Source organism: Scylla paramamosain, chromosome 12 (assembly GCF_035594125.1).
Source record: "Scylla paramamosain isolate STU-SP2022 chromosome 12, ASM3559412v1, whole genome shotgun sequence".
NCBI lineage: Eukaryota > Metazoa > Arthropoda > Malacostraca > Decapoda > Portunidae > Scylla > Scylla paramamosain.
In genome coordinates, this window is record NC_087162.1 from 12,433,430 (window position 1) to 12,505,518 (window position 72,089).

Sequence of the window (72,089 nt, forward strand, 5' to 3'; positions counted from 1 at the left end):
ACGTTTTTTATGTAAATGTCATGCACTATTAGTTCACTATTAACAGACTTATAAAAACTTAGCCTGTTTGATACTGAAACTCTCACACGGGTCTTCACCTCATCCATTGCACTGTGCACATCGTCATTGTCGACAGTGATCAAGTCTGTCATATACCTGGACACAACATCATTATACCTTAGTGCCGCCTTAATTGCATATATCAGTGGGTCGTCATCCATTGTGTTTCTTTTGTCCACATTTCTTTAAAGAATTTTCTTTGTTTTGCCTTAACCAGTGCACAGACTGGGGGCATGCCTAACTCTACCATGCAAACATCATTGTTCGTCGTTTTTCTTACGCCAAGAAGTTGTTTTATACACCATTTATACTGTTTTTCTATAGGCTTCGTGACTCCATTGAGCCAGGATTCACAACCGTACAGGAGCGATGACATAAGTGCAGCATCAAATATTTTTTTCTTAACTATAAATGGCATATCATTATTCTTATTAATGACAGATATAAATTTCAAAGTATGGCACATCTTCATATTAGCATGTAACTTAATTGCAGTTGATGGAGAGCCATCATCAGTAAAGGGACTTCCTAGATAAATGTAGTGATCATAACAACTAATAACATTATTCTCACTAGTTATATTTTCCTTATCTTCCTTATCTCCATTCAACACCATAAATTTCGTCTTGTTATCATTAATGATCATACCACAAGTGCTGCAAAACTCTTGTAAAATTTTTATCTTACTTTTCATTCCATCTCGAGTTGTTGATAACAGTATAGTGTCATCCATCATGACTAAAACATGCAACCATGCAAGGAAACCATCCACAGAACATCGTTGTTTTAACATTCGTATCATTTCATTAACATAAAGGATAAACAGTATACAAGATGTGGGTGAGCCTTGACGCACACCAACGGTGGTTGCGATGACAGCAGTTCCCACCACACTATTCGTACATCTATACATTGCAGCCACAGCTAAGAGCATAGTAACACCACATCCCATCTTCTTCAACGACATAAACAAATCAAACCTCGGTACACAGTCATAAGCTCTACTGAAATCCACAAATGTAATAAATAGCTTCAGTTTTTTCCTTCGAGCAATATTCATCAACACTCTGAGTGTTACCAGATGTTCCACACATCCTCTTCCTGGCTGACTCCCCGCCTGTTCCCGGTGAGGCACAAACCACTGATGGAGGCGAGCTGACAGGACCATGTCATATAATTTTGCTATTGTATTGATAAAATCAATTGCTCTATAATTACTTGGGAGTGCTTTAGACCCACGTTTATATATAGTGAACAGTTTTGCCGTTATCCAACTAGTAGGGTAAGAGGCAGTCAGAAATATGTTATTAAAGAGTGTAGTTATAAACATTATCCATTGAACAGGTAAAACTTTGAAAAGTGTAGGTGGTACTCCATCAGGGCCACAAGCCTTGCCTGGTTTTAATCTCTTAATCTGTCTCTGCACTTCTTCTACGTTGATTATGTTGTCTAGTATCAGTATGTTGAGATGAGAGTGTAGATCATTAGCATTCCGGTAAATTATATCCGGTGGATTAAATATTTTTTCAAAGTGCTCTTTAAAGACTTCATCATCTGGCATGGACTCTGTGTTGTTATTATCATCTGTTATCTCACCGCACCAGTTTATTGCTTGCCATAATTTAGCCTGATTATTATTATTCAACATTCTTTCCCACCTTCCTCTTCCATCAGTCACCTCTACACGGGCGCAACGTGGGTATTTACTGGCACTTCCACATTCATATAACGTTTCAGTTATAGTAGAGGCTGTTACATCTATATCGTCACTGCATCGTGTATGTAAATCTATCTCATTGAGTTTGGACACAAATAATTCATAGTTGATGTTCTGATATCGTATAGGTCTTTCGCTTATTGACTGGCGATTTTTCACCATATCAATAACGTTAATCGCTGCACCTTGTTTACCCAGTTCAAATGATCTCAGTTTTAAAGTTTCGAGACAAGGTGAAGGTGGTTGTAGCGTAACACTAATTGGTGCGTGATCTGAAGGTAAAGAGTTGTCTCTAACAACGTCAAAAGATTCAATCAAGCTGAGCAAACCCTTAGACACGATACAAATATCCAATTCAGATATCCATTCACTTCCTTTACAATAGGTTTTCTTACTCAAATAATGGGAATTCATATTTTGTAAATTGTTAGCAACTAGTAATTCTTCTTCAGCACATATGCCAAGTAACGCTTTAGAATTGTCGTTTGGTGTAGGCACAGGATCAGGAATAACAGGATAAGAAATTTCCGCCATATCCACTATGCCCTGCAGTTCTCTCACCGAACAACCAAAGCGAGCGTTCACGTCTCCAATTATCACACATCCGTTACTACAATCATTGTGCTTAACCTTTTCTTGTATATTACATATTAGTGTATAATCATATTACTTAGAGTCCGAGAACCAAAAAGAACACCTGGTGCAATTTTAAGCTTAAACCATATTTGATCCGTACAAGAAAAATCCCCATCAAATATATACTTATTCAAACAAAGTCGTACAAACACACAAGTTCCACCACGATTATTGTTTTGTTTGTCAGAATTTTTATAAAAAGCATATCCTGGAAAGAACAACGGCAAGCACGTCCTTATTTCATTTAAACAAACAATATCATTTACTGAGAAATGTCTCAACATTTTTCTTTTCTATTTTAGTTTTTATACCATTAATGTTCCAAGAAACAATACTTATACTTCCCTGTGGTCTTCTTAAAAAGGATGAGGTTGCCATTTGTCAATCACCACACCGTCTTTGTACAACACTCGTTCCCTATAATCGAGGCGAATGTTGCATCCAGCGTTCGAAGGCTTATTTTTTTTTCTCTTCTTCTTTTGCTGTCTTCAAGCTCCTCCATTCTTTCCTTACTTCAGGGTGTGAGTCCTTCTTGATATATATTTTCTTATATGGTTCTTTCATATCCTTCAGTCTTGTCGCCCTCTCCAACACTTTATCTCGGATGGCTTTAGAGTCGACTCTGACGAGTAGTGGACGTGATCTGTTGCTTCCCTGTGTAAGTTGACCCAATCTTTGATGTGAACAACATCACACACACACACACACACACACACTCAGACTAACCTACTGGTGTGAGTCAAGTGAGGCGGCTAGCGGAGTGTGATAACGTGCATTTTCTGTTGCGAAGAAGTTTCTTTAGTGACGGTCCAGAAGGTGGGGATGAGTGCAGAGAGGACAAGGACGCTTTCAAGGGGGAGAGGAATGTGGATGAAAAGTGGTGAAAAACGTCTGGAAGTGGAAAGAAGGAGGGAGTGCAGTAAGAGAGAGAGAGAGAGAGAGAGAGAGAGAGAGAGAGAGAGAGAGAGAGAGAGAGAGAGAGAGAGAGAGAGAGAGAGAGAGAGAGAGAGAAAAGGAAAAAAGGCAGGAGAATGCAGAGTGCGTGGAAATGAAGGCTTTGGAAATGGAAAAAAAAAATAGTGTGGAATGGAAACTGTATCTCTATATCATGCGTGCGCTTGCGCGCGCGCGCGCGCGCACACACACACACACACACACACACACACACACACACACACACACACACACACACACACACACACACACACACACACACACCGTCTTGACCTCACACGGGAAGGACGTGTGTGACCTTAGGCGCTCTAGAGCAGCCTCGGCCAGCATGTTGGCCTTCCCTGCCCCCTAGTGATAGTGACCCCAGTTTTTTCTGTTTTCAACTTTTAGTTTTAGGTTTAGGCTCGCCCTGGTGGGATTGTTGTACTTGTGAACACATTTAGCGAGTGCGTGTCGATACATAAACAAAAATGTGTGCTTCAGTGCAAACGTACGAACGCAACTACCTCCTGCGTCGTAGGCGAGGATCCAGTTACCCACCCAACGTGATACAGTGCCTTAAGACCTTGAAACTATTTCGTAAACGCGGATCGAGAGGAGGTAAAAATGTGGTGCGTCTCATCAAGGTAATGACCTCCAGTGCCAGAGAAAACCGCAGGGTGGAGAAGAAGGAATGCAAACACTTTGAAGTGCCGCGTGTGTGGTATAGTCTTCCCTCCCTCCTCTTATTTAATGCGACGTCTCTGGCCAACAAGATGGACGAGTTGATTGTGACGGTGAGTTCTACTTGTGCGGACATTGTGGCGGTTACTGAGGTGTGGCAGATTGTTCCTGAGGTGTGCACGATGCAGGACTACCAGCTCTACCATTACCTCAGGACTGGATGCAGAGGAGGGGGAGTGGCCGTTTTCTGCCGCTCTCCCCTTAGCCCCTCACACCTCCCTGTCGATATTCCTGCCGGAGTAGAGTCCCTGTGGGTGAGAGTTACGCCCCTCTGCCATCCCAGCAACACAGCCTCCATCATCGTGTGCGTCGTGTACCACCCTCGAGCCACCACAGCACAGTTACTCACCACTCACATCATTGACACTGCTGATGCCCTGAGGGTGAAGTATCCTGCCACCAAGCTGGTCATCTGTGGGGACTCTAACAGATTAGATATCAACGATATCCTACACCAGCTACACCTCACCCAGGTCGTGGACTTCGCCACCCACCAGCAAGCCATCCTCGATCTTATACTGACAGACCTGGGCCAGCAGTACTCGCCCCCCAAGCCACTGCCTCCCTTGGGACGAAGCACCCACCTCTCCATATTGTGGACACCCACAACCACCACCTCGACCCCCCGGCCAGCTGTCACCAGAACCCACCGCCCCATGCCTGACTCAGCCATGAGGGAGTTTGGGCAGTGGGTGACACAACACCCGTGGATCGAGGTGCTGGATGTGGAGGACGTCCACTCATAATGGCACAGTTACGTCGCCACCACCACAGAACCCTTCCACCGCTACTTCCCAGCCAAGAGCGTCACAGTGCACCCGTCTGATGCCTCCTGGATGACGCCCCGCATTAAAAGACTCATGCATCAGCGGACCACTCCTGCCCAGTCCTATGCAGGAAACTAAGAAACAGAGTGATCAGGGAGATTAAGGCTGCAAAGGCAAGCTATTACCCAGACAAGATACACCACCTCAAGCTGGCCAACAACAGACAGTGGTACGCTAAGATCAAAGCTTTGTGTGGCCTACAAAAGCACACTTCATCCCTCCCTTGCACCCCACACCTTCCTGCTAATTTTGCGGCTCAGGAGATGAACGATCACTTTGCCGCTATCTGTCAAACCTTTCCTCCCCTCTACACCACTCCGCTTCCTGCCTATCTTCCCGCTCCCTCCCCTCCCCCCATTGTCCGGGCGATGGATGTTTTTAAGAGAATACTCAAATTCAAACCAAGATCCACCACACCCACTGACCTTCCTATAAAAATTTACAAGGAGTTTGCTGTAGAGATGGCATTACCGCTATGCTCCACAATAAACGCCTCTCTCTCCCAACACTCTTGTCCCGCGGACTGGAAGACATCTTACGTCACCCCCATCCCCAAAACTTCCAGTCCACATTCACTCAATGACCTCAGGCCAGTCTCTATCACCCCCATCCCTAGCCTTATTTGTGAAGATTTTGTGTATGACTGGGCCTACACCAAAATTTGTAATACCGTGGATATCAGACAGTTTGGAAATATTAAAGCCACCTCCACCTCCCATTACCTGACCAGCTTCCTTGAATTCATCCACAGCCACCTGGAGAAGCGAAACACCTCTCTAGCTGTTGCTTTTGCGGACTTCAAAAAAGCCTTTGATCTTGTTGATCACACTGTTGTCATCGGCAAGGCAATAAGTCTGGGCCTCCCTCCTAACCTGGTAGCATGGCTAGCCGACTTCCTCACAGGGAGGCGTCTGGCCGTTCGCTATCAGGGCTCTGTCTTTAATTTTCAACAGATGACATGTGGGGTCCCCCAGGGGACCAAGATGGGTCCACTTTGCTTCCTCCTCCTTATCAACGACGCACTTACTGATACCCCCCATCGCTGGAAGTATGTGGACGACTGCACCGTGGGCGTCCCAGTATCAAACAAGAACCCGGACTATTCGCCACTGCAAGCAATTCTAGAGCGACTGCAGACGTGGAAGGAGGAGAGCAGGATGACCATCAACCACAGCAAAACTGTGGTGATGCATTTCTGTACCTTCTCTGTACCAGTGCCCCCACTCCAGCTCACAGTAGGCCCTCACCCCCTCCAGATGGTCCGATGTGCCAAGCTTCTCGGAGTTACGGTGGATGACCAGCTGACCTGGAAGCAGCATGTCGACAGCACCTTAAGATCCGCTATCTACAAGCTGTACATGCTGCGCAGACTCAGGTTGCTGGGGACGCTGGCAGACGAGTTAAAGGGGGTGTACCTCACCTTCATCCTCCCCAAACTCATGTATGCCTCCCCAGCGTGGTTCTCCTCCCTCACACACACTCAACAGCTACAGCTGGAGAGTGTGCAGAAAAGGGCGTGCAGGGTCATCCTTGGCTCTACCTACACCACTTATGATGAAGCCCTGACCACCCTGAGTCTGTCCAGTTTGCAAGGGGACTGCTGCATCATCCACGTCTCACATACATGCTGCCGCCTGACGCGCCTCGCCCAGTCCGTGCCACTAGACACCACAACAAGATAACGCGCATTGACCGGTACAGACTCGATTCCCACCATGGTTCGAGCCATCAATCAATAGTATTTTCCCTTCTAGATTAGACTTACCTTTTTTAAACGTTAAGTATTTACCCACCCCCCTCTGTACATTTTCATTTTGTTAATTGCCTAAAGAATAAACCGTTTATTATTATTATTATTATTATTATTATTATTATTATTATTATTATTATTATCATTATTATTATTATTATTATTATTATTATTACACACACACACACACAAACACGAGAGTTCACTTACTACTAAATTTCCCGCCTCTCCTTTCCCACTTCCTCCTCCTTCTCTTTGTTTTTCTCCTTTGCTTCTATTGCCCTTTCCTCTGTTCATTCCAGGAGTCGACAGATTAATTACGTTTTCTGCCTCGTCTTATCAGTTAGTGATGAATTGGGGCCGTCTGGGGTGGTGTCGCGCTGAGCTGATGAACGAGGCTCCCGCTAGGTTTAGAAAAGGTGGTGATGGAATGAATGTGCTGTCGAACCGAACTGGAGAGCTCATTGTGGTATAATTTTCCTTTTGAACGATGTCTCTCCGCCCGCTGTTTATCATAGGGAGTGTTTCTCTTCCCTTTCTCTTCTTTCTCTTCTTACTCTTCTCTTCTACTTAGCTCCCTTGTCTTGTTTTTTTCTTATAATTCTCTCTCTCTCTCTCTCTCTCTCTCTCTCTCTCTCTCTCTCTCTCTCTCTCTCTCTCTCTCTCTCTCTCTCTGCTTGACATCATCCCTCTTTATTCTATTCTTCCCTTCTCTCCCTGGCTTTCTATAGTGTATCTTCTTTTCTTTGCTATGTTTTTTTGTGTCCTTCTTCTTCTTTTTCTTCTTCTTCTTCTTCTTCTTCTTCTTCTTGGTATCGATTCTTTCGTCATTGTCCCCATATATTTTATTGTTTTATCTTCTTCTTACGAGAAAATTGTACTATGAATATTTTTTAAGTTTGTTAGGTACCAAAACAGTAAATCAAGACTACCAAAAACGTGTATTTAGAATCTTTTAACATTGTTAGGTAGCAAACCGCCAACATGCATATAAAGCATCTTATATAATGAAAAGAAACGACATTACCAGAAGCATGTCTTATGTTTTCTGCAAGTTAAGCACCAAAACGGTAAAAAAGAAAAAAAACACGGAAATCACCGAAAACAGGATAACAAAACAGCTTAACCAAAAACGTCTTTTTTTTCAGTTTTTTTTCTATATCTAATTATGTACCAAAATCATAAAACACCTTGAAAACACCCCTTATGGAGAAACGGAAGAACATTACCAAAAACATGCATTTTGATTGTTCTTGAGTTTGTTACGCAGAAAAACGTAAAAAAAAAAGTACTCTATTTGGAGGAACGAAGAGACATTACGACAAACGTGTATCATGAATAATTTTAAGCCTATTAAATACCAAAAAGACTAAAACACATTAATACCACGTATATACAGAAACAACTTTACCAATATCGTGTAATTTAAATCTGTTTTACATTGTTAGTTACCAAAATGATCCCCCCAAAAAAAACAAAAAACAAAACATGCAAAGCCCTTTATATAGAGAAATTAAGCGAAATTGCAAGAAATCTATCTTTTAAGTGTTTTTGTGAATGATAGGTAGCAAAACGTAAAAAGAATGGAAAGCATCTTATATGGGGATAAAATAACATTACCAAAAACTTGTCTTTTCAGTGTTTTTGAGTTACTTACCAAAACTAAAATGCATGCAAAAAAAACAAAACAAAACAAAACAAAACAAAACACGTAATGGATAAAAACAATAACATTATATATATATATATATATATATATATATATATATATATATATATATATATATATATATATATATATATATATATATATATATATATATATATATATATATATATATATATATATATATATATATATATATATATATATATATATATATATAAGCATTTTGAGTGTTTTTAAACGTACGAAAACGCTTAAATACAGCCAAAATACACTATTTGAGGAAACGAAAGGACATTACAAGAAACTTGTATTGCAAGTGTTTTTGATATTTAGGTACCAAAATGCTCAAGTGCCTGAATATAAGTGTAAATGGAGAAATATAAGAACACTAACAAAAATATGTATTTTGAGTGTATTTTACATTATTACGTACAATAACACCAAAATGGGTGCAAAATACTTTGTGGGGAGAAGAAACGACATTTCCAAAAAAAAAAATGTCCTTTTGATGTTTATGAGCGTGTGAAAGACACTCAAAATATATGTTTTTGGTAATGTGTTCCTCCCTAGAGAGTGCTTTTGTGTGTTTTCGCGTTTTGGTGCCAAAGAAACTCAAAAACACTCATAATGCAAGTTCCTCTCAATATCCTTTCATTTTTCCATATAGTGTACTCTTCATGAATTTTGGCATTTTTGTACATAACAAGCTCAAAACCACTAAAAATACTTGTAAAGTTTATTTTTTTTCCTATAAAGAAATTTTTTGCATGTGGTTTAACTTTTTATTATGTAAGAAGCTCAAAAATACAAAAAAATCACGTTTATCTCTTTATTTTGTAATATATATATATATATATATATATATATATATATATATATATATATATATATATATATATATATATATATATATATATGTATTTTTTTTTTCTATTTTGTATTCATTTTGGCGATTTGGTACCTGACAATGTGACATACACAGAAAAAGTTTTTGGTTATGATCTGTTTCTCATATATATTGACTGTTATTCATGCGTTTCAGCGTTTTGGTACATAAGAAGCTCAAAAACACTCTTATGTTCTTTCATTTTCGCATATAGGATACTTTCCATGCATTTTCACGATTTTGTACTTAACAAGTTATGACACTGAAAATAATTGTTTTTGGTTATTTTCTTTCTCCATAGGGGATGTTTTCCATACGTTTTAGCGTTTAGGTACATAAGTACCTCAAAACACTAAAAAAATATATAAACACCATATATGGTGTTTTCCATGTTCTTTAGCTTTTTGGTACATAACACGGTCATTAACGCTCAAAAGACACGTTTTATGAAAATCTCATTACCTCTCCCCAATATAGCATGCTTTGCATGCTTGCTTTGCATGCTTTGGGTTTTGGTACCTAACAATGTAAAATACTCTCAAAATATACGGTTTTGGTAATGGTATGTTTCTCCATATACAATGTTGTTCATGTGTTTAAGAATTTTGGTACCTCATAATAAAAAAAAAAAAAAAACACTCATAATAAACGTTACTCGTAATGTCTTCTCGTTTCCCAAAATACGCTGCCTTGCAAGCATTTTTGGCGTTTTTATTTTTTGTTTATTTTATCTTTTTTTTTACATATAAACGCCAAACACTTTTTTTTTTGGTAGTTTATCTGTTTTCTGTAAGGTGTTTTTTGTATACGTTTTAGCGTTTTGTTACGGAAGTACCCAAAAACACTGAAAAAAAGTTTTAGGTAATGTCGTTTTATTTTCTCATACAGGATGCTTTCCATGCTTTTTAGCGTTTTGATACCTTTCACGCTCATAAACGCTCAAAGGACACGTTTCTGAATATCTTGTTTCCCTTCCTCATATAGGGTGCTTTGGGTGCATTCTGTCGTTTTAGTACATAATAATGTGAAATACACTCAAAATGCACGTTTTCCATTTAAAGGGTACTTCGCATGCATTTTTGACGTTTTTCTACGCAAAAATCTCCAAAACACTCAAAATATTTGTTTTTGGTAATGTTTTTCTGTTTCTCCATAAAGGATGTTTTACATGCGTTTTAGCGTTTTGGCATGTAAGAAGCTGATAAACATTCAAAAGTTACGTTTTTGGTAAAGTTTTTTATTCCCTTATAGGGTGCTTTTTTTTTTTTTTTGCTGCCTAAAAACGCTTATAAACACAAAAAAAATGCGCTCCCCTAAATCTCATTTCCTTTCCCCATATATTATGCATTACATTGATTTTTCCATTTTAGTACCTAACCAAGTGAAATACATTGAAAATACACGTCCCAATGCAGCCACAACGAAGGGGTTGATTCGATGCAGATACAACGAGATTGTTGCCTCGATCTAGCCACGACGAGGTGGTTGGCTCAATGCAGCCACAATGAGATTGTTCCCACGATGCATTCATAACGAGCTTGTTACCTAGAAGCAGCTACTACGAAATTGTAGCCTCGATGCAGCCACAATGAAGGGGTTGGATCGATGCAGCCACATCGAGATTGTTGCCTCGATGCAGACACAACGAGCTTGCAGTCTCAATGCAGATACAACGAGATTGTTCCCTCGATGCAGCCACAACGAAGGGGTTGGCTCGATGCAGCCACATCAAGTTTGTTGCCTCGATGCAGACACAACGAGCTTGCAGTCTCAATGCAGATACAACGAAATTGTTGCCTCGATGCAGCCACAACAAAGGGGTTGGTTCCATACAGACACATCGAGACTGATGCCTCGATGCAGAGACAACGAGTTTGCCGTCTCATTGCAGATACAACTAGATTGTTGCCTCGATGCAACCACAAGGAAAGGGTTGGCTCGATGCAGCCACAGCGAGATTGTTCCAGCTACACTGAAATTGTTACGTCGATACAGCCAAAACCAACGGGTTGGCTCGATGCAACCATAAAGACATTGTTGCATCGATGCAACGTGCTTTCTACCTCTAAACAGCTAAAATGAGATTGTTGCATCAATGCAGCCACAACGAAGGGATTGGCCTGATGCAGGTACAACGAGATTGTTGCCTCGTTGCAGACACAACGGTGTTGACTCGATGCGACCACAACGAGATTGTTACCTCAATGCAGCCAGAACGAGCTTGTTACCTCGATGCAGCTACAAAGAGATTTTTTCCTCGATACAGCCACAACGACGTAGTTGGCTCGATGCACCGACAACGAGATTGCAGCCTCGAAGCAGCTACAACGAGAATGTTGCTTCGATGGAGTCGCAACGAATTTGTTACTTCGTTGCATCTACAACGAGATTGTTGCCTCGATGCAGCCACAAAGAGAGGTTTGGGTCGGTGCAGCTACAACGTAATTGGTGCATCGATGTAGCCACAACGAGCTTGCAACCACGATGCAGCTACAACGAGATTATTGCCTCGATTAAGCCACAACGAAATGACTGGCTCGATGCAGACACAAAGAGATTAATGTTTCGATGGAGCCAGAACGAGCTTGCTGTCTCGATCCAGCTACAACAAGATCGTTGCCTCGATGCAGCAACAACGAAGGGGTTGGCTTCATGCAGCCACAACGAGATTGTTGCCATAACGAAGGGGTTGCCTCGATGCACCCAAAACAAGATTGTAGCATCGATGAGGTTGCATCGATGCTACAATCTTGTTCTTGCCTCGATGAAGCAGTAACGGGCTTGCTGTCCCGAGGCAGCAACATCGAGATAGTTGACTCGACAAAATGAGGGGTTTCCCTCGGTACATCCACAACGAAGGGTTTCGCTCTATGCAGCCACAACGAGCTTGCTATCGCAATGCAGCTACAGTGAGATTGTTGCCTTGATGCAACCATAACGAGCTTGCTATATCGATGGTGCTAGAACGAGATTTTTGCTTCGATGCAGCCATAACGAGCTTGATGATTCGATCAAGGCACAACTAGATTGTTGCCTGGATTCAGCCACAACAAAGGGGTTGGCTCGATGCAGCCATGACGAGATTGTTTCCTCGATGAAGCCACAACGATCTTGCTACCTCGATGCAGTTACAACGAGATTGTTGCCTCGATGCAGCCACAACTAAGGGTATGGCTCGATGCATCTACAACGAGATTATTGGCTCGATGCAGCCGCAACGAGGGGATTGGTACGATGCACCCACAACGAGTTTGTTGTGTTGATGCTGATATAGCGAGATTACTACCTCGAAGCAGCTACAACGAAACAGTTGCCTTAATGCAGACACATCGAATGGATTGGCTCGATTCAACTAGAACGAGATTGTTGCCTCGAAGGAACCACAACGAAAGTGTTGGCCACAACGAGCTTGCTAGCGCGATGCAGCTACAACGAGAATGTTGCCTTTATACAGCCACAACGAGTTTGCTACCTTGATTCAGCTACAACGAGATTGCTGCCTTGATGTAGCCACAACGATCTTGTTGCCTCAATGCAGCTACAATGTGATTGTTGCCACGATTGATCCACAACAAAGAGGCTGGCTCGATGCAGCTACAACTAGATTGTTGCCTCGATGCAGCCCCAAGAAAGGTGTTAGCTTGATGCAGCCACAACGAGATTGTTGCCTCGATGCGGCCACAACGAGCCTGCTCCTTCGATGCAGCTTCAACGAGATTGTTACCTTGATGCAGTCACAATGAGATTTATACCTCGACGAAGCTACAACTATATTGTTGCCTCGATGCAGCCACAACGAAGGGGTTAGCTCGATGCAGCCAGAACGATATTATTGCCTCGATGCAGCCACAACGAGCTTGTAGTTTCGATGCAGCCACAACGGGGTTGTTGCGTCGATGCAGCCACAACGAAGGAGTTTGCTCGATGCAGCCACAACGACGGGTTTTGCTCGATGCAGCCACAACGAGACTGTTGCCTCGATGAATCCTCAAGGAGCTTTAATGCCTCGATGCAGCTACAACAAGATTCTTGCCTCGATGCTGCCACAACGAAGGTGTTGCCTCGATGCAGCTACAACGAGATTGTTGCCTCGATGCAGCCATAACAAAGGGGGTTGGCTCGATGCAGCCACAACAAGATTGTTTCTTGGATGCAGCCACAACGAGCTTGTTCCTAGATGCAGTTACAACGAGATTGTTTCCTCGATGCAGCTACAACGAACGTGCTGCATCAATGCAGCCACAACGAATGTTGCTGGATCGATGTAGCCACAACGAGATGGTTGCCTCGATGCAGCCTTAACGAGCTTGATACCTCAAAGCAGCTACAACGAGATTGTTTACTCGATGCTACCACAACGAAGACGTTGCCTCGATGCAGCCACAACGAAGGGCTTGGCTCGATGCACCCACAACTAGATTGTAGCCTCGATTCAGGCACATCGATATTTCTATCTCGATGCAGATACAACGAGATTGTTGCCTCTATGCAGCCACAACGAACTGATTTACTTGATGCAGCTGGAACGATATTGTTGCCTTAATGGAGCCACATCGAAGGGGTTGGCTTGGTGCAGTCACAACTAGATTGTTGCCTCGATGAGGCCACAACGTGCTTTCTCCCTCGATGCAGCTACAACGAGATTTTTGCCTCGATGCAGCCATAAGGAGATTGGTACATCGATACACCTAACATGATACTGTTGTCTCGATCCAGCCACAGCGAACTTGCTGCCTCAGTGCAGCTACAACGAGATTGTTGCCTAGATACAGCCACAACGAAGGGGTTGGCTCGATGCAGCCACAAGAAGATTGTAGCCTCGATGCACCCACAATGATCTTGCTGCCTCGATGCAGCTAGAACGAGATTGTTAGCTCGATGTAGTAACAAGGAGGGATTGGATCGATGCAGTCACAAAGAGATTGTTGCCTCGATGCAGATACAACAAAGAGGTTGGCTCGATGCAGACACAAAGAGATTGTTCCCTCGATAGAGCCATAACGAGTTTGCTACTTGAAAGCAGCTACAGCGAGATTGTTTCCTCGATGCAGCCACAAGGAAGGGATTCGATCGATGCACCTAGAACGAGATATTTGCCTCAATGCAGCCACAACGAAGGGGTTGGCTTGGAGCACCCCATAACGAGATTGTAGACTCGATGAAGCCACAACGAGATTCCTACTTCGATAAAGCTTCAACGAGATTGTTGCCTCGATGCAGAAGTGGTTGGTTCGATGCAGCCACAACGAGATTTTTGCCTCGAAGCAGCCACAACGAGTTTGCTGCCCCGATGCAGCTACAACGAGATTGTTGCCTCAAGGCAGCCACAAAGAAGGGGTTGGCTCAATTTAGCCGCAACGAGATTGGTGCCTTGATGCAGCCACAAGGAGCTTGCTCCCTCGAAGCAGGTACAAAGATATTTTTGCCTCAATGCAGCAATATGGATCTTTTCACATCGACAAAGTAGCGTCTCAATGCCCCCTGCCTCAATGCGTCCTGCCTCAATGCAGCTACAACGAGATTGTTTCCTCGATGCAGCCACAATGAAGATGTTGAAACGATGCAACGAGAACGAGCTTGCTGCTTCGATGCAGCCACAAAGAGATTATTGCCTCGATGGAACAACAACGAAGCGGTTGCCTTGATGCAACCACAATGAGATTATTGCCTCGATGCAGGCACAACAAAGGTCGATGCAGCCGCAACGAGATTGTTGCCTCGATGCAACCAAAACGAGCTTGGTGCCTCGATGCAGCTACAACGATATTGTTGCCTCGATGCAACCACAACGAACGGGATGGCTCGATGCAGCCACAACGAGATTGTGGCCTCGATGCAGCCACGACTAGAGGATTGGTTCGATGCATGCACAACGAGTCTGTTGCCACGATGCACCCAGAACAAGTTTGGTGCCTCGATGCACCTACAATGATATTTTTGCCGCGATACAGGCACAACGAAGGGGTTGGCTCTTTGCAGCTATAACGAAAATGTTGACTTGATACAGCCACAACGAAGTGGTTGGCACGATGCACCAACAACTACATAGTTGCCTCAATGCAGCTACAACGAGCTTGCTACCTCGGTGCATCTACGACGAGATGAAGGGGTTGGCTTGATGTAGCCACAAAGAGATTGGTGTATCGATGCAGCGACGAGCATGCTGCCTCGATGCAGCTACAACGAGGTTGTTGCCTCGATGCAGCAACAACGATGGGGTTTGCTCGATGCAGCCACAATGATCTTGCTGCTTCGATGCAGCAACAACGAGATTGTTACCTCGATGAAACCACAACAAGCTTACTGCCTCGATGCAGCTACAACGAGGTTCTTGTCTTGACGGAGCCACAACGAAAGGGTTGCATCGATGCAGCTACAGCGAGATTGTTGCCTCGATGCAGCCATAATGTGTTTGCTGCCTCGATGCAGATAAAACGAGCTTGCTACCTCGAAGTAGCTAGAACGATACTGTTTCCTTCATTCAGATACAAGGAGCATCCTGCTTCGATGCAGCTGCAGCGAGATTGTGAGATCGATGCAGCCACAATAAAGGGCTTGGCTCGAGACTGCCAGAACTAGATTTTTGCCTCGATGTAGTTTCAACGAAGGACTGGGGTTGGCTCGATGAATTGTTGCCTTGATGCAGCCACAAGGAAGGGGATGGCTCGATGCAGCCACAACGAGATTTTTTCCTCCATGCAGACACAACGAGGTTGCTGCCTCAGTGCAGCTACAACGAGATTGTTGCCTCAATGCAGTCACACCGAAGGGGTTGGCTTGATGCAGCAACTTCGATATTGTTGCTTCGATGCAACCACAACAAGCTTGGTTCTTCGATTCAGCTACAACGAGATTGTTGCCTCGATCCAGCCACAACGAAGTGGTTTGCTCGATACAATTACAACGAGATTGTTGCCTCGATGCAGCCACAACGAGAGGGTTGGCTTGATGTATCCACAAAGAGATTGGTGCCTTGATGCAGCCACAATAAGCTTGCTGTCTAAATGCACCTACAAAGAGATTGTTGAAGGTGTTGGCACGATATAGGCATAACGGGCTTGCTGCTTCGATGCAGCCACAACGAGATTATTGCCTTGATGCAGCAACAACGCCTTGATGCAGCCACAACGAGATTGTTACCTCGATGCAGCCATAACGAGCTTGTTTTCTCGATGCAGCAAGAACCATATTGTTGTATCGATGCAGACAGAACAAAGGGATTTGCTGAATGCAGCCACAATGAGCTCGTCACAAAAAGCTTCTTCCCTCGAATTGTTGCATCGATGAAGCCGCATTGCTACCGGGATGCAGCTATAACGAGATTGTTGCCTCGATGCAACTACAATGAAGGCTTGAAGCTACAATGAAGGCTTGATGCAGCCACAACGATGTTGTGGTTGCATCGAGACTGCTCGTTGTGGTTGAATCTACAAAGAGATTTTTGCCTCGATGCAGCCATAAGGAGCTTGTTACATCGATGCAGCTAACCCGATACAGTTGCCTTTATGGAGTCAGAACGAACTTACTGCGTCAATGGATTGTTGCCTCGATGTAGCCACAATGAAGGTTTTGGCACGATATAGGCATAACGAGCTTCTGCTTCTGCTTCTTCTTGTGGCTGCTGCTTCGATGTAGCCACAATGAGATTATTGCCTCGATGCATCAACAACGAAGGGGTCACATTGATGCAGTCAAATTATGCAGCCTCGATGATGCAGCCACAACAAACGGGATGGCTTGATGCAGCAGAACGAGATTGTTGCCTCGATGCAGCCACGATTAGAGGGTTGGCTCGATGCAGCCACGAGATTGGTGCCTCGAAGCAGCTAGAACAAGCTTGCTGTCTCGATGCAGCTACAACGAGATTTTTACCCTGATACAGCCACAACGAAGGGGTTGGCTCGATGCAGCCATAACGAGAATGTTGACCCGATATAGACACAACGAAGGAGTTGGCTCGATGCACCCACAACTAAATTGTTGGCTTGATGTAGCCACAACGAGCTTGGTACATCGATGGTGCTACAAGAACATTGTTGCCTCGATGCAGCTACAACAAAAGGGTTGGCTTGATGCAGCCACAACGAGATTGTTGCGTTGATGCAACCACAACGAGCTTGCTACCTCGATGCTGCTATAACGACGTTGTTGCCTCGATACAGCCACAATGAAAGGGTTGGCTCGATGCAGCCGCAACATAGTTAATCCTCGATGCAGCAAGAACGAGATTGTTACCTCGATGAAGCCACATAGAGCTTCCTTTCTCGATGCAGCTATAATGAAGTTCTTGCCTCGACGCAGCCACAACGAAGGGGTTGGCTCGATGCCGCTACAATGAGCTTGTTGCCTCGATGCAGCCACAACGAGATTGTTGCCTGGATGAAGCTACAGGAAGCTTTCTGCTTCGATGCAACCACAACGAAATTGTTGCCCCGATTCAGTCACAATGAAATAGTTGGATAGATGCAGCCAAACCAGATTGTTGCCATGATGAAGCCTCAACGAGATTCCTACCTTAATGCAGCTTCAACGAGATTGTTGCTTCGATGGAGCCACAACGAAGGGGTTGCATCGATGCAGCCACAAAGAGATTGTTGCCTCGATGCAGGTATAACGAAGTTGTTGCCTCGATGGAGCCACAATGAGATTTTTTTTTTTTTTATGTAGGAAGGACACTGGCCAAGGGCAACAAAAATCCAATAAAAAAAAACATGCCCACTGAAATGCCAGTCCCATAAAAGGGTCAAAGCATTGGTCAAAAATTCATGAATAAGTGTCTTGAAACCTCCCTCTTGAAGGAATTCAAGTCATAGGAAGGTGGAAATACAGATGCTGGCAGGGAGTTCCAGAGTTTACCAGAGAAAGGGATGAATGATTGAGAATACTGGTTAACTCTTGCATTAGAGAGGCGGACAGAATAGGGGTGAGAGAAAGAAGAAAGTCTTGTGCGGCAAGGCCGCGGAAGGAGGGGAGGCATGCAGTTAGCAAGATCAGAAGAGCAGTTAGCATGAAAATAGCGGTAGAAGACAGCTAGAGATGCAACATTGCGGCGGTGAGAGAGAGGCTGAAGACAGTCAGTTAGAGGAGCGGAGTTGATGAGACGAAAAGCTTTTGATTCCACCCTGTCTAGAAGAGCAGTATGAGTGGAACCCCCCCAGACATGTGAAGCATACTCCATACATGGACGGATAAGGCCCTTGTACAGAGTTAGCAGCTGGGGGCGTGAGAAAAACTGGCGGAGACGCCTCAGAACACCTAACTTCATAGAATCTGTTTTAGCTAGAGATGAGATGTGAAGTTTCCAGTTCAGATTATAAGTAAAGGACAGACCGAGTATGTTCATTGTAGAAGATGGGGACAGTTGAGTGTCATTGAAGAAGAGGGGATAGTTGTCTGGAAGGTTGTGTCGAGTTGATAGATGGAGGAATTGAGTTTTTGAGGCATTGAACAATACCAAGTTTGCTCTGTCCCAATCAGAAATTTTAGAAAGATCAGAAGTCAAGCGTTCTGTGGCTTCCCTGCGTGAAATGTTTACCTCCTGAAGGGTTGGACGTCTATGAAAGGACGTGGAAAAGTGCAGGGTGGTATCATCAGCGTAGGAGTGGATAGGACAAGAAGTTTGGTTTAGAAGATCATCAATGAATAATAAGAAGAGAGTGGGTGACAAGACAGAACCCTGAGGAACACCACTGTTAATAGATTTAGGACAAGAACAGTGACCATCTACCACAACAGCAATAGAACGGTCAGAAAGGAAACTTGAGATGAAGTTACAGAGAGAAGGATAGAAACCGTGGGAGGGTAGTTTGGAAATCAGAGCTTTGTGCCAGACTCTATCAAAAGCTTTTGATATGTCCAAGGCAACAACAAAAGTTTCACCAAAATCTCTAAAAGAGGATGACCAAGACTCAGTAAGGAAAACAAGATCACCAGTAGAGCGGCCTTGACGGAACCCATACTGGCGATCAGATAGAAGGTTGTGAAGTGATAGATGTTTAAGAATCTTCCTGTTGAGGATAGATTGAAAAACTTTAGATAGGCAGGAAATTAAAGCAATAGGACGGTAGTTTGAGGGATTAGAACGGTCACCCTTTTAAGGAACAGGTTGAAGGTAGGCAAACTTCCAGCAAGAAGGAAAGGTAGATGTTGACAGACAGAGCTGAAAGAGTTTGACTAGGCAAGGTGCAAGCACGGAGGCACAGTTTCGGAGAACAATAGGAGGGACCCCATCAGGTCCATAAGCCTTCCGAGGGTTTAGGCCAGCGAGGGCATGGAAAACACCATTGCGAAGAATTTTAATACGTGGCATGAAGTAGTCAGAGGGTGGAGGAGAGGGAGGAACAAGCCTAGAATCGTCCAAGGTAGAGTTTTTAGCAAAGGTTTGAGCGAAGAGTTCAGATTTAGAAATAGATGTGATAGCAGTGGTGCCATCTGGTTGAAATAGAGGAGGGAAACAAGAAGAAGCAAAGTTTATGGAGATATTTTTGGCTAGATGCCAGAAATCACGAGGAGAGTTAGATCTTGAAAGGTTTTGACATTTTCTGTTAATGAAAGTCCGACCTGGGGACATTTATGGTCCCCTCCCCAGATGGGGACTCCGAGGCTGGTGTAGGAGTCGCCATGATGATTTTAAAATTTTTGAGTGAAGGGTGTGTGTGTTATTAGGTGCTTGTAATTTTGTGTGGAGGAAGAGAGTTGTCTTTAGAGGGCAGACTGTGACTGCCCCCTTGTGTTGTGAGACACAAAGGGAAACGTTCAGTGAAGTCACAGCTGGGTTTAATGATAAGTTCACAGCACCCCCTGAACAGTGCTTTAGACCTCGCTGGGAGAAATTATTGTTTCGGCAGGTGTCTACTTTCTCCTCCTGTGACGAAATTGTTGCCTCGATTCAGTCACAATGAAATAGTTGGATAGATGCAGCCAAAACGAGATTGTTGCCATGGTGAATCCTCAACGAGATTCCTACCTTAATGCAGCTACAACGATATGAGATTGTTGCTTCGATGGAGATTGTTGCATCGATGCAACCACAACGAGAGTGCTGGCTCGTTGCAAATACAAAGAGATTGTTGCGTCGATACATCCACAGAGGGTTAGCTAGATGAAGCCGCACCGAGATTGTGTCCTCAATGCAGCCTAACGAGCTTGCTACATCTAAGCAGCTACAACGAGATTGTTGCCTCAATGCAGCCACAACAAAGGGTTTAGCTCGATGCAGCCACAACGAGATTGCACCTACAATGAGCATGCTCCCTCTATGCAGGTACAACAAGATTTTTTCAACGATGCCGCCATAAGGAGCTTGCTACATCAGTGCAGCTAACTCGATACTGTTCCCTTGATATAGCCACAACAAACTTGCTGTCTCAATGCAACTAGAACGAAATTCTTGCCTCAATGCAGGCACAACGAGGTGGTTAGCAAGATGCAGTAACTACAAGAATGTTCCCAAGATGAAGCCACAACGAAGTGGTTGGCTGGATGCACCCACAACGAGATAATTGCCTCGATACAGCTAGAACGAGCTTGCTACCTCGATGCGCCTACGACGAGGTTGTTGCCTCGATACAGCGACAACGAAGGGGTTGGCTTGATGCATATAGAAGGAGATTGTTGCCTTGATACAGCCACAAGTTTTGACTTGATTTTTGAGTTTTGACTTGATATATCCAGAACGAGATTGTTTCCATGATGAAGCCATACCGATCTTGCGTTTCCATGATGAAACCATAACGAGCTTGCTGCCTCGATTCAGCTGCGAGATTGTTGCCTCGATGCAGCTACAAGGAGCTTGCTGATTGAATGCAGCCACAACGTGTGTTGACTCGATTAATTCATAACGATGGGGTTGGCTCGATGCAGCCACAATGAGATTGTTCCCATGATGAAACCATAACGAGCTTGCTGCCTCAATGCAGCTACAACGAGATCGTTGCCTCGATGCAGCCAAAACGAAGGGGTTGGTACGATGCATCCACAACGAGATTGTTGCATCGACGCAGCTATACCGAAGGTGTTGACTCGATGCAGCAACAACGAGATTGTTGCCTCGATGTATCCAAAACGAGCTTGCTTCCTCGATGCAGCCACTACGAGATTGTTGCATGGATGGAAATACAACGAGGGTGCTGCCTCGTTGCAACTACAAAAAGATTGTTGCGTCGATGCATTTAACTCGATACTGTTGCCTCGATGCATCCACAACAAACTTGCTGCCTCAATGCAGCTAGAACGTGATTGTTGCCTCAATGTATTCACAACGAAGGGCTTGGCTCGATGCAGCTAGAACTTTGATACAGCTACTACCAAGGGGTTGGCTTGATGCACCCACAGCGCGATTGTTGCCTCGAAGCAGCCACAACGAGTTTTATACCTCGATATACAACGAGATTGTTGCCTTGATGTAGCAACAACGAAGGTGTTGGCTCTATGCAGCCACAACGAGATTATTGCTTCAATGCAGCCACAACAAGCTTCGTGCTTCGATGCAGTTACAACGAGATTGTTGCGTCTATGCAGCCACAACGAAGTGGTTCGCTCGATGCAGCTACAACGAGATTGTTGCCTCGATGCAGCCACGACGAGGGGGCTGCGTCGATGCAACCACAACGAGATTGGTGCCTCGATGCAGCCACAAGGAGCTTCCTGGGTTTGCTGTATGCAGCCATAATGAGATTGTTGCCACGAAGTCACAACGAGCTTCCTTGATGGAGCTACAACGAGATTGTTGCCTCGATGCAGACACAACGATTTGCTGCCTTGATGCAGATATAAGGAGAAAGTTGCCTCAATCAACAATCGAGGAGATGCAGCCACAACAAAGGTGGCTACCGCGATGCAGCTATAACCAGAATGTTTCCTCGATGCAGCTACAATGAAGGGGTTGGATCGATGCAGCCACAACGAGCAGGAAACTTGTTCGTTGTGGCTGCATCTACAAAGTAATTTTTGCCTCTATGCAGCCATAAGGAGCTTGTTACATCGATGCAGCTAACCCGATACAGTTGCCTCTATGCTGTCAGAACGAACTTCCTGCGTCAATGCAGCTACAACGAGATTATTGCCTAGATGCAGCCACAATGAAGCTTCCTCCTTCGATGCAGCCGCAACGATATTATTACCTCGATGCAGGAAAAACGAAGGGGTCTCTTTGATGCTCCCACAACGAGATTATTGCTTTGATACAGCCACAAGAAAGGAGTTTGCTCGATTCAGCCATTACCAGATTGCTTCGATGCATCCAAAACGAGCTTGCTGCATCGTTGCAGCTACAACGATATTGTTTCCTTGATACAGCCACTACGAACGGGATGACTCGATGCATCCACAACGAGATTTTTGCCTCGATGCAGCTACGAATAGAGGGTTGTCTCGATGCAGCCACAACGAGCTTGGTGCCTCGATGCAGCCAGAAAGAGCTTGCTGCCTCGATTTAACTACAACCACTCTTTTGTCTTGATACATCCACAAGGAAGGGGTTGGCTCGATGCAGCCGTAACGAGAATATTGACTCGATACACTCACAACGAAGGGGTTGGTTCGATGCACCAACAACTAGATTGTTGCCTTGATGTAGCCACAACGATCTTGGTACATCGATGCTACTACAACAACATGATTGCCTTGATGCAGCCACAAGGAAAGGGTTGGCTCGATGGAGCCACAACGAGCTTGCTGCTTCGATGCAGCCACAAAGAGTTGCAGCCACAACGTAGTTGATTTATTGATGCAGCAACAACGAGATTGTTACTTTGATGAAGCCACAATGAGCATGCTATCTCTATCCAGCTACAACGAGGTTCTTGCTTCGACGCAGCCACAGCGAAGGGGTTGGCTCGATGCAGCTACAACGAGATTATTGCCTCGTTGGAGGCAGAACGAGCTTATTTCCTTGATGCAGCTACAACGAGATTGCTACCTCTGAATAGCTACAACGATACTTTGTTCTTCTATTCTACTACAAGGAGCTTCCGGCCTCGATGCACCTACAATGAGATTGTTCCATCGATGCTGCAATAATAAATGGGTTGGATCGATGCAGCCACAACAAGATTGTTGCCTCGATGCAGACACAACGAAGTGGTTGGCTGGATGTAACCACAACAAGATATCGAGATATTTGCCCTCGATGCAGCTGCAACGAGCTTGCTGCTTCGATCCTGCCACTACGAGATTTTTGCCTCGATTCAGCCATAACGAAGTTGTTAGCACGATGCTGCCAAAATTATCTTGATGCCTCGATACAGCTACAACGAGATTGTTGCCTCGATGCATCCACCACCTTGCTGCTTGATGCAGATACAAGGAGATTGTTGCCTCGATCAACAATCGAGGAGATGCAGCCACAACGAAGGTGTTGGCTCGTTGTAGTCACAACGAGATTGTTGGCTCGATGCAGCTGCAAGGAGCTTGCTGCTTCGATGTAGCCACAACGAAGGTGTTGGCACGATACAGCCACAACGAGGTTGTTGCCTCGATGCAGCCACACCGAGGTTGTTTCCTAGATACAGCAACAAGGAGATTGTCGATGAAGCCACAAAAAGATAGGTACCTCGATTGAGCTACAACGGGATTATTGCCTTGATGCAGCCACAAAGATGTGGTTCGCTTGATGCAGCCACAACGAGTTTGGTGCCTCGATGTAGAAAAAAGAAGCTGGATGCCTCGATACAGCTAGATTGTTGACTCGATTATCGATTGTTTCCTCGATGGAGCTAGAGCGAGATTGTTGCATCGATGCAGGTAGAATAAAAGATTTTGCTCGATGCAGCCATAATGAGATTGTTCCACGATGGAGCCACTAAGAGTTCCTCCCTCGATGGAGCTACAAAGAAATTGTTGCCTCGATGCAGATGCAACGAGATTGCTACCGCGTTGCAGCTATTATGAGATTGTTGCCTCGATGCACCTACAATGAAGGGGTTGGCTCGATGCAGCCATTACGAGATTGTTGCCTCGATGCGGCTACAACTGGCTTCCTGCTTCCAAACAGCTATAAAAAGATTGTTGCCTCGATGTAGCCGGAACAAGATTGCTCCGGCGACGCAGCTAGAACGAGATTTTTACATCGATGCAGCCACAACGAAGGGGTTGGCTCGATGCAGCCACCACGAGATTGTTGCCTCGATGCAGCCACAACGAGCATGCTGCTTCCATGCATCCATAATAACATCGTTCCCTCGATGCAGCTACAATGAAGTGGTTGGCTCGATGGAGCCACAACTAGATTGTTGTCTCCATGAAGCCACAGCGAGCTTGCTGCCTTAATGAAGCTACAACGAGATTGTTCAATCGATGCAGCCATAATGAAGATTGTTGCCTTGATGTAGCCACAACGAAAGGTTTGGCAGCATGAAGCCACAACAAGATTGTTGTCTTGGTGCAGCTACAAGGAGATTGTTGCTTCGATGCAGCCACTACGAGTGGGTTGGCTCAATGCAGCCACAATGAGATTACCACAATGATTAGCTACAATGACTTACTCGATGTAGCCACAAAGAAGGATTTGGCACGATGTATCCACAACGAGATTGTTGTTGCCTTGTTGCATCCACAACGAAGGGGTTGGCTCGATGTAGCTATAACGAGATTGTTGCCTCGATGAAGCCACAACAAAGAAGTTTGCTCGATGCAGCCACAATGAGATTGTTGCCTCGATGTAGCCACAACTAGCTTGCTCCTTCGATGCATCTACATCGAGATTTTTGCCTCGATGGCATCGTTGGCTTGATGAAGCCACTAAGAAATTGTTCCTTCGATGCAAACACAACGAGTGTACAGCCTCATTTCAGCTACAGAGAGATTGTTGCCTCGATGCAGTCACAAGGAAGGGGTTAGTTCGATGAATCCTCAACAAGATTGTGTTTTTGATGCAGCCATAACGAGCTTACTATCTCTAAGGAGCTACAACGAGATTGTTGCCTCGATGCAACCACAACGAATGGGTTTACTCGATGCAGCCACAATGATTGTTTCCTCGATGTAGCTACAACGAAGGAGTTGGCTTGATGCACCCAGAACGAGAATGTAGCCTCAATGCAGGGAAAACGAGTATGATACCTCTATGCAGGTACAATGAGATTGTTGCCTCTAAGCATCCACGACGAATGGGCTCGAGGAAGCCATAACAAGATTGTTATCTCGATGGAGCCACAACAAGCTCCTCAATGCAGATTCAACAAGATATTAGCCTCGATGCAGCCACAAAGTAGGGGTTGGGTCGATGAATACAGAACAAGATTGTTGCATCGTTGCTTGCTGCCTAGTTGCAACTACAACTACATTGTTGCCTTGATGTAGCCACAACGAAAGGGTTGACAGCATGAAGCCACAACAAGATTGTTGCTCGATACAGCTACAACGAAGTGGTTGGCTCGATGAATCCAGAACAAGATTGTTACATCGATGAGGCCATAAAGTGCTTGTTGCATCGATGCAACTACAAAGAGATTGTTGCATTGATCCAGCCACTACGTGAGGGTTGGCTGGATTCCGCCACAACGAGATTGTTGCCTCGATGCATCCATAACGAGCTTGTTACCTGGAAGCATCTACTCGTACACACATATTTTTCCCTTGATGCAGCCACAACTAAGGGGTTGGCTCGATGCAGCCACAAAGAGATTGTTGCTTCGATGTAGCTACAACGAGGATGTTGGCTTGATGCAGTTACAACGTGATTGTTGTCTCGATGAAACCAGAACGGGCTTCCTGCCTCGATGAAGCTACAACGAGATTGTTGGCTCGATGAACCCACAACTAAGAGGTTGGCTTGATGCCTCGATGCAGGCACAACGAAGGGATTGGCTCCATGCAGATAGAACGAGATTGTTGCCTCGAAGCAGCCACAACGAGATTGTTGTTTCCATGGAGCCTCAACGAACCTGTTGGCTCCATAACACCACAACAAGATTGTTGCCTCGATGAAGCTACAACGGGCTTGCTGTCGCGATGCAGCTATAACGAAATTCTTGCCTCGATGCAGCCACAACGAAGAGGTTAGGTCGATGCAACCACAACGAGATTGTTGCCTCGATGCAACCACAAAGAATTTACTGCTTTGATGCAGCTATAACGAGATTGTTGCCTCGATGCATCCAAAACGAAGGAGTTGGCTCTATTCAGAAACAAGGAGAATATTGACTCGATGAAGTCACAACGAGCTTCTTGCCTCGATGCAGCTACAATGAGATTTTTGCATCGATGCAGACAAAACGAAAGGATTGGCTTGATGAAGCTACAACGAGATTATTGCCTCGATAAAGCCACGATAAAGGTGTTAGCTTGATACAGCTACAACGAGATTGGTGTCTCGATGCATCAACAACGAGCTTCCTATCACCATGCAGCTACAACGAGATTTTTGCCTCGCTCAGCGAATGGGTTGGCTCGTTGCACAATGAGATTGTTACCTCGATAAAGCCACAACGAACATGCTGCCTCGATGTAGCTACAATGAGACTGTAGCCTCGATGGAGCCTCAACGAGTGGCTCGATGCAGCTACAACGAGATTCTTGCCTCGATACAGCCACAACGAAGGGGTTAGGTCGATGCAGCCACAACAAGATTGTTGCCTCTATGAAGCCACAACGAGCTTGCTCAATCGATGCAGCTACAACGAGATTGTTGCCTCGATGCAGTCACAACGAATGGATTCGCTCTATTCAGAAACAACGCGAATGTTCCATGAAGTCACAACGAGCTTCCTGCCTCGATGCAGTTACAACGAGATGGTTGCATCGATGGAGACAAAACGAAACGGATGGCTCGATGCAGCTACAACGACAATTTTGCCTCTATAAAGCCATGACAAAAGGGTTGGGTCGATGCAGTCACAACGAGATTGGTGCCTCGATGCATCCACAACGAGCTTGCTATCTCGATGCAGTTTCAACTAGATTTCTGCCTCGATGCCTCCTCAACGAATGGGTTGGCTCGATACAGCCACAACGAGACTGTTGCCTCGATACAGCCACAACGAACTTTCTGCCTCGATGCAGCTACAGCGAGACTGTAGCCTCGATGGAGCCACAACGAGTGGGTTGGCTCGATGCAGTTACAACGAGATTGTTGTTGCCTCGATGCAACCACAATGGAGAGGTTGGCTCGATGCAGTCACAACAAGATTGTTACCTCAATGCAGCTACAACGAGATTCTTTCCTCGATGCAAGCACAACGAAGGGGGTTTCCTCGATGGAGAAACATCGAGATTTTTGCCTTGATGCAACGATGCTGCGTCCATGCAGCCACAACGAGATTGTTGACTCGATGAAGCCACAACGAAACGGTTGGCTCGATGCAGCCACGAGATTGTCTTCTTGATGAAGCAGCAAAGCCGCAAAACCGCTTACTTCCTCGATGCATCTTCATCGAGAATGTTGCATCAATACAGCCAGAACGAAGTTGTTAAGATGCCGCCACAGCGAGATTGTTTTCTCGATGAAGCAACGAGCTTCCAGCTTGGAAGCAGCTACAACGAAATTGTCGCCTCGATGCACTACAACGAAGGTGTTGGCTCGATTTCGCTGCATCGAGAAAAGAATCTCTTTGTGGCTCTATCAAGCCAGACCCTCGATGCAGCTATAACGAGATTGTTGCCTTAATGCAACCACTACAAAGCTGTTGTCTCGAAGCAGCTACAAGGAGATTTTTGCATCGATACAGCCACAACGAGCTTGCTGAATATACCTACAACGGGAATAGATATAGCTACAAATAGCTTGTTTCCTCGATGCAGCTACAACGAGATTGTTGCCTTGATGCAGACACATCGAAAGAGTTGGCCTTATGCTACCACACGGAGATTGTTGCCTCGATGCAGCCACAGCGAAGGTTCTGGCCAGATAGAGCCACACAGAGATTGTTACCTCGATGCAGCCACAGCGAAGGGTCTGGCTAGATAGAGCCACAAAGAGATTGTTGCCTCGATGCAGCCACAGCGAAGGGTCTGGCTTGATAGAGCCACAATTTTTTTCTCGATGCAGCGAAATCGAGCTTACTACCTTGATGCAACTAGAATTGTTGCCTCGATGCAGAAACAAAAAATGGGTTAGCTCGATGCAGCTTCAACGATATTGTTGGTTCGATGTAGCCACGAAGAAGAGGTTGGGTCGATGCAGCCACAGCGAGATTGTTGCCACGATGTAGCCACAACGAATATGCTACCTGAATGCAGCTATAACGGGATTGTTGCCTCAATGCAACCAAAACGAATGATTTGCTTTGATGCATCCACAACGTGATTCTTGCTTCGATGCAGGCGCATCAAGCTTGCTGCTTCGATTCAGCCACAACGAGATTGTTGCCTCGATGCAGCCACAACTATGTGGTTGTCTCGATGAGGTCATAATGAGATCGTTTCCTCGATGAAGCTACAACGAGCTTGTTTCCTCAATGCAGCCACAACGAGACAGTTGCCTTGATGCAGCAACAACTAAGGGATTATCACGATGTAGCCACAATGAGATTTTTGACACGATGTCACAACGAAGGGGATGGCTCAATGCACCAACAATAAGATTGTTACCTCGATACAGCTAGAACGAGATTGTTGCATCGATGTAGTCACAACGAAGAGGTTGGTTCGATGTAGCCACAACGAGATTGTTGCCTCAGTGCAGCCAAGAGCATTCTGCTTCGATGGAACTACAACGAGATTGTTGTCTCGATGCAGCCACAATGAAGGTGTTGGCTCGATGCAGCTACAACGAAATTGTTGCCTCGATGCAGCCACAATAAGCTTGCCACCTCGATGCAGCTATAACGAGATTGTTAGCTCGACACAGCTACAACGAAGGTGTTGGTTCAATGCAGCCACATAGAGATTGTTGTCTCGATGCAGCTACAAGAAAAGGTTTGGCTCGATGCAGACACAAAGAGATTGTTTCCTCGATAGAGCCATAACGAGCTTGCTACTTGAATGCAGCTACAACGAGATATTTGCCACGATGCAGCCACAACGAAGGGGTTGGCTCGAAGCACCCGTAACGAGATTGTAGACTCGATGAACCCACAACGAGCTTTTTACCTCGATACAGCCTTAACGAGATTGTTGCCTCGATGCAGTCATAACGAAGAAGTTGGTTCGATGCAGCCACAACGAGATTTTTGCCTCGAAGCAGCCACAACGAGTTTGCTGCCTCGATGCAGCTACAACGAGATTGTTGTCTCGATGCAACCACAAAGAAGGGGTTGGCTCAATGTAGCCACAACTAGATTGTTGCCTTAATGCAGCCATAACGAGCTTGCTCCCTCGATGCAGGTACAAAGAGATTTTTGCCTCGATGCAGCAATATGGATCTTTTCACATCGACAAAGCTGCGTCTCATTGTCCCCCGCCTCAATGCGTCCTGCCTCAGTGCAGCTACAACAAGATTGTTGCCTCGATGCAGCCACACTGAAGGTGTTGGAACGATGCAAAGAGAACGAGCTTTGTGCTTCGATGCAGCCACAAAGAGATTATTGCCTCGATGGAACAGCAATGAAACGGTCGCCTTGATGCAACCACAATGAGATTATTGCATCGATGAGGCACAACAAAATGGTTTGCTCGATGCAGCCGGAACGAGATTGTTGCCTCGATGCAACCAAAACGAGCTTGGTGCCTCGATGCAGCTACAACGGTATTGTTGCCTCGATGCAGCCACAACGAACGGGATGGCTCGATGCAGCCAAAACGAGATTGTGGCCTCGATAAATCCACGACTAGAGGGTTGGTTCGATGCATGTACGAGTACAACGAGACTTGGTACCTCGATGCGGCTACAATGATATTTTTGCCGCGATACAGTCACAATGAAGGGATTGGCTCGATGCAGCTATAACGAGAATGTTGACTCGATACAGCCACAACGAAGTGGTTGGCACGATGCACCAACAACGACATAGTTGCCTAGATGCAGCTACAACGAGCTTGCTACCTCGATGATTGTTGAACGAGATTGTTGCCTTGATGCAGCCACGACTAGAGGGTTGGCTCGATGCAGTCACAACGAGATTGGTGCCTCGAAGCAGCTAGAACAAGCTTGCTGTCTCGATGCAGTTATAACGAGATTTTTGCCTCTATACAGCCACAACGAAGGGGTTGGCTCGATGCACCCATAAAGAGAATATTGACTCGATACAGACACAACGAAGGAGTTTGCTCGATACACCCACAACTAAATTGTTGGCTTGATGTATCCACAACGAGCTTGGTACATCGATGGTGCTACAACAACATTGTTGCCTCAATGCAGCCACAACGAAAGGGTTGGCTTGATGCAGCCACAACGAGATTGTTGCGTCGATGCAACCACAACGAGCTTGCTACCTCGATACTGCTACAACGACATTGTTGCCTCGATGCAGCCATAACGAAAGGGTTGGTTCGATGCAGCCGCAACATAGTTAATCCTCGATGCAGCAAGAACGAGATTGTTACCTCGATGAAGCCACATAGAGCTTCCTTTCTCGATGCAACTATAACGAAGTTCTTACCTCGACGCAGCCACAAAGAAGGGGTTGGCTCGATGCCGCTTCAACGAGATTGTTGGCCAGATGAAGCCACAACGAGCTTGTTTTCTTGATGCAGCTACAACGAGCTTCCAGCCTCGAAGTAGCTACAACGATACTGGATCCATGATTCAACCACAAGGAGCTTCCTGCCTCGATGTAGGTAGAACGAGATTGTTTCCTCAATACAGCCACAATTAAGGGGTTGGCTTGATGGAGCCACAACGAAATTGTTGCCTCGATGCAGCTACGAAGAAGGGATTGGTTTGATGCAGCCACAACGAGGTTGTTGCCTTGATGCAGCCATAACTAGCGTGCTGCCTCGATGGAGATACAACGAGATTTTTGCCTCGATTCAGCCACAACGAGGTGGTTGGCTCGATGCAGACACAATTAGCTTGCTGCCTTCATGCTGCTTCAAGGAAATTGTTGCCTCGATGCAGCCACAACGAAGAGGTTGGCTCGATGCAGGAAGAACGAGAGTGTTGTCTCGATGCAGGGGTTGGATTGATTCATCAATAACGAGCTTGCTGCCTTGATGCAGATACAAGGAGATTCTTGCATCGATGCAGGCACAACGAAAGTGTTGGCTCGTTGCAGCCACAACGAGCTTGCTGCCTCGATGCAGCTGCAATGAGATTGTTGCCTCGATGGAGCTAGAAGAAGCTTGCTGCTTCGATGCAGCCACAACGAACAGTCACAATGAAAGGGTTGGATAGATGCAGCCACAACGAAATTGTTTCCATGATGAAGCCACAACGAGCTTCCTACTGCGATGCAGCTACAACGAGATTGTTGCCTCGATGCAGCCATAACGAAGGGGTTGCATCCATGCAGCCACAAAGAGATTGTTGCCTCGATGCAGCTATAACGAAGTTGTTGCCTCGATGCAGCCACAACGAGATTAATGGTTCGATGCATCCACAACGAGCTTGCTGCCTCGATGCAGCTAAAACGAGATTGTTGTGTCGATGCAATCACAACGAAGGGGTGGGGTTGATGCAGCCACTACGAGATTGTTGCATCGATGCAGCAACAACCAGAGTGCTGCCTCTTTGCAAATACAAAGAGATTTTTGCGTCTTTGCATTCACAAGGAAAGCGTTGGCTACATGGAGCCCCAACGAGATTGTCCTCGATGCAGCATAACGAACTTGCTACATCTAAGCAGCTACAACAAGATTGTTGCCTCGATTCAGCCACAACGAAGGGTTTAGCTCGATGCAGCCACAACGAGATTGCAGCTACAAAGAGCATGCTCCCCCTATGGAGGTACAACGATATTTTTATATCGATGCAGCCATAAGGAGCTTGCTACATCGGTGCAGCTAACTCGATACTGTTCCCTTGATATAGTCACAACAAACTTGCTGCCTCAATGCAGCTAGAACGAAATTGTTGTCTCAATGCAGTCATACAAATGCAATGCAAGATGCAGCAAGTAGAAGAATGTTCCACAACGAAGTGGTTGGCTCGATGCACACACAACGAGATAATTGCCTCGGTACAGTTACAACGAGCTTGCTACCTCGATACACCTACGAAGAGGTTGTTGCCTCAATACAGCGACAACGAAGGGATTGGCTTGATGTAGCCACAACGAGATTGTTGCCTCGAAGCAGCCACAAAGAGTTTTGGCTTGATGTATCCAGAACGAGATTGTTGTGGCTTGATGCCGCCACAACGAGATTGTTCCTAAGATGAAGCCATTACGAGCTTGCTGCCTCGATTCAGCTACGAGATTGTTGCCTCGATGCAGCTACAAGGAGCTTCGTCCTTTAATGCAGCCATTGTTGCCTCTATTCGCTCGATACAGCTACAGCGAGATTGTTGCTTCGATGAAGGGATGGCTGGATGCAGCAACAACGAGATTGTTCTCATGATGAAGCCATAACGAGTTTGCTGCCTCGATGCAGCTACAACGAGATTGTTGCCTCGATGCAGCCACAACGAAAGGGTTGGTTCGATACATCCACAACGAGATTGCTGCATCGATGCAGCTATACCGAAGGCGTTGGCTCGGTGCAGCAACAACGAGATTGTTGCCTCGATGCATCCAAAACGAGCTTGCTTCCTCAATGCAGCTACAACGAGATTGTTACCTCGATGCAGCCACAACGAAGGGGTTGTTGCATGGGTGGAAACACAACGAGGGTGCTGCCTCGCTGCAACTACAAAAAGACTGTTGTGTCGATGCATCCACAAGGAAGGGGTTGGCTCGATGAAGCCGCAAGGAGACTGTGTCCTCGATGCAGCCATAACGAGCTTCCTACATCTAAGCAGCTACAACGAGATTGTTGCTTCGATGCAGCCACAACGAAGGGCTTGGCTTCATGCAGCCACAACGAGATTGTTGCCTCGATGAAGCTACAGCGAGCATGCTCCCTTGATGCCGGTACAACGAGATTTTTGCCTCGATGCGGCGATAAGGAGCTTGCTACATCGATGCAGCTAACTCGATACTGTTGCCTCGATGCAGCCACAACGAACTTGTTGCCTCAGTGCAGTTACAACGTGATTGTTGCTTCAATGTAGTCACAACGAAGAGCTTGGTTCGATGCAGCTAGAACGAGATTGTTGCTTTGATGCAACTACAACAAAGGGGTTGGCTCGGTGCACCCACGAGATTGTTGCCTCGATGCAGCCACGACGAGATTAGTGCTTCGATGCAAGCAAAAGGAACTTGCTGGGTTTGCTGAATGAAGCCATAATGGGATTCACATGATGGAGTCACAACGAGCTTCCTTGATGGAGCTACAACGAGACTGTTCCCTCGATGCAGCCACAACGACCTTGCTGCCTTGTTGCAATACAAGGAGATTGTTGCCTTGATCAACAATCGAGGAGATGCAGCCACAACGAAGGTTGCTACCGCGTTGCAGCTCTAATAAGATTGTTGCCTCGATACAGCTACAGTGAAAGGGTTGGATCGATGCAGCCACAAAGAAATTGTTGCCTCGATGCAGCCACAATTGCAACCTCTATGCAGCCATAAGGAGCTTGTTACATCGTTGCGGCTAACCCTATACTGTTGCCTTTCAGAACGAACTTCCTGCATCAATAGAGCTACAACGAAATTATTGCCTAGATGCAGCCACAATGAAGCTTCCTCCTTCGATGAATCCGCAACGATATTATTGCCTCGATGCTGTAAAAACGAAGGGGCCGGTTTGATGCAGCCACAGCGGGATTATTGCCTCGATACAGCCACAAGGAAGGAGTTTGCTCGATGCAGCCATTACGAGAAGATTGTCTCGATGCATCCAAAACGAGCTTGCTGCATCGATGCAGCTACAACAATATTGTTTCCTTGATACAGCCACAACGAACGGAATGGCTAGATGCATCCACAACGAGATTTTTGCCTCGATGCAGCTACGAATAGAGGGTTGGCTCGATGCAGCCACAACGAGATTGGTGCCTCGATGCAGCCAGAAAGAGCTTGCTGCCTCAATTTAACTACAACCACTCTTTTGCCTTGATGAAGGGGTTGGCTCTATGCAGCCGTAACGAGAATGTTGACTCGATACAGCCTTAACGAAGGGGTTGGCTCAATGCACCAACAACTAGATTGTTGCGTTGATGTAGCCACCACGATGCCGCCACAACGAGCTTGGTGCTTCGATGCAGCCACAACGAGATCGTTGCCTATATGCAACCACAACGTAGTTGATGTCTTGATGCAGCAACAACGAGATTGTTACCTCGATGACGAGCATGCTGCCTCGATGTAGCTACAATGAGGTTCTTGTTTCGACGCAGCCACAGCGAAGGGGTTGGCTCGATGCAGCTGCAACAAGATTATTGCCTCGTTGGAGCCAGAACGAGCTTATTTCCTTGATGGAGCTACAATGAGCTTGCTACTTCTTTTAGTAGCTGCAACGATACTGTTTTCTTCTATTCTACTACAGCAAGCTAGCGGCCTCGATGCACCTACAACGAAATTGTACCATTGATGGAGCCATAAGAAAGGGGTTGGATCGATTCAGCAACAACGAGATTGTTGCCTCGATGCATCCACAACGACCTTTGCTGCCTTGATGCAGATACAAGGAGATTATTCCCTCGATCAACAATCGAGGAAATGCAGCCACAACGAAGGTGTTGGCTCGATGTAATCACAACGAAATTGTTGGCTCGATGCAGCTGCAAGGAACTTGCTGCTTCGATGTAGCCACAACGAAGGTGTTGGCACGATACAGCCACAACGAGATTGTTGCCTCGATAGGTGCCTACGACGAGGGGGTTGGCTCGATGCAGCCACAACGAGATTTTGTGCCTCGATGTACAGAAAATAAGCTTGACGCCTCGATACAGCTACAAAGAGATTGTTGACTTGATTGTCGATTGTTTCCTCAATGGAGCTACAACGAGATTGTTGTCTCGATGCAAATGCAACGAGATTGCTACCGCGTTGCAGCAATAACGAGATTGTTGGCTCGATGCACCTACAATGAAGGGGTTGGCTCGATGCAGCCACTACGAGATTGTTGCCTCGATGTGGCTACAACTGGCTTCCTGCTTCGATACAGCCATAACAAGATCGTTCCCTTGATGGCACCACAACGAAGTGGTTGGCTCGATGCAGCCAAAACGTGATTGTTGCCTTAATAAAGCCACAACAATCTTATTGCCTCTATGAAGCTACAACAGATTCTTACCTCGATGTAGGCACAATGAGCTTGTATGCTCGATCCAGCTACAACAAAATTGTTGACTCGATGCAGCCACAACGAAGGGGATGACTCAATGCAGTCACAACGAGATTGTTGCTTCGATGCATCCACAACAGCATGCTCCCTCGATGCAGCTACAATGATATTGTTGCCTTAATGCAGCCACATCGAAGAGGTTGCCTCGATGCAGCTACAAAGAAAGGGTTGGCTCGATGCACCCTGAAGGAGATTGTTGGCTCGATGAAGCCATAACGTGTTTGCTGCTTCGATGCAGCTACAACGAGATTGTTGCCTCGTTGCAGCCACAGCGAAGGGATTGGCTTGATGTAGCCACAATTGATGAGGCCACAGATTGGTGCCATAATTTAGCCACAATGAAAGGGTTGGCTCGATGCAGCCATAACTAGATTGTTGCCTCGATGAAGCCAAAGTAATCTTGCTGCCTCGATGTAGGTAGAACGAGATTGTTGCCTCATTGTAGCTACTACGAATGGGTTAGCTCGTTATAGGCACAACGAGCTTGCTAACTGAAAGCAGCTACAACGAGATTGTTCCCTCGATGCAGCCTGAACGAAGGGGTTGGCCCATTGCACCCACAACGAGATTGTAGACTCGATGCAGCCTCAACGATGTTTGCTACCTCGATGCAGTTACAACGAGATTGTTGCCTCGATACAGCCACAACGAAGTGGTTGGATCGATGAAGCCACAACGAGATTCTTGCCTCTATGCAGTTACAACGAGATTGCTGCCTCGATGCAGCTACAACGAGATTGTTGCCTCGATTTAGTCACAAGGAATTGGGTTGGCCCGATGCAGCCAAAAAGATTGTTGACTCGATGCAGCCAAAAGAACCTGCTCCCTCGATGCAGGTACAAAAAGATTTTTGCCTCGATGTAGCCATAAGTAGCTTCCTACATTGATGCAGTTAACCCGATCAATTTGCCTCCATGCACCAATAACAAATTTGCTGTTTCATTGCACCTACAACGAGACTGTTGCCTCGATGTAGCCACAAGGAAAGTTTTGGCACGGTTGAGCCACAACGAGATTGTTGCAAACACAACGAGTGTACTACCTCATTGCAGCTACAAAAAGATTGTTGCCTCGATGGAGTCACAAGGAAAGGGTTGGTTCGATGAATCCGCAACGAAATTGTGTTTTTGATGCAGCTATAACGAGCTTAGTACCTCTAAGGAGCTACAACGAAATTGTTGCCTCGATGCAGCCATAACGAAAGGGTTTACTCGATGCAGTCGCAACGAGCTTGATGCACCCAGAACAAAAGATTGTAGCCTCAATGCAGGCAAAACGAGCATGATACCTCTATGCAGGTACAACGAGATTGTTGCCTCGAAGCATCCACGACGAATGGGCTCCTTGAAGCCACAACGAGATTTTTGTCTCGATGGAGCCACAACAGGCTTCCTACAACGAGATTTTTGCATCGATGCAGACAAAATGAAAGGGTTGGCTCGATGCAGCTAGAACGAGATTAATGCCTCCATAAAGCCACGACAAAGGGTTGGCTTGATACAGCCACAACGAGATTGGTGTCTCGATGCATCAACATCGAGCTTGCTATCACGATGCAGCTACAACGAGACTGTAGCCTCGATGGAGCAACAGCGAGTGGATTGGCTTGATGCAGTTAGAACGAGATTCTTGCCTTGATACAGCCACAATGAAGGGGTTAGCTCGTTGCAACTACAACGAGATTGTTGCCTCGATGAAGCCACAACGAGCTTGCTCCTTCGATGCATCTTGTAACGGTGTCACATAATTAATAATAATATGTATTGTATTTATAATGCCTTGCCTGATTAGCAATATAAGTGTATGTATACATATATGCATAAGTGTAGATAGTGGGTGTTGGCGCATAAGGGTGGGGCGGATATGATCACGCCACCCTACGTCACACATACACCATGGAACTTTCCATACTCCTTTTATTGTCATCGATAAGTAATCGGTAGCACCTACATTATAGTATCTAAGTATTCTCCATAGTTAATCTCTCCCTAATGTATTTTGGCATGTATTACTCTTAGCTATAAATAGCTTTCCCTTGCCTTATTTATGTAATTAGAGAGTTATAATTATGAATATATTCATGTACTGTGAGTGCGGTCAACCCGCCCCTATTTCTACTGTCAGCACTTTTTGAAGGTGCTAAGCGTCCCTTGTGCTGGCTCCGGCAGTCTCTTGCCAGGGTGTAACGCTGTACCACGCAGAGGACATCCGTTGTTCCGTACGCCACACCCTTCTCCAGATAAAAGAACTCTGTACATATATCTAAATATACCTATTTTTATACGTTCACCTTTGACATTCACCTGAAAACCACAGAAACTCACCAAGAGTGACTTTACCTATTATACAAAGGTAAGAAACTAATGAACAGTGTCCAGCGGTAATTGATAATTCAAAACCACTCTGGAACAATCTACAACGAGATTGCTGCCTCGATGCAGTCACAACGAAGGGGTTTGCTCTATTCAGAAACAAAGAGAATGTGGACTCGATGAAGTCACAATGAGCTTCATGCCTCAATGCAGTTACAACGAAATTCTTGCATCGATGGAGACAAAACGAAACGGATGGATCAATGCAGCTACAACGAAATTATTGCCTCCATAAAGCCATGACAAACTGGTTGGCTTGATGCAGCCTCAACGAGATTGTTGCCTCGATACAGCCACAGCGAACTTGCTGCCTCGATGTAGCTACTGCGAGACTGTAGCCTCGATGGAGCCACAACGAGTGGGTTGGCTCGATGCAGCTACAACGAGATTGGGATCACCTGAAGATCCGCCACCCCACAGGGATCACCTGAAGATCCGCCACCCCAGATTGTCTCACCTGAAGATCCACCACCCCAGACTCTCTCACTTGGTTAGGTTAGGTTAGGTTAGGTTAGGCTAACCTAACCTAACCTAACCTAACCTAACCTAACCTAACCTAACAACATGAACGCATTAAAAAACTGAGTGGATATAAAAAATGTAAAAAAAAGTTTACTTCATTAAAAGTATGGGATCACCTGAAGATCCGCCACTCCAGATTGTCTCACCTGAAGATCTGCCACCCCGAGTGCGGCTGGGGTGGCGGATCTTCAGGTGATCCCGAGAGTGTTGCCTCGATGCAGCCACAATGGAGGGCTTGGCTCGATGCAGCCACAACGAGACTGTTACCTCGATGCAGCTACAACGAGATTCTTTCCTCGATGCAACCACAACGAAGGGGTTTCCTCGATGGAGATATATCCAGATTGTTTCCTTGATGCAACGATGCTGCGTCCATGCAGCCACAACGAGATTGTTGACTCGATGAAGCCACAACGACTCGGTTGGCTCGATGCAGCCACGAGATTATCGTCTTGATGAAGCCGCAAAGCTGCTTGCTGCCTTGATGCATCTACAACGAGATTGTTACATCGATGCTGCCACAACGAAGGTGTTGGCTCGTTGTAAATACAAAGATATTTTTGCCTCGATGCAGGCAAGACGAAGGGGTTGGCTCACAACAGTCACAACAAGATTGGTCCCTCAATGGAACTACTACAAGACGGTTGCATCGATACAGCCAGAACGAAGGGGTTGTTAAGATGCCGCCACGAGAGTGTTGCCTAGATGCAGACACATCGAAAGAGTTGGCTTTATGCAGCCACACGGAGATTGTTGGCTCGATGCAGCCACAGCGAAAGGTCTGGGTAGATAGAGCCACAAAGATATTCTTACCTCGATGCATCTACAATTGCTGCCTCGATGCAGCCACAAAGAATGGCTTAGCTCGATGCAGCTTCAACGATATTGTTGGTTCGATGTAGCCATGAAGAAGGGGTTGGGTCGATGCAGCCACAACGAGATTGTTGCCTCGATGCAGCCACAACGAATATGCTGCCTTAATACAGCTTAATGCAACTAAAACGAGTGGTTTTGCTCGATGCAGCCACAACGTGATTTTTGCTTCTATGCAGCCACACTGAGCTTGCTGCTTCGACTCAGCCTCGATACAGCCAGAACGAGCTTGCTCCCTCGATGCAGCTACAACGAGATTGTTGCCTCCATGTAGTCACAACGAAGGGGTTGGTTCGATATAGCCACAAATAGATTGGAGCCTCAATGCAGTCACGAGCATTCTGCTTCGATGGATCTAGAACGAGATTGTTAGCTCGATACAGCCACAACGAAGGTGTTGGTTCAATGCAGTCACATAGAGATTGTTGCCTCGATGCATCTACAACAAAGGGGTTGGCTCGATACAGACATAAAGAGATTGTTCCTTCGATAGAGCCATAACGAGTTTGCTACTTGAAAGCAGCTACAGCGAGATTGTTTCCTCGATGCAGCCACAACGAAGAGTTTCGTTCGATGCAGCTACAACGAGATATTTGCCTCGATGCAGCCACAACGAAGGGGTTAGATTGAAACACCCGTAGAGATTGTAGACTCGATGAAAGCCACAACGATGCAGCTACAACGAGATTGTTGCCTCGATGAAGGGGTTGGCTCGATGCAGCCACAATGAGATTGTTCCCATGATGAAGCCATAACGAGCTTGCTGCCTCGATGCAGCTACGACGCGATTGTTGCCTCGATGCAGCCACAACGAAGGGGTTGGTTCAATGCATCCAGAACGAGATTGTTGCATCGATGCAGCTCAATGGCTCAATGCAGCATCAACGAGATTGTTGCCTCGATGCATCCAAAAACGAGCTTACTCCCTCGATGCAGGTATAACGATGCAACCTCGATGCGGCCACAACGAAGGGGATGGCTTGATGCAGGCACTGCGAGATTGTTGCATGGATGGAAACACAACGAGGGTGCTGCCTCATTGCAACTACAAAGAGATTGCATCCACAAGGAAGGGGTTGAGTCGATGAAGCCGCAAGTAGATTTTGTCCTCGATGTAGCCATAAGGAGCTTCCTACATCTAAATAGCTACAACGAAGGGGTTAGGTCGATGCAGCTACAACGAGATTGTTGTCTCAATGCAGCCACAGAGTTTGCTGCTTCGATGCAGCTACAACGAGATTATTGCCTCAATGTAGCCATAACGAAAGAGTTGGCTCAATTAAAAAAAGAAAGAATGTTGACTCGATGAAGTCACAACGAGCTTCCTGCCTCAATGCAGGTACAACGCGATTTTTGCATCGATGCAGACAAAACGAAAGGATTGGCTTGATGCAGCTACAACGAGATTATTGCCTCGATAAAGCCATGACAAAGGGGTTTGCTCGATACAGCCACAACGAGATTGGTTAATCAATGCATCCACAACGAGCTTGCTATCACGATGCAGCTACAACGAGATTTTTGCCTCGATGCCACCTCAACGAATGGGTTGGCTCGTTGCAGCCACAATGAGATTGTTGCCTGGATACAGCCACAACGAACTTGCTGCCGCGATTCAGCTACAACAAGACTCTAGCCTCCATGGAGCCACAACGATGTAGCTACAACGAGATTCTTTCCTCGATACAGCCACAACGAAGGAGTTTGCTCGATGCAGCCACAACGAGATTGTTGCCTCGATGAAGCCACAACGAGCTTGGTCCTTCGATACAGCTACAGCGAGATTGTTTCCTCGATGCAGCCACAGCGAAGCGGTGGACAACGCGAATGTTTTCTACAACGAGATTGTTGCCTCGATGCAGCCACAATGGAGAGGTTGGCTCGATGCAGCCACAACGAGATTGTTACCTCGATGCAGCTACAACGAGATTCTTTCCTCGATGCAACCAAGGGTTGTTGCCTTGATGCAACGATGCTCCGTCCATGGAGCCACAACGAGATTGTTGATTCGATGAAGCCACAACGACACGGCTCGATGTAGGCACGAGATTGTCATCTCGATGAAGCCGCAAAGCCGCAAAGCCGCTTGCTGTCTTGATGCATCAACCAGATTGTTGCCTCGATGCAGCTGTAAATACATCGCTGTAATTACAAAGATATTTTTGCCTCGATGCAGGCAAGACGAAGGGGTTGGCTCCTTGCAGTCACAACAAGATTGGTCCTTCGATGCAGCTACTACGAGACTGTTGCATCGATACAACCAGAACGAAGGGGTTGTTAAGATGCCGCCACAGCGAGATTGTTTTCTCAATGAAACAACAACGAGCTTCCAGCTTGGAAGCAGCTACAACGAGATTGTTGCCTCGATGCACCATAACGAAGGTGTTGGCTCGATGCAGACACGAGATTGTTGCCTCGATGCAGCAACAATGAGGTTGCTACCTCAAAGCAGGTACAACAAGCTTCCTGTCTCGATGCAACTACAACGAGATTCTTGCTTCGGTGCATCCAAAACGAAGGGTTTGGTTCGATGCAGCCACAACGAGATTGTTGCCTCATTGTAGCTATAACGAGATTGTAGCCTTGATGGAGCCATAACGAGTTGGTTGACTTGATGCACCTACAACGAGATTGTTGCCTCGATGAAGCCACAACGAAGGGATTGGCTCGATGCAGTTACAACGAGATTGTTGCCACGATGCATCCATAACGAGCTTTCTATCTCGATGCAGCTATAAGGAGATTCTTTCCTCGATGCGTCCACAACGAGATTGCTACCTCGATGCAGCTACAAAAATTGATTGTTGCCTCTATGCAACCAGAACGACCTTGCTGTCTCGTTGCAGCTACAAAAAGAGTGTTGCCTCTATGCACCCCCAAAAAAGGGATTCCATCGACGCAGCTACAATGATATTGTTGCCTCGATCCATCCACAACGAGCTTGCATTTTCGATGCAGCCACAAGATTGTTCCATCGATGCAATCACAACGAAGGGATTGGGTCGATGCAACCACAACAAGGTTATTGCTCCAATGCAGCCACTACAAAGGTGTTAACTGGATGCAGTTACAACAAGATTGTTACTTCGATGCATGGGGCCATACTTCCAGCCTGAACGAGATTTTGCCTCGATGGAACCATAATGATCATGCTGCCTCGACACAGCTACAACGAGATTGTTGCCACGATGCAGCAACAACGAAGGGGAGGGCTTTATGCAGCCACAACGAGATTGTTGCCTTTATGCAGCCACAAGGAAGGGTCTGTCTCGATGGAGCCACAAAAAGATAGTTGCCTCGATGCAGCCAATACGAGCCTGCTATCTCAATACAACTACAACGAAATTCTTACCTCCATGCAGCCATAACAAAGGGGTTAGCTCGATGGAGCTTCAACGATATTGTTACCTCAATGCAGCCACAACAAAGACGTTGGCCACTACGAGATTGATTCATTGATGCAGCCACATTGATGCAGCTTCCTGCCTCAATGTTGTCTCGATGCAGCCACAACGAAATTGTTGGCTCGATGCAGCCATATAGGTATTGTTGCCTAGTTGCAACCAAAAGGAGCTTGTTTCCTTGATGCAACTAGAGATTATTTGCCTCGATGAATCCACAACGAATGGGATGGCTTTATGCAGCCATAACAAGATTGTTGCCTGGATACAGCCTGAGGGAAGGGGCAAAGATAAAGGCAAACATAAAGGCCACAAAGAGATTGTTGCCCTTATGCAGCCACAAGGAAGAGTCTGTCTCGATGGAGCCACAAATAGATTGTTGCATCGATGCAGCCAAAACGAGCTTGCTACCTCAGTGCAACCACAACGAAATTTTTGCCTCCATGCAGCCAGAATGAATGGGTTAGCTCGATGCAGCTTCAACGATATTGTTACCTCGATGCAGCCACCACGAAGGGGTTGGCTCGATATAGCCACTACGAGATTGGTGCCTCGATGTAGCCACAACGAGCTTGTTGCCTCATTGCAGCTACAACGAGATTGCTGTCTCGATGCAGCCACACATTGCAACCACAACGAGCTTGTTTCCTCGATGCAGCTACAATGAGAGTGTTTGCTCGATGAATCCACAACAAAGGGGATGGCTTTATGCAACCATAACGAGATTGATGCCTGGATACAACCAGAGGGAAGGGGCTGTCTCTATGGAGCCACAGCGAGATTCTTGCGTCGATGCAGCCAAAATTAAGGGGTTGGCTCGATGCTGCCACTACGAGATTGGTGCCTCGATGCAGCCAACAACGAGCTTGATGCCTCAATGCATCTACAACGAGATTGTTGTCTCGATGTAGTCACTACGAAAGGGTTGGCTCGATGCAGCCACATAGACATTGTTGCATTGTTGCAGTCACAACGAGTTTGTTTCCTCGATGGAAAGATTTTTGCGTTGATGCAGTCTCTGCGAGATTGTTGCCTCGATGCTGCCACAAAGATCATGTTGCCTCGATGCAGCTACAACGAGTTTATTGCCTCAATGTAGCCACAAAGAAGGGTTAGCTTTATGCAGCCACAACGATATTCTTGCCTCGATGCAATCACAGCGAAGGGGCTGTCTCGACGAACCCACAAAGAGATTGTTGCCTCGATGCAGCCAAAACGATTTTGCTACCTCAATGCAGCTAGAACGAGATTGTTGCCTCGATGCAGCCACAACGAAGGAGTTGGCTTGATGCAGCTACAACGAGAATGTTGCCTCATTGCAGCCCCAACGAGGGGCTTGCCTCGATGCAGCCACTACGAGATTGTTATTTCGATGCAGCTTCAACTTGCTGCCTCAATAAAATAAAGCTACAAAGAGATTTTTGTCTCGATGCAGCCGCAACGAAATTTTTGGCTCGATGCAGCCAGAAAGAGATTGTTGCATCGATGTAGCCACAACTAAGGGATTGCCTCGATGCAGCCTCAAAGATATTGTTGCTTCGATGCACAACGAGTTCGCTGTTTCATTACAATTACAACCAGGTTGTTTCCTCGATGCAGCCACAAAGTAGTTGATGGCTCGATGCAGCAACAACGAGATTGTTGCCCCGATGGAGCCATAAAGAGATTGCTGCCTCGATGCAGCTACAACGAAGGGGTTCGCTCGATGCAGCTATAACGAGATTGTTGCCTCCATGCCACAACGAAGGGGTTGATTCGATGCAGCCACCGCGAGATTGGTGCCTCTATAGAGCCACGACGAGCTTGTTCTCTCAATGCAGCTACAGCAGAAATTGTTGCCTCGTTGCAGCCACAACGATCTTGATTCCTCGATGCAGTTACAAAAAGATTGTTGCCTCAAAGCAGCCACAACGAAGGGGTTGAATCTTTGGAGCCTCAACGAGATTGTTGCCTTGATGCAGCCACAATGATCATGCTGACTCGATACATCTTCAACGAGATTGTTACATCAATGCAGCCACAGAGACGGGGCTTCATGCAGCCACAGCAAAGGGGCTGTCTAGATGGAACCATAAAGAGGATGTTGCCTCGATGCAGCCACAACGAGCTTGCTGCCTGAAAACAGCTACAACAAGATTGTTGCCTCGATGCAGTCACAACGGAGTTGGCTCAATGCCGCCAGAACGAGATTTTTGCCTCGATACAGCCACAACGAGCTTAATGCCACAATGCAGCTACAACGAAATTGTTGCTTCGATGGAGCCGCAACGAGTGGGTTGGCTCCATGCAGCTACAACGAGACTGTTGTCTCGATGATGCCTAGATGCAGCCACAACAAGCATGATGCCTTGATGCAACTACAACGCGATTGTTGTTTCATTGTAGGCACAACGAAGGGGTAGACTAGATGCATCCACTACGAGATTGTTACCTCGATGTAGCTACAACGAAGGGCTTGACTCGATGCTGCCACAACAAGATTTTTTTTTTTTTTATGTAGGAGGGACACTGGCCAAGGGCAACAAAAATACAATAAAAAAAAATGCTCACTGAAATGCCAGTCCCATAAAAGGGTCAAAGCAGTAGTCAAAAATTGATGAATAAGTGTCTTGAAACCTCTCCCTTGAAGGAATACAAGTCATAGAAAGGTGGAAATACAGAAGCAGGCAGGGAGTTCCAGAGTTTACCAGAGAAAGGGATAAATGATTGAGAATACTGGTTAACTCATGCGTTAGAGAGGTGGACATAATAGGGGTGAGAGAAAGAAGAAAGTCTTGTGCAGCGATGCCGCGGGAGGAGGGGAGGCATGCAGTTAGCAAGATCAGAAGAGTAGTTAGCATGAAAATAGCGGTAGAAGACAGCTAGAGATACAACATTGCGGTGGTGAGAGAGAGGCTGAAGACAGTCAGTTAGAGGAGAGGAGCTGATGAGACGAAAAGCTTTTGATTCCACCTTGTGTAGAAGAGCAGTATGAGTGGAACCCCGGCCCCCCAGACATGTGAAACATACTCCATGCATGGACGGTAAGGCCGTTGTACAGAGTTAGCAGCTGGGGGGGGTGAGAAAAACTGGCGGAGACGTCTCAGAACACCTAACTGCATAGAAGCTGTTTTAGCTAGAGATGAGATGTGAAGTTTCCAGTTCAGATTATAAGTAAATGACAGACCGAGGATGTTCAGTGTAGAAGAGGGGGATAGTTAAGTGTCATTGAAGAAGAGGGGATAGTTGTCTGGAAGGTTGTGTCGAGTTGATAGATGGAGGAATTGAGTTTTTGAGGCATTGAACAATACCAAGTTTGCTCTGCCCCAATCGGAAATTTTAGAAAGATCAGAAGTCAAGCGTTCTGTGGCTTCCCTGCGTGAAATGCTTACTTCCTGAAGTGTTGGATGTCTAAGAAAAGACGTGGAAAAGTGCAGGGTGGTATCATCAGCGGTTTGGTTTAGAAGATCATTAATGAATAATATGAAGAGAGTGGGTGACAGGACAGAACCCTGAGGAACACTACTATTAATAGATTTAGGAGAGGAACAGTGACCGTCTACCACAGCAGCAATAGAACGGTCAGAAAGGAAATTTGAGAGGAAGTTACAGAGAGTAGAATAGAAGGCGTAGGAGGGTAGTTTGGAAATCAAAGCTTTGTGCCAGACTCTATCAAAAGCTTTTGATATATCCAAGGCAACAGCAAAAGTTTCACCAAAATATCTTACTTACTCAGTAAGTAAAGCCAGAAGATCACCAGTAGAGCGGCCTTGACGGAACCCATACTAGCGATCAGATAGAAGGTTGTGAAGTGATAGATGTTTAAGAATCTTCCTGTTAAGGAAGATTCAAAAACTGTAGATAGGCAGCAAATTGAAGCAATATAACGGTAGTTTGAGGGATCAGAACGGTCACCCTTTTTAGGAACAGGCTGAATGTAGGCAAACTTCCAGCAACAAGGAAAGGCAGATGTTGACAGAGTTGAAAGAGCTTGACGAGGCAAGGTGCAAGCACAGAGGCACATTTTAGGAGGGAAAAAGTTGAGGGGGGGGCTGTCAAGACACTTAGGATCGTCGACAGAAAGGCAGTCCGACCTGGGAAGATTTATGGTCCCCTTCGCAGATGGGGACTCCGAGGTTGGTGTAGGAGTCGCCATGATGATTTTGAAATTTTTGAGTGAAGGGTGTGTTATTAGGTGCTTGTAGTTTTGTGTGGAGGAAGAGAGTTGTCTTTAGAGAGCAGGCTCTAACTGCCTCCTTGTGTTGTAAGACACAAAGGGAAACGTCCAGTGAGGTCACAGCTGTGTTTAATGATAAATTTACAGCACCCACTGAACAGTGCTTTAGATCTCACTGGGAGTAATTATCGTTTCGGCAGGTGTCTACCGCCTCGATACAGCCACAACGAGCTTGCTGCCATGATGCAGCTACAACGAGATTGTTGCCTCGATGCAGCTACAACGAAGGGGTTGGCTTCATGCAGCTACAACGAGATTGATGCCTCGATGATGCCTAGATGGAGCCATAACAAGCATGCTGCCTCGATACAGCTGCAACGAAATTGTTTCGATGCAGCCACAACGAAGGGGTAGGCTGGATGCAGCCACAACGAGATTGTTACCTCGATGCAACCACAACGATCTTGCTGCTTTGACCTAACCACAATGAGATTTTTGCCTTAATGTAGCCACAGCGAAGGGCTTGGCTCCAAGCAGCTACAACGAGACTGTTGTTTCGATGCATCCACAATAAAGGGGTTGGCTTAATACAGCCACAACGAGATTGTTGCATCATTGCATCCACAATGAGCTTGCTCCCTTAATGCAGCTACATGGAGAATATTGTCTCGATGATGCCACAACGAGCTTGCTACCTCGATGCAGCTACAACGATGCCTCGATGCAACCAAAACGAAGTTGTAGGCTCGATGCATCCACAACGAGATTGTTGTCTCTATGCAGCCACAACATGCTTTCTTCTTCGATGCTGCTACAACGAGATTGTTCCCTCGATGCAGTCACAAAAAAGGGTTTCGCTCGAAGTAGCCACAAAAATTATTGTTGCCTCAATGAAGCCACAACGAGCTTGCTGCCTCGATGCAGTTACAATGAGAGTGTTGTCTTGATGAAGCCACAACGAGCTTGCTACCTCAATGCATCTACAACGAAATTATTGCCTCGATGCTTCCACAACGAAGGGATTCTCTCTATGCAACTACAACGGGATTGTTGCCTTGATGCAGACAACGAAAAGGGTTGGCTCGATGCAGCCACAACGATATTGGTGCCTAGATGCAGAAATAACGAACTTGCTGCCTCGATGCAGCTACAACGAGATTGTTGCCTCGTTACTGTCACGATGATGTGGTTGATTGGATGCAGCTAAACAAGATTTTTGCTTCGATGCAACGAAAAAGAGATTGTTTCCTCGATTCAGCTACACCGAATTTATTGCCTCGATGCAGTCACAGGAAAGCGTTTTTTTCGATGCATCCACATTGAGATTCTTGTCCCTATCCAGCCACAACGAGCGAGCTGCCTCGATGTAGTTACAATGAGATTGTTGCCTCGATGCAGCCACAACGATGTGGTTGGCTCGAGTTATCCTCAACGAGATTGTTGCCTCGATGCAGATATAAGGAGCCTTGTACCTCGAAGCAGCTACTACGAGATTGTTGCCTTGATGGAGCAACAACGAAGGGGTTGGCTCGATGCAGCTACAACGAGAATGTTGCATCGATGTAGCGAAATCGAAGAGGTTTCTTCGATTCACCCACAGCGTGATTGTTACCTCGATACAACCACAACAAGCTAGCTACCTCGATGCAGCTAGAACGAGACTGTTGCCTCGATGCAGCTACAACGAATGGGTTGTTCGATTCAGCTACAAAAAGATTGTTACCTTGATTAAGCCTAAAGGAGCTTGCTGCACCGATGCATCTACCACGAGAATGTTGCATCGATGCAGCCATAACGAAGAGGTTGGCTCGATAGAGGCACAACTAGATTGTTGCCTAGGTGCAGCCACAACAAGCATGCTGCCTCGATGCAGCTACAACGAGATTGTTGCCTCGATGAAAACACAGCTAAGGGCTTAGCTTGAAGCAGACACAATGAGATTGATGTCTCGATGCAGCTACAAAGAAATATTTGGCTCGATGTTACCACAACGAGATTGTTGCCTCGATGCAGCCACAACGAGCTTGCTGCCTCGATGCAGCTTCAACGAGATTGTTGCCTCGATGCAGCCACAACGAAGGGGTTGGCTCGATGCAGTCAGAACGAGATTGTTGCCTCGATGCAGCCATAACGAGCTTACAGCTTCGATCCAGCCACAACCAGATTGTTGACTTGTTGCAGCCATAAGGAACAGACTAGCTCGATGTAGCCAGAACTAAATTGTTGCCTCAATGAAGCCAAAACGAGCTTACTGCCTTGATGCAGCTAGAACGTGATTGTTTCCTCAATGCAGCCACAAAGGTGTTCGCTCGATATTGTTGCCTCGATTCAGCCATGACGAGGGTGTTGGCTCGATGCAGCCATATCGAGATTGGTGCCTAGATGCAGACACAACGAATTTGCTGCCTCCATGCAGCTACGACGAGATTGTTGCCTCGATACAACCACAACGAACGGGTTGGCTTAATGCAGCCATAACGGGATTGTTGCCTCGAAACAGCAACAAGGAGCTTATTACCTCGCTGTAGATACAACAAGAATGTTGCATCGATGCAGCCACAACGAAGGGGTTGGCTCGATGCAGCCACAAGGAAGGTGCTGGCTCAATGCAGTCACTAGAATGTTGCCTTTATGCAGCCAGAACGAGCTTGCTACCTCGATGCAGCTACAACGAGATTGTTTCTTCGATACAGCCACAACGAAGGGGTTGGCTCGATGGAGATAGAAATGGATTTTTGCCTCGAAACAGCCACATCGAGCGCGTTTCCTCGTTGGATATTGTTGCTTCGATGCCGCCACAACGACGGGATTGCCCTGATGCAGCCACAACGAGATTGTTGTCTCGATGCAGCCACAACGAATAGCCTGCTCAATTGCAGCAACAACGAGATTGTTGCCTCAATAAAGCGATAACGAAGGGGTTGGCTCGATGCAGCCAGAACGAGATTGATGTATCGATGCAGACATAACGAAAAGGCTGGCTCGATGTAGCAACAACAAGATTGTTGCATGGAAGTATCCTCAACGAGCTTGCTACCTCGATAAAGAGAATGTTGCCTCGATGCTTGCTTGCTGCTTCGATGTCCCCCAACGAGATTGTTGCCTCGATGCAGCCAAAACGAAGGGGTTAGCTTGATGCAGCCACAACGAGATTGTTGCCTCGATGAAGCCACAACGATCTTGCTGCCTGGATGCAACGACGGCGAGATTGTTCCCTTAATGCAGCCACAACGAATGGTTTGGCTCGATGCAGCCACAACGAGATTGTTGCCTCCATGCAGCCACAACGAGCTTGCTACCTCGATGCAACTTCAGCGAGACTGGTGTCTCGATGCAGCAACAACGAGCTTGCTGCCTCGATGCAGCTTCAACGAGATTGTTGCTTCGATGCAACAACGAAGTTGTTTGCTTGATGCAGCCATAACGAGATTGTTACCTCAATGCAGCCACAAAGAACTTGCTGCTTCGATGCAGCAACAACGAGATTATTACTTCTATACACCCACAACGAAAGGGCTGGCTCGATGCATCCATAACGAGATTGTTGCTTCGATTTAGCCACAACAAAGGGATTGGCTCGATGCAGCCAAAACGAGATTGTTGCCTCGATAAAACCACAACGAGCTTACTATCTCGATGTCAGGTACAACGAGATAGTAGCTTCGATGCAGTCTCAACCAAGGGGTTGCCTCGATACTACCACAACGAGATTGTTGCATCGATGCAGCCTTAACGAGCTTTCTGCTTCGATGCAGCCACAACGAGATTGTTGCCTCGATGTAGCCACAAGGAAAGGGCTGGCTCGATACAGCCACAACGAGGTTGGTGCCTCTATCAAGCTACAACGACCTTGCTATCTCGATGGAGCTACAACGAGATCGTTCCCTCGATGCAGCCACAACGAAGGGATTGTCACGATGTAGGCAACGAGATGCATCCACAATGAAGGGGTTGCCTCGATGCAACCAGAAGGAGATTCTTGCCTCGATTCAGCCACAACGAACTTGCTGCTTCGATGCCACCATAGCGTGATTGTTGCCTCGATACAGCCACAACGAAGGGGCTGGCTCGATGAAGCCACAACGAGCATGTTTCCTCATTGCAGCTAGAACGCGACTGCTGCAGCCATAAAGAAGGGGTTGCTTTGATGTAGCCACAACGAGCTTCCTGCCTCAATGTAGCTTCAACGACATTGTAGCCTCGATGCATCCATAACGAAGGGATTGGATCGATGCAGCCACAACGAGAGTGTTGCATCGATGCAGCCACAACGAAGAGGCTGGATCGATGCAGCCAAAACAAGATTGATGCCCTTAGTCTAGCCACAACGATCTTGTTACCTCGATGCAGCTACAACGAGGAGGTTGGCTCTATGCAGCCAGAACGAGATTGTTGCCTCGATGCAGCCACAACGAGCTTATTGTTTCATTGCACCCACAACGAGATTGTTGCCTCGATGTAGCCACAACGAAGAGGTTGGCTCTATGCTGCCCCAATGAGATTGTTGCCTCGATACAGCCACAAGGAGCTTGTTGTTTTAATGCCCCCACAACGAGATTGTTGACTTGATGCAGCCACGACGAAGGGGTTGGCTCAATGCTTACACACACACACACACACACACACACACACACACACACACACACACACACACACACACACACACAAGAAGGGGTTGGCTAGATGCGGCCACATCGAGATTGTTGCCTCGATGCAGCCACAACGAAGGGTTTGGCTAGATGTAGCCAGAACGAGATTGTTGCCTCGATGCAACCGCAGCGAACTTGCTTCTTCGATGCAGCCACAACGAGATTGTTCCTCAATGTAGCCACAACGAAATAGTTGGCTCAAAGCAGCCATAACAAGATTGTTGCTTAGATGCAGCCTCAACAAAGGGACTGGCTCGATGCAGCCAGAACGAGATTGTTGCCTCGATGAAGCCACAATGGGCTTGTTTCCTCGATGCAGCTCCAACGAGATTGTTTACTCGATGCAGCTACAACGAAGGGGTTTGCTCGATGCAACCACAACGAGCTTGTTGTCTCGATGCAGCTATAACGAGCATGCTGCCTCTTTGAAGCTACAACGATATTATTGCCTCGATGCAACCATAACGAAGGGTTTGGCTCGATGCTGACACAACGAGATTCTTGCCTCGATGCTGACACAGCGACATTCTTGCCTCGATGCAGCCTCAATGAGCTTACTGCTTCTATATAGCCACATCGAGATTGTTGCCTCGATGGAACCACAACCAAGGGGTTGGCTAATGCAGCCACAACGAGATTGTTGTCTCGATGAAGCCACAGCGATCTTGTTTCCTCGATGCAGCTACAACAAGACTGTTGCCTTGATGCAGCCACGACGAAGGGGTTGGCTTGATGTAGCTACAACTAAATTGTTGCCTCGACGCAGCCTCGACGATCGCCAGCAAGGGAGTTAATAAGTCCACAGCAGGTAAAAGACTGTTTTTAAGGGTGATTTTGCTACAAGTATCTAGCGGCTGGCTGTAGGCAGATGGCAACATTTCTAATGGTTGTTCCTTCCTCTCTTCCTCCTCCCCTGTTTAGTAGCTTGTTGAGTTACAATAAAAACAAAACTGAAGTAGAAAGTTCTTGTATAATTCTGCCGATAAGATCAATTCCAGTTATTTACATTAGCTAGAGGACCCAAATGTTCCTATCTACCTAACCTTGTGTATATCTAGTATCGTAATTTGTGATTTATTGAGATTTCCTTACATAGTAGGATTTAATTTAGTAGTTTGTAATGATATTGAAAATGTATATGTCATGAATAAGAAATCATGTATATAGGTAAACAAATCATGTATACTAACAACAAAAAAAATGTATAGAAAGTAGCAACTGACGCCATGTACAAACTGCTACGTATGAGGAAAAACAAAAACCAACAACGAAACCCACATACATGTATATACAAAAAAATACATAGAATAAACAAACAAGCCACAATAAGCCAAAACACATTTAAAAAGAAAAAAAAATCACTAACTAAAATTGCTAAGGCGCTATTAGAACACAACGATCAACGGATAGCAGCGGAGGAGGAGGCGGGCAGGACCTCAAATTTACCTCATATCACTAGCATTTAGTCCCTCACAGGTAATGCGGGAACATATAGCCGTCCCTCTAATTATCCCGGTGCGTTGGATATCTTAAAAACAAGGCAAGATAAGGTGGCGTGGCTAGAATGGCTATTCATCGAGTCTTTGTTTATTCAATATTACGAGTAGGAGGAAACTTCGTGTAGCTTCCCGTCTCCTGTGTTTCTCCTGTGTAGCCTGAAATAAGTGGCTGAAGAGTAGTGGGAGGGAGGATGCCGCTTTCAAAAAATTATGAGCCTTTTCAGAGTGGTTCGTGTTTTGAAATGTTTGATCATTTTAATATTATTCGTGAAGGTCATGGTGGTGACTGGTTGACTTTTATCATGAGAGGTGAGTCTTCCCTTACTGTAAATGACTATGGAAGCAAACACTTGATATAAACAAGAGTGTGATAGGAAGCGAGATAATTAAGCTAGAGCAGATATCATAGGTAGGTTTGTGCTCAGCTACGGGCCAGTGTAAGAGGAGTAATTGATAATGACAGAGGGTGTGACAGGAAGCAAGAGCAGTAAGCCAGTGGGGTCGTCTAGGTTTGTGCTCAGCTTCGGGTCGGTGTTAGGAGCCAGTGTTACCGTGGGAGGTGACATGAAGCAAAGGCAGCAAGCCAGTGGAGAGTATCTAGGCAGTCTTGTTTCTCTCACCTACAGGAAATAAAAGAGTTGGCAACATTACATAGGAGGTGATATTACTTATTTTTTCTTTCAGATTTCTATGAAATTTGCTTTGGTTATGTTTGCATCTTAGTTGTAGAATCTCAAAATTTCACTGATACTATCATGTGGAGAAAAAAAGTCTCACCTTTATCTTGAATGATATTGAAATAATGTTATTGTTTTCATCCTATGGTTAGTTAGGGTTAGAGTCACTCAGTTCATTGGTTTTGCTGCTGATCCATTCATTGTGTAGATCATAATTGGAAAGAAGTGTCATATTTTGCCGAGAAATAAATCCATCGTCTGGAAATTAGCAATTTTCTTTAATCTTTCTTTTTATTATTGGTATAGTCTAAGCTGTATCTTAAATGTAAATTCCTTAAGTTTTATTAAGGCATGATCATTAGGAGAGAAGAGATGACTCTTAATTGTTGCTATTGGTATATTGTAAGCTGTGATTGAATGGAAAGGTTAACCTTGCCTTACTGGACATGTTGGAGCTAGGTGGACAATCCTGCCATCATAATTTTTACTGACATACACTTGCCAACACTTGTGTAGATGTGTGGCCAGCTATGTTGTGCCTAAGCTCCTGGGGTTTGAGCTTCTCTATTTGGGATTGCCTGCCAGGTACATAGATAGATAGATAGATAATTCAGTTAGCATACTTATATGGAAGTGTTTATGTGCGTGAAGTCTTGAATGGCTTTCCCTCATTTTTATTTTATTTTTTTCATGTGATATGCATGTTAAATGACGATTCAGTGCATTTAGTGTTAAAGAAATTTGAAAGGAATCGAAAAAAACTTTTTTTGAGTGTTGTTTTCATAGGTTATTAATTGCTTGCATTTGTTACAGATGAGATTAGTGAGCAAACATAGGGGACGGAGGACTGCTCTCACTCTCGTGGAATAACCACAAGGTCACCTTCTGCCACATTCTGTCAACTCTCTGGGAAAAGGTGATTGGTGCTTGTCGCCCTGAGTTGTTATTCAGGAAGTGAAAGTCAGCACTGCAATCCTTAGGATGGTAGATCTTAACTGTCTGCAAATAATATGAATTGTTCTCCAGGATTACAGCTTTGTTACACTGGCAGATACATTTTTTTCCTGATAGATTTTGGTGTGTCTGATGCTGTTTGGTAATCTTTCTGTCAGAAGTAACTCATGAAGATATTAAATTTGTATTGAGATGCTATAAGTAGTACTCAGAGATCCCAGTAGGGGGAGGCATGTCAGATGCCCCACAGGTTTAGAAGCCCTGCAATGTCATAATTTCCACTTTAGTTCATGTTTTCTTTTTTTTTTATCTTTATAATTCAAATTTGTGTGAAGAGGTGTGTGTGTGTGTGTGTGTGTGTGTGTGTGTGTGTGTGTGTGTGTGTGTGTGTGTGTGTGTGTGTGTTCCGTCTTCCTTGCACAGAATCATATTAGACCCTTGAGTGTTTTCCATGCATTTTGGCGTTTAGGTACCTAAAAATAAATTAAAAAAAATAAATAAATAAATAAAAATAAATAAATAAATAAATAAAAAAAATATCACGATTTTGGTATTTTTCTTTGCTTTGTACATATAAAGTGGTATTAACGTTTTTTTTTCGCGTTTCGGTACCCAAAAATATTAAAAGCACTCACAATACACGTTTCTCTTAGTTTTTTTTTTTTTTTCTCATATAGGGTTCTAGCCATTCATTTTGGCATCCTTCTACATAAGTATCTCAAAAAACTCGAAATACCTATTTTTTGGTAACGTTATTCCCTTACTCCATTAATAGTGATTTCCTTCCGTTTTGGTGTGTATGCAGCTCAAAACCCTGAAAAAAAGGCGTGTTTTGGTAAGGTTGTTTTGTATTCCCATATCAGGTGATTTCAGTGGTTTTAAGGGTTTTGGTGCCTAACACGCTGAAAAACACTGAAAAGACACGTTTCTGGTAGTATCATTTTGTTTCCCTATATAGGTGCATTGCATGCATTCTGGCGTTTTGGTACCTAGTGATATGGAAACACTTAAAATACAAGTTTTTTATTAGTGTTATGTTTTCTGTATATAGAGTATTATTTATGCGTTTTAGTATTTGGTAGCTAAGAAGCTCAAAATCAGTCAATACACGTTTCTCGTAAAGTCTTTTCTTTCCCCATATAGGGTACATTGTATGCATTTTTTAGTTTTCTCCGTAACAAGCTCAAAAATACTCGAAAAAATTTGTTTGTGGTACAAAGGGTGTTTTGCATGCGTTTTAGCGTTTTCGTATGTAAGTACCTCAAAAAAAAAAAAAAAACAGTAAAGAGAGACAATTTTGGTTATGTTTTGCTTTTCCATATAGGGTGCTTTTTTCGCGTTTTAATGCCTAGCACGCTTATAAACACTTAAAATATACGTTTCTAGAAATCTTTCCCCATATAGGATGGTTTGCGTACGTTTTTAGGTTTTGGTACCTAACAAAGTTAAAATAATAAACATTCACGTTTTTTGTAATATTCTTTTTTTTTTCATATAGATTGCAATTCCTGCGTTTTAGCGTTATGGCACTTAAGAAGCTCAAAAACACTCATAATGCACATTTCTGTTAAATGTTTTCTTTTTAACATGCAGTTTATTTATTTATTTATTTTTCTTACGTAACAAGCTCAAAAACACAGTAAATATATTTATTTTTGGTATTGTTATTCTGTTTCTGCATAAAGGGTGTTTTGCATGAGTTTTATCGTTTTGGTGCGTAAATAGCTCAAAACACAGAAATATCACTTTTATGTTTTTTTTGTTGTTTTTTTTTCCATTATATTAGGTGCTTACTATGCTTTTTAGCGTTTTGTGGAGAAGAACGCTCTGAAACACTCAAATACCACGTTTCTGTAAATCTCGTCTATTTTCACCATATAATGTGCTTTACATGCATTATGACGCTTTGGTGAAATACACTCAAAATAGACGTCTTTTGATAATGATGTTATGCTTTTCCATATAAAGTGCTAAACAGGCGTTTTTTTCGGTATCTAAAGCTCAGAAACACTCATAATACATGTTCCTATTCATGTCCCATCATTTCTCCTTTCATTGTAGTTTCCAGGCATTTTGGCTTTTGTTTACGTAACAAGCTCAGGCACACTAAAAAATACTTATTTTTTTCGGTATTGCTCTCCTGTTTCTCTATACATGGTGTTTTACCTGCGTTTTAGCGTTTTGATACATAAGAAGATCAAAAACGCTTAAAAGACACGTTTTTTATAGTGTTTGTTTGTATTTCCATACAATACAAATACTTATTTTAGCTTTTTGATACGTAAGGAGATTAAAAAACACTCAAAAGACACGTTTTTTGTAATGTTTATTTGTATTTCCATAAAGATGATTTCCATGCTTTTTTACTATTTTGTTGCCTAACACGCTCATAAACACTAAATAAGACATTTCTTGGGAAATGTCGTTTCCTCTCCCCACACAAAGTACTTTGCATCCATTTTGGCGTTATGGTACATAATAATGTAAAATACACTCAAAATACATATTTTTGTTAATGTTGTTCTGTTTCTCCATTTAGAGTTCTATTCATGCACTTTAGCATTTTGGTACCTAAAAAGATCAAAAACACTTACAATATACGTCTCTTGTAACGTCCTTTCATTTCCTCAAGCAGTGTACTTTGCATGTATTTAAGCGTTTTTGTACGTAACAAGCTTAAAAACACTCAAAAAAAAAAAAAAAAAAAAAAAAAAAAAATATATATATATATATATATATATATATATATATATATATATATATATATATATATATATATATATATATATATATATATATTTATTTATTTATTTATTTATTTATTTATTTATTTATTTATTTATTTATTTATTTTATTTATTTATTTATTTTTTGGGTAATGTTATTGTTTTTTCTCCATTAAATGTTTTTTTTTTTTTTTGCATGCATTTTTGCATTCTGGTAAGTAACTCAAAAACACTCAAAAGACAAGTTTTTTGGTAATGTTATTTTTTATTCCTATATAAGATGCTTTCCATTCTTTTTACGTTTTGCTACCTATCATGCACAAAAACACTCAAAAGATAGATTTCTTGTAATTTCGCTTAATTTCTCCATATAAGGGGTTTTGCTTTATTTTTTGGTAACGAACAATGTAAAACAGACTCAAATTACACGATATTGGTAATGTTGTTCTGTATCTCTATATCCAGTGGCATTAATGCATTTTAGTCTTTTGGTACTTAATAGGCTTAAAACTATTCATAATAGAAGTTTGTCGTAATGTCTTTTCGTTCCACCATATAGTGTATTTTTTTCGCGTTTTTCTACGTGACAAAATCAGGAAAACTTAAAATAAATGTTTTTGGTAATGTTATTCCGTTTCTCCTTAAGGGGTGCTTTCTAGGTGTTTTATCATTTTGGTACGTAACTAGATTTTTTTTTTTTACGTTTTGGTGATTAACATGCAGAAAAACACTCAAAAGACACGCTTCAGGTAATATCGTTTCGTTTCATTATATAAGGTACTTTGTATGCATTTTGGTACCTAACAATATTAAAACATTCTAAACACACGTTTTAGGTAATGTTTTTTTTTTTTTTTTTTCATATGGAGTACTATTCATGTGTTTTAGTGTTTTGGTACTTCAGAAACTTAAAAACATTCATAGTACACGTTTCTCATGATGTCTTTTCGTTTAATTGTATATGGTACTTTCCATACATTTTGGCGTTTTTCTACGTAAAAGGCTCAAAAATACTCAAAATACTTGTTTTTAGTATTGTTATTATTTTTCCATAAAATGTATTTTCCATGAGGTTTTGCGTTTTGGTACGTGAGTAGTAAAAAAAAAAAAAAAACACTGAAAATTGACCTTTTGGAGAGTTTTTTTTTTTTTTTACCATAGTGTGCTTTCCATTTTTTTTTTTTTTTTAACGTTTCGATGCCTAAGATAGTCAGACACATTGAAAAGACAAGTTTCTGGAAATCTCAATATCTTTCCCCATGTAAGGTGTTTTGCATGCATTTTGGGGTTTTGTTACCTAATAATGTGAAATAGACACAAAATACATGTTTTTGGTTAAGTTTATCCATATAGAGTGCTAATTATGCATTTTAGCGTTTTGGTATTAAAGCTCAAAAACACACATTATGCACGTGTCTGGTAATGAGGTTTCGTTTCTTCATAGAGAGTATTCTACATGCATTTTCTTATTTTCGTATGTAAGAAGCTCAAAAACACTCGAAATTCTTCTTTTTGTTAGTATTATTCTTTTTCTTCATAATGGTCGTTTTGCATGAGAAAAAGTGCAAAAACACTCAGAAGACAAGTTTTTTGTAATATTGTTTTCAATTCCCATATATTGTGATTTCCATGCTTTTAAGCATTTTGGGTGCTAACATGCTCAAAACCTCCCAAAAGTCACGTTTTTATATGTTACGTTTCTTTTCCCCATATAAGGCGCTTTGCATGCATTTTTTCGTTTTTTTTTTTTTGCATTATCCTTTTCTTTTTATTTTTTTGCATTTTCAAAGAGAATAATGTAAAAAAATACACTGAAAACAAGTTTTTGGTAATGTTGTCTTCTTTCTCTATAAGGAGTATATATATATATATATATATATATATATATATATATATATATATATATATATATATATATATATATATATATATATATATATATATATATATATATATATATATATATATATATATATATAGCATTTTAAGGGTAGTTTATACTTTTTAAGCATTTTGGTACCTAAGAAGCTCAAAAACTCTTATAATACACGTTCCTCGTAATGTCCTTTTTTAGCATTTTGGTACCTAAGAAGCTCAAAAACTCTTATAATACACGTTCCTCGTAATGTCCTTTCATTCCCCCATATAGTCTACTAGCCATGGCTTTTTGGCGTTTTTATAAGAAGCTCAAAAACACAAAATATTTGATTTTGGTAATGTTAATCTGTTTCTCTGTTAAGAAATTTTCCATTGCAGTTTAGCTTTTTCGTACGTTAGAAGTTCAAAAACTTTCAAAGTACCCGTTTCATAAAATGTTTCTTTTCCCCATATAGGGTGCGTTATATGCATTTTGACTTTTTGGTACCTATCATTGTGAAAAACACTCAAAATGCATGTTTTTGTTGTTATTCTTCTGTTTCTCAATGTAGAATACTGTTCATTCGTTTTACTGCTTTGGTACCTAAAAACCTAAAAAAAAAAAAAAAAAACATAATACACGTCTCTGGTAACGTATTTTCGTTTCCTCATATACTATATTTTGCCTTAATTTGGTATTTTTTGTACAGAACAAGCTTAAAAACATTAAAATACTTCTTTCTGTAATATTCTATTTTCCATAAAGGTTGTTTTTTATGCGTTTTTTTTTTTTTTTTGGAACGGAAGTAGAGCAAAAAAAAAAAGAAAGAAAGAAAAGAAAAAAACTCAAAAGTTTCGTTTTTGCTAATGTTGTTTTGTTTTTTTCATATGCTTTTCAGCGTTTTGATGACTAACACGATCATAAGCACTCAAAAAACGTTTTTTTTTTTTTTTGGGTGGGAAATATCTTTTTTTTCCTTACATATAGGGTGCTTTGCATGTAATTTGACGTTTTCTACCGAACAATGTGAAATACAATGAAAATACAGGTTTTTGGTAATGTCATTCTTTTTTTAAGCGTTTTAGCGTTTTGGTACCTAAAAAGCTTAAAAACACTCATAATACCTACCTCTCGTATTTTTTTTTTTTTTTTCCTTTATGGGTACATTGCATGCATTTTTTTTCTCTACGTATCAAGCTCAAAAACTATAAAAATTCTTGTTTTTCGTAAGTTATTTTGTTTCCACATAAAAGGTGTTTCGGAAGCTTATTAAGCGTTTTTGGTACCTAAAAATATCATTCAAATACACGTTTTGGTAATTTAGTTTTCTTTTCCTATATTGTGTGCTTTCCATACTTTTTAGCGTTTTCGTACCTAACATGCACAACAAAAACTCATTGTCATTGAAGAAGAGGGGATAATTGTCCGAAAGGTTGCGTTGAGTTAATAAATGAGGGAATTGAGTTTTTGAGGCATTGAACAATACCAAAAATCTGAAATTTCAGAAAGATCAGAAGTCAAGCGTTCTGTGGCTTTCCTGTGTGAAATGTTTACTTCCTGAAGGGTTGGAAGTTATTGGAGATATTTTTGGCCAGACGTCACGAGGGGAGTTAGATCTTGAAAGATTTTGACACTTTCTGTTAATGAAGGCTAGTTGGTTTGTTAGTTTGGCTAGTTGGAGAAACAGAATTGGCATAGTTCCGGGCAGAAATATAAAGTGCATGAGATTATGGTAATGGAAGGCTTAAGTACCTTTTGTGAGCCACCTCTCTATCATGTATAGCACGAAAACAAGCTGTGTTGAACCAAGGTTTGGAAGGTTTAAGTCGAGGAAAAGAGTGAGGAATGTATGCCTCCATGCCAGACACTATCACCTCTGTTATGCGCTCAGCACACAAAGACGGGTGTTTGACACGGAAGTAGTAGTAATTCCAAGGAAAATTAGCAAAATGCCTCTTCAGGTCCCCCCAACTAGCAGAGGCAAAACGCCAGAGGAACCTTCGCTTAGGGGGGATCCTGAGGAGGGATTGGAGCGATAGGACAAGATACAGATATGAGATTGTGATCGGAGGAGCCCAACAGAGAAGAGAGGGTGACAGCATAAACAGAAGGATTAGAGGTCAGGAAGAGGTCAGGAAAAGGTCAAGAATGTTAGGCGTATCTCCATGATGGTCAGGAATACGAGTAGGGTGTTGCACCAATTTCTCTAGGTCGTGGAGGATAGCAAAGTTGAAGACTAGTTCACCAGGATGGTCAGTGAAAGGAGATGAAAGCCAAAGCTTGTGGTGAACATTGAAGTCTCCAAGAATGGAGATCTCTGCAAAACGGAAAAGGGTCAGAATGTGCTCTACTTTAGAAGTTAAGTAGTCAAAGAATTTTTTATAGTCAGAGGAGTTAGGTGAGAGGTATACAGCGCAGATAAATTTAGTTTGACAGTGACTCTGTAGTCGTAGCCAGATGGTGGAAAACTCGGAAGATTCAAGAGCGTGGGCACGAGAGTAGGTTAAGTCATTGCGCACATAAACGCAACATCCAGCTTTGGATCGAAAATGAGGATAGAGAAAGTAGGAAGGAACAGAAAAGGGGCTGCTGTCAGTTGCCTCAGACACGTGAGTTTCAGTGAGGAAAAGAAAATGAGGTTTAGAAGAAGAGAGGTGGTGTTCTACAGATTGAAAATTAGATCTTAGACCGCGAATGTTGCAGAAGTTAATGAAGAATAAGTTGAGTGGGTGTCAAGACACTTAGGGTCCTCGACAGAAAGGCAGTCCGACCTGGGGGTAGGAGTCGCCATGATAATTTTGAAATTTTTGAGTGAAGGATGTGTGTGTGTTATTAGGTGCTTGTAGTTTTATGTGGAGGAAGAGAGTTTTCTTTAGAGAGCAGGCTGTGACTGCTCCTTGTGTTGTGAGACACAAAGGGAAACGTTCAGTGAGGTCACAGCTGGGTTTAATGATAAGTTCACAGCACCTCCTGAAAAGTGCTTTAGACCTAGTTAGAATGTTGTTTTCTTTTTCCATATATATATATATATATATATATATATATATATATATATATATATATATATATATATATATATATATATATATATATATATATATATATATATATATATTGTGCGTTCCATGTTTTTTTTAGCGTTCTGATTCCTAACACGCTCATAAAAACTCAAAAGACATTTTCCTTGAAATCTCGTTTCCTTTTCTCTTATAAGATGCTTTCCATGGAATTTGGCGTTATGGCACCTAACAGTGTGAAATGCACTCAAAATTTTTGGTAATGTTCTGTTTCTTCATATATAGTACTATTCATGAGTTTTAGTAGTTTGTTACCCTAAAAGCTCAAAATCACTCATAATAACCGTTTCCCAATGTCTTTTCGTTTCCCTTTATTCGGTGCTTTTTATACATTTTGGCATTTTTATTTACGTATCAAGGTCAAAAACAAACAAAAAAAAAATGCTTGTTTTTGATAAGATTATTCTTTTCTCCATAAAGGGTGTTTTGAATGAGTTTTAGCGTTTTATTTCGTAAACACCTCAAAACATTGTATAAAATACGTTTCCCGTAATATTGCTTCTTTTTCCAATATAGGCTGCCTTCCATGCTTTTCAGCGTTTTGGTGCCCAGCACACTCTTAAACACTCAAAAGGCACGTATCTAGAAATCTTGTTTCCCTACCCCATATATGATGGTTTCCGTTCATTTTGGTGTTTTGATACTTAAAAATGTGAAATACACTCAAAGTACATTTTTTTTTTTATTGCGGGTAATGTTTTTGATAAAGTTATTTTGTTTCTCCATTGAGGGTGTTTTGCTAGTGTTTTAATGTTTTGATTCGTAAACAGCTGAAAAACACTGAGAAAAGACATTTCTAGTAATGCTGTTTTCTTTTCTTTATATTTTGCTCTCCTTGCGTTCTGTTGACTCGGACGCTCATAAACACTCAAAGGACACGTTTCTAGAAATTTCATTTCCTTTCCTCATATAGGGTGCTTTGTGTTCAATTTGGGGTTTTGATATCTAACTATGGGAAATACACTCAAAATGCACTTTTTTTTTTTCTACTAGTCCATACCGAGCACTATTCATGCCTTTTTGTGTTTTGATACCTAAGAAGCTCAAAAACACACAAAATAGACGTTTCTCGTAATGTCTTTTCGTTTCCCCATACAGTGTACTTTGCTTTGATTTTGGCGTTTTCTACGTAAGAACTCAAAATATTCGTTTTTTGTAATATTATCATGTTTATCCATAAAGGATATTTTGCATGCGTTTTACCGTTTTGATACGTAAGAAGATGAAAAGAAAACACTCAAAAAAAAAAAAAAACACGTTCTTGTTAATGTTCTCTATTCCCATATAGGGTGATTTCCATGTTTATTTATTTATTTATCTATTTTATCTTTTTTTTTTACTTTTAGCGTTTTGGTTCATAACGAGCTCAAAAACATAAAAAAAAAACACTTTTCTCGTAATGTCATTTTGTTTTCCTCATATAGGAGACTTTCCAAGCATTTCGTCATTTTGGTACCTAACAATGTGAAAAAAAAAAAAAAAAAAATTCAAAATACACTTTTTTTTCGTAATGTTATATAGTGTTTCTCCATATAGATTGCTGTTCATCCGTTTCGGCGTTTTTCTATGTAAGAAGCTCATAATCAATCATAATATGTGTTTCTATTAATGGCTTTTCGTTTCCTCATAGTGGTTGCTTATCATGCATTTTATTTATTTATTTATTCTTTTTTTTTTTTTGCTTTTTTCTATGTAACAAAATATATGTAAAAAAAAAAAACTGAAAATACTTGTTTTTGTAATGTTATTTTCTTTCTCAATAAAAGGTTCTTGCATGCGTTTTGCCGTTTTCTTACGTAAATAGCTTAAAAAAAAAAAAACATTAAACAGAAACGTGTTTGGTAATGTTTTGTTTTCCCATATAGATTGATTTATGTTCTTTTAAGCTTTTTTCGTGACTAGGACACTCATAAACACTTAAAAGACACTTTTCTGGAAATTTCTTTTCTTTTCCCCATGTAGGGTGCTCTGCGTGCATTTTCGCATTATGGTACCTAACAAAGTGTAAACACTCAAAATACTCCTTTTTTGGTAATGTTCTTCTTTTTCCCTATATAGAGGGCTATAGCGTACCGAGCCCCTTCCTCCCTTCCTCTCTCTCCTTCTTTCACCTTCTGATATCCAGAGAGAAATTACGGAAACACCTGAGAATGTTATAATTTTGGTGGGTAGTGTCGGAGCGAGGGGGGGAAGGGGGTTGATATCTACCACCTGGCGGCCGCTGTTTGCTGTTTGCCTTCTGGAGGTGCGGTTCTCGCCTCTCCAGATTACTTTATCCGTCTCTCCGCTCCCAAATTCATCCGCTCCCCGCCTGCTGCTCGTCTCCGCCTTGTTATTCCCGCGGTTGCAGTATTTACCTGTAGATTTTCCCGCCACTAATTTCCAACCCACACCATAATGGCGGCATTTACCTCTCGTCGTGTCTCTGGCCGCGGCTTTCACCACCCCGCTGCTTCTCCTGTCGAACCGCTGCCTGCCCGCCTCCTTGCTTGCCTCCCTAACTGCTTGCCTCGGCCCGGAACAAGTAATACACCTGTCCTACCGTGCGGAAGGAGAGCTGTTAAGAGCTATGTTTCTGTTGGCGTGGCAGGTGGGCTGATGGCGCCGTGATCACCGCGTTTCGCTCTTTATTATGCCATGTGGTCATTGTTCCTTACAATCAAGGCTGCCGCGCGGATACCCAGTCTGGGGAGGAGTTACGGGAATGGATTTGAATTGTAGCCTGAGGATTATTCGCATTATTTATCCTCGTTTATTTCCTGCGTACCCTTCCCGCGTGATGAAGTGTTTACGGTGTGGAGATGAGAGTGGTCTCAAGCCGCCTCGTAATGTTGTTATGGCGAAATGGTCTGCAAAAGAGACAAGCTAGGAAGGGAGGGACATTCAAGCTTCATCCCCTTTGCTGGAGTCGTTAGAGCCATTTGTTTTTATGGTTCCTGGATGTCTGATGTCCCTTTCCACGTGCCCACCAAGCAAAGACGTAAAAAATCCACTTCACCGCGAAATTACTGCATTAGGCACACCAACAGGGGGTGGGAAAGGTCCGAAAATTACGCTCCTAAAGCCTCCTGTTGGCGCCCTGAGTCCATTAGCGGCTCCCGCGGCCCTGCAGTTTGAGCGATGAGCCTAGCGGAATACAATCCAGAAAGTACCTTATGATGATCGTACATTTTCACTATCAGGCAACTCCCGTCCCTTCCCTCGCGGCGTGAAGATATAATATTATAAGACAGTGTGTCGCAACGCGCTTTTGTAACCCCCCCCTTCTCATTTATGTACTTTTCTTTAATGAACTGTTAACTGTTAAACTGCGCAGGAGACACACTGCGCAGGAGACACAGTTTAGCTTAGTGGGAGGAGGCGGCAGAAGGCAGGAGGAGGGCGGGCGTAAATCTTAGGACAATGGAAATGCGGGTGTGCAACTGGTTATTCTAGGATAGTCGCTCTCGGGGTCTTAACCGCCGATTATTTGGGTGAGAGTAGCGGAGATAAGAAGGGTCGTTTTTTTTTTAATCCGGACGCTGATGAGGTGGGAATGTTGCGAGCCGCGCGACTAACGTGATTAAGGGAAGGAAGAGAGCAGAGACTTCAGTGATAATGGGGATGAAATTTAGGAGGAGGGAGAGGAAAGAGAGGAGGAGGAGGAGAAGGAGGAGGAAGAGAAGGAGGAGGAGATGCTGGTGGTAGTGGTGATTATGGTGTAAATAATGGAGATAGATTATGATGATGCTGGTAATGGTGATGCAAGTTGTGGTGGTGGTGGTAAGAATAATGTAAGTGATCGTGGGTTTAATGGTAATAATGTTGGTGGTCATGTGCAAGATACTGAGTGTCATCTAGTGCTCGGCGTGTCACGTGACTAATAATAGTGGTTAATAATAGTGATGGTGGTAATAGTGGTGCTAATAAGAAGATTAATGCGATTAAGGTTGTAACTAGTAGTATTATATTTTTCATTTACTTCTTCTTTTTCTTCTTCGTTTTGAATCCTTCTTGTTCTTGTTCTTCTTTCTTTTCATTATTTTTCTTTTTATTTTTTCTATTTTTTTTTCCTTTTTATCACCACCACCACCACCACCAGCACTACTACTACTACTACTACTACTACTACTACTACGACTACTACCACCACCACCATCACCACCACTGTATCACCGTCTCTACTAAACAATACTCACGCACGTCGCAGGAAAACACCAATAACATGAACACACGAACTTTTTGTATACACATGCATTCCCTCATTCAGTAGCAACAATAAATAAATAAATAAATATATAAATAAATAAACTGAACCAAGTATATTGAAAACTGTACATACTAGACTTAACTCGCTCGTGATAAGAATGTAATAAATAGCAGCTGCAGCAGCAGCAGCAGCAGCAATATTATTATTATTATTATTATTAGTAGTAGTAGTAGTAGTAGTAGTAGTAGTAGTAGTAGTAGTAATAAAATAGTAAATTATTTCATAGGTAAATATGTAAATTGCTAAACGAAGGAATCTCATTTAAAGCAAAGTGTGATCTAGGGAATCATTAAGCAGCAAATGTAAATATAAATTAATATACACATGCCTGTCTAATAAGAAGGAAAATTAACTAATGAAATGAGAAAGCTGTAACTGATATTACATAATTCATTGAATAAATAATATTCTCAATTTTCGTTCCTTCTGATATTTTCTATTTCATATATATATATATATATATATATATATATATATATATATATATATATATATATATATATATATATATATATATATATATATATATATATATATATATATATACATATATTTGTAATCATCAAATTTTTTTGGCAATAATATTTGGGGACATATTTTGGCGTATTATTTTTGCGTCCACCTTCGCTAAGATTTTTTTCCCCTTCGAAGCAAAGATTTCACCTCGCTAATTAAAGTTCGATTACCTGGGCAAGTTTTTCCTGCCACTAAAAAAAATGAAATTGTAGAGACAGCATGAGAGAGAGAGAGAGAGAGAGAGAGAGAGAGAGAGAGAGAGAGAGAGAGAGAGAGAGAGAGAGAAGGGAGGGGGGGGAAAGCGGTGCAACACAAGATCGATAGGTGAAAATGAGGTTTGGTCTTAAGAGAGGAAGCATCGGATATGAGAAGGAAGCGTAAGGGGAGGACAATATGAGATGAATGCAGCAAAGTGATTCCTGATTGATAATGAGAGAAAACTAGATGCACGAGATAACAAAATGAAAGATCCTGAATATCCTCACGTAAATTACTGAAAAAAAAAAAAAAAAAAAAATCGATCTACGAAATCACAAACTTCGAAAAGAAAACAACTAAGTGATACCTGCTGAACAATAAAAGAAAACGAGATACACGAGATGACAAATAAAAGAAAATAAAACCCTACACATTTTCACGTAAAGAAAAAAAATGTGATAAATAAAAATAAATAGATGAATCTGATACACGATATAATAAACTTGTCTTCACTGGGAAGGCTTGAGGTGGTGCAATTTTATGCGTAGAAAATTTTTGATACGCTCATTTTTATTTGTTCTCATTCGTTGAAAAGCTGCTCATACACTTCATCCTCTTTGATTCCTGATTGAAAAGCATTTGGTGTTTAAGTTCTCTACTGGAAAGCTTTTAGTGGAGCAGTGCCTCGGTTGAAAGATTTTGGTGCTCATCCTTTGGTGCAAATAATGTTCTTCATTTGTCGATCACCTTCTTTTTTTCAGTTTTGTTCTGCTGAAAACTTTATTCCTTCGTTTTCTTCGTCTGAAAACTGTGGTACACTTTTCAGTTCTAAGTATGGCCTTCGATTTTTTTTTTTTTTTCTAATGTGGAAAAGCTTACGGCATCAGTTGAGAAGCTTCAGGAGCGCTCACTCTTCGGGTTTCGTCTGGTGAATAACTCTCGGTTCATTTAGTCATTTGCCTGGCCTCAGTGTTCAGTCCTGCTCCTCCCCGGCGTGCTCACCTCACCTGGAGCCCTTGTTCCCTGGTGGTGAGGGTTCTGGACAAGAAGACCGGTGAGGAAAATGGCGGACGGTGATAAAAATAATTTGTAGAATATGTTTTCGGCGAAATGGAGTGAATAAGACCAAGGGGATTCCCACTTTTAGACAGGGTGGAATCAAAAGCTTTTCGTCTCATCAACTCCTCTCCTCTAACTGACTGTCTTCAGCCTCTCTGTCATCGCCGCAGTGTTGCATCTCTAGCTGTCTTCTACCGCTGTTTTCATGCTAACTGCTCTTCTGATCTTGCTAACTGCATGCCTCCCTTCCTCCCGCGGCCTCACTACGCAAGACTTTCTTCTTTCTCTCACCCCTATTTTGTCCACCTCTCTAATGCAAGAGTTAACCAGTACTCTTATTCATTCATTCCTTTCTCTGGTAAACTCTGGAACTCCTTGCCTGCTTCTGTATTTCCACCTTCCTATGACTTGAATTCCTTCAAGAGGGAGGTTTCAAGACACTTATCCTTCATTTTTTGACTGCCACTTTGGACCCTTCCCTGGGACTGGCATCTCAGTGGGGTTTTTTTTTTCATTGGATTTTTGTTGCCCTTGGCTAGTGTCCCTCCTACATAAAAAAAAAAAAAAAAAATTGGGCGAGGATCATGGGTCTCTGTCTCTCGCTCTCGCTCTTCCTCGGGAAAATTGATTGTTTTCCTGACAAACAATGGCTTAAACCCGAATTTACCGACTGTCATTGTCCACACACATACACCCTTATTATTACGGACAGGTAGAGAAAAAATACGCCTCCTCTATCAGCGGTGGCAGGCGTGAAGATGGCCAGGCGCCCCGGAGGAAGAGCAAGAAACAGAGGCGTATCCGCGTGACGCGGATACGAAGGACAGGTGCGGAAGGGACGGGAGGGTGATCTGGCTGGCTAGTGTGCAATACAGGTCCGTTTATGTTCTGGCGTCTTACTCATACTACATTTAACATGCATTAGTTAGAATTATTAAAAGAGAAAATGGGTGAGATGGATGGCTGCGCATGCTATAGAGAACAGCATATAAGCGTAGTATTACAACTAGTTTTAACAGGCTTAAATGGGAATTATTAGAGATACCAAGGGTGTTTTCGTGATTCTTCTGATAGTTTAACAGGGATTCTGTATCATCAGTGAGAGAGAGAAAGAGAGAGAGAGAGAGAGAGAGAGAGAGAGAGAGAGAGAGAGAGAGAGAGAGAGAGAGAGAGAGAGAGAGAGAGAGAGAGAGAGAGAGAGAAGGAAACATCCATGAGAACTCAAATAATCATAACTGGCCTCTGAGAAATTGTCCAGAAATTGACCAGAACAAAGCGTTTACCAGGAGGGGTCGCAGAGTGAATGGTGAGATGAATGTGTGAGTGTGGCAAGTCAGTGGGATTGGCGGGGCGTTAACCTAACCTTTATTGACGGATTTTCTGCTTTGTGTATACTCCCTCACTCCCTCCCTTGCTTCCCTTCCTGAAAAGTGTGTTGCGTCCTTTTAATCCTTTCGTTGCAATACAAAACAATTAACACCACCAGAAGTAATACATGGACTATTTATAGGCGTCTACAAGAAAGCAGGGAAGAAAAGAATAATTTTTTGCAATTTCTACGTTGCAAAATGAGTAAAGATATCTGAGTGATTAACAATTAAGGAAAAATGTGCCAAATAGCAGTGAGAGGGTTATTAATGAGAATACAGAGATGCAGGAATGTTGAAATGGATGAAATGTATTTTGATATGAAGTTGTACATATATAACAACCACGTCGAGAACATTTTGTAAACAGTTGCCAATAGTTTTGAAAAATTTTATTGTACTTTATATGAATTACCATTAAACGAGATAAAAGGAAAAATCCCATAAGTTAATGCCACTTTCTGTGATGCCTTGTAACAGAGAACAGGAAATGCACTGAGTAAAGCATTCCGCCTGTGTATTAATTATGAAGCTGTGAGGGATAATATGTCAGGAACCTTAGCTGAACTTAGTTGTGTCCTTTCTGCTTCAGGATATACGAGAGATGACGTGTGTAGCTGGCCGCTGCTTTAACAGAAATGCCTGCCAACTCAAGTGATGCTAATGGTGATGGTGATGATAATTATGTTATGCATAATTTTTTTTTTTTTTTTTTTTTTTGTGAATTAATGTCACTTCGTGTTTAGTATCCTGCGTGTCTTACTGTAGTTCAGATGGGGAAGGTTCTGGTCGCTGCCAGCCTCTTAACACTTTCACGCTTAGATAACTTTTGCATTTTCTGCACTTCTGTTTCTTAAATATTTTTGCAACGTGGAAAAAAATAAAAATAACTTTTTATTTAACTTTTTTTATGCTCAAAAATGTGAAGAAGAGATTTTCCTAACAGGAAAAAGGTTACCTAATGGCCAAGAACAAATATGTCGCTTTTTGATCGCCCTTTGTCCTCTATTACTTTGGAAAGATATTCAAATATGGAACATTAAAAAAAGTTTATCCAAACAATCAAAAGGTTACTTAACGTCCAATAACTACCTTGCTTTTTTTATCTTCCTTTGTGTTCCTGTATTTATTAGCTTGAAAAGAAATGGAACTTTTATTTACGCAGCGCATTGCCACTTATACTCTAATGCTGTGCTTCCCAAACCCACGGTGGCCACCATGCATCATATTTTTGAGCATAACTGGACGATCTTACGTAGAAATTCTAAATACACTACGCCACCACCACCACCACCACCACCACCACTACTACCACCACCACCACCACCACCACCACCACCACTATAATTTCATTTAATTTTAAGTACCGTATATATATATATATATATATATATATATATATATATATATATATATATATATATATATATATATATATATATATATATATATATATATATATATATATATATATATATATATATATATATATATATATATATATATATATATATATACTACTAACCACCACCACCACCACCACCACCACCACCACCACCACCACTATAATTTCATTTAATTTTAAGTACCGTATATATATATATATATATATATATATATATATATATATATATATATATATATATATATATATATATATATATATATATATATATATATATATATATATATATATATATATATATATATATATATATATATATATATGGTTGGTGCTGCATGTCTCCTCTGATTAGCTGTCGTGTTCCTCGTAATGAAGCACCAGACGCACCACCTCTGTCTTTTACAGTGATTGTTGTTGTTGTTGTTGTTGTTGTTGTTGGTGGTGGTGGTGGTGGTGGTGATAAGGGTTGTGGTGGCGAGTGTTGTTGTTGTTATTTGTAGTGGTGATGACGATGATGACAGTGGTGATGGTGGTGGTGATAGTGTAGCTTTGTTTGTAGTTGCTGTTGTGTTGGTGTTTTTGTTGTTGTTGTTGGTGGTGGTGGTTGTGGTGGTGGTTGTGGTGGTGGTTCTGATGGTTGGTGATGGTGGTGGTGGTGGTGGTGTTGGTAGTGGTTATAGTGATGTTGATAGTAGCATTGGTGGTGGTGGCTGTTGTGGTGGTGGTGGTGGTGGTAGCAGTAGTGATGGTGATGGTGGTTGTGGTATTATTACAGGTGGTTGTTGTGGTGGTGGTGGTGGTAGCGGTAGTGGTGGTGACGGTGGTTGTGGTATTATTACAGGTGGCTGTTGTGGTGGTGGTAGCGGTAGTGGTGGTGATGGTGGTTGTGGTGTTATTACATATTTCCAGATTTCGTCAGGCCTCATGGTTTGTACATATTTGTCTATTTTTGTTCATAAAACATTTTTAATGTAGCTATATATCGCATTTTCTCCTGAATTTTACATTTTTGCCACAAATTTGCATATGTATTCATTTCATAGTTTCTTATTCAAAATGAACATCTTCTCATTTAGAAATATTTCACTTGTTGATATCATTTTA